The sequence below is a fragment of the Cyclopterus lumpus genome, chromosome 5 (assembly GCF_009769545.1).
Source record: "Cyclopterus lumpus isolate fCycLum1 chromosome 5, fCycLum1.pri, whole genome shotgun sequence".
NCBI lineage: Eukaryota > Metazoa > Chordata > Actinopteri > Perciformes > Cyclopteridae > Cyclopterus > Cyclopterus lumpus.
In genome coordinates this window covers 12,177,688-12,246,192 of record NC_046970.1, presented here as the reverse complement: position 1 = coordinate 12,246,192, position 68,505 = coordinate 12,177,688, and the positions used below count along the sequence as shown (strand labels likewise).

Genomic DNA, 68,505 nt, shown 5'->3' with positions numbered 1-68,505 from the left:
GCATGGTGTACAGCTGCTAGGAGCAAGAACATCACAATAAAATTAAATTAAAATAGTTTGAATGAACCTTTAACTGTATTTGAAAATATGTGGAGTTCTTGACAATTATGTATTTGTTTGTATGATATACAGCTGTGTAAAAACTGAACTCACAGATATTTATTCCATATAAGTTTAAGTAAAATTTAAATAACTATGTGGGACTAAAGTGAAAAGAAAACTTTCGTTTTCTCTGAGCGAAATCATTTGTTGTCTCATTTTGCATTAATGAGTTCAGGCCTGCAGAATTTGCTTTACTGACTTTGTGTGTATATGTGTTTGTTGGGACACATCAAGTGTCCCTCTGTGTTTAATACAAAACATGTTTGACCACACACATTTCTCTGTGTGGGACAATAAAGTATACTTGACTTGTCTTAAATTTATACTTGACTAGACTTTTAAATAATTAAAATGTTCATTAGTAAACCACTGATTGAAATAGAAACATGTATCAGTATGTTGCATACTGATTTAATTCTAAACTATATTTTGTAACGTATTATTTTGGCAAGTCTCTTCTGTCAGTCACAGTAGTCTGACGGTCAATTCTTCATTACATTTTGAGTTCTGTTCTTCTATAGGTGTTCATTGGTGACAAACAAACTGCAATGTCTTTCAGCTTTGAAGACATGGTGCCTTGAAAGAACAAAAAAAACATGAATGGTGGACTTGTGGTTGACTATAAATAAACTCCTATTTGGACGGTCATAGTTTATGTGTTCTGGTGTCCGGCACAACTAATCCATTTGGGATGCAGTTTTTGAGTGCTTTTCAGTTTTCCTCCCAGCCAACGGCTCCTTCTCTTGTGTTACTGCTGCTACATGCGAGAGAAGAAGAAAGTAGATGCTGTCAGTATCTGCCCTTGTGGCCAGAAATGGGGAAGTAGCGCAGCCACAGTGGCATGCAGACGGTCTGAGACTGGATCAGTTGCTGCAACAAAAGCTGTTAAAAGAAATGTCAAGTTGGTCCAGGTTTTTTTTGCCCAACCAGAACTGCTGAACTAACAGCATGTCAAACCATTTTAAGTATTTTGTAGGCCCTCTTCACTGCAGACATGTTTACTAATCATGGTAAAAGCACAGGTGTTACTTATAACATTACCAATGACTTATGTTCTGTTAAGGTGTCCCAGTAAGTATTAACAGTGTGACAGTGATCCAACATGAACAATAGCACCCTGAAACAGAAGAAGCTAAATTCAGCCATCATTTATTTTATTATTTACAGTCAAAATATCTTCAGGGAAAAGGGCGTATTGCTGTTGTTATGTGTTTATGATGATGAAAAACAGAGAATATAAATGTATAATAATATTAAGAACATGTTAATGGCTAAAACATGCTATACATTTTAAATGAAATAAAAAGGCCACATTCACATGTGTATGTTTGTCAATTATATTCCATACCTTTCCATACAATTAACACAAATGTCGTGCATATCCACAATTATATATGAATCCTTGCTTAGAAATATTACAGTTTGTGTAAATATTGTGAAAAAAAACAGTAAAAATGTTTTGTTTCACAATTTCGGCAAATTGCTATCAGCTGCTGTATTGAAAATGTATTTCAACTTTAAATGTTTCTCAGATGCCTCAAACCAGTTATCATTTGTTATCAAATGTTGACAAATGTTTGTCAAAGGAGGATATGTTTTTGCTAAAATCTCTGCTTTTTATTTTTTTCATAGAGCAGACCATATTCTACATTTTGAAAGTGATATGGCCAAAGATCACAAATATATGTTTGTTAATTACTGTATGTTGAACATATTTGTTTTGTCTTCTTTAAATTGATGATATCTTCAAGGACCTTCATTGCATCCATTAGGAGATAATAATGTATCTGTAATCATGTTAACCACAACCCATGATGCCTCCCTCAGACCCTGACACACCGCAGTATTCATGTTCAGTGATCATTGGCCCAAATTTCCAATTTGCATTGTGGTTCCTGCAGCACTGCTGGCTTTACATATGATTACCAACACAAGTCTATAACTGACATATCTCCTTAACACACTGTGCATTTGATCCTCTGATTACTTTGACATGCTCTTCCACTGCTGCTTCCATTGCTGTCAGGACTCAGCCAGCCGGACTCCCTCCTCAGCCCGTTCACACAGTGACACCCGGTACCTCAGAGCGCGCTGCCAGGGAGCTACGGGCTTGGAGGCGGGGACAAGCCAGGGGCGCTCCAACTCACACCTGAAGCCACTCAGCTCGTCCCACGGCTGCAGCTCGTCAGCTCGTTGTATTCGGGGGGATAAAGATCAGGACTGTCTGTGTTGACGTTGCGAGTTCGTGCCATGATGTCCGTGGACTTTCCTCCTTGTGTCGTCACTGAACTTTCCCTCGTGTCTTTGCTGACTTTTTTGTGTGGAGTATTTTCTTGGATTTTTTGGGGTTTGATGTTCGATCACCCGTGGACTAAGGGGACACTTTGAGTTTTTTGTGTTTCTTTTCTAAGTGACTTGTTGTGCTCAATAAACTACGCCGTGTGTTCGGCTAGAACTAAACCTTGCTGTTGTCGTGCGCTTGGGGTCAGAGACAAACCATAACAGTACGAACTCGCCATGACGACCCCAGCCGACACAGAGAGTGGATTGTCCAGCTCTGTTCAGGTTGCCCTTAGTAGGCAGCTGCATCTGACCAACACCCACTCTCACCAGCTGGAGGCGGCCTCCATTGCCGTGCAGAACCTCCAAGCCCAGGTCCAGCCGCTCCACGCTTCTGTGGAGATCCTGACTCGTCAGCAGGCGGCATCGGCAGACCAACAAGCCGAGATCCTGCTACAGCTGCGGGCGTTGACGATGGCCCTCACCACCCAGCCGCTGAACCAGCCTGTGAACCCGCCCCCTGTGTATCCCTCTCCGGTTAACCCTGCGGTTTCCAACCCAGTACCACGGGAGCCTAGCCTCTCCAGCCCCCGACCGTTCGAGGGTGATTTTGAGACTTGTGCCACCTTCATCATGCAGTGTGAGTTGGTTTTCGCTCACCAGCCTAGCAGGTTCACCTCTGACACCGCTCGAGTCGCGTATGTGATTAACCTGCTCGCCGGCCGGGCAGCCCAGTGGGCTACCGCTTCCTGGGCCATGGGTGCCAGCTTCTGTCTCTCCTATAGGGAGTTTGTGGCAGAGCTACGTAAGGTGTTCCATCATCCAGCCAGTGGTCAGGACCCCGGTGCCCGGTTGAGCAGTATCCAACAGGGTGGTGGCAGAGTGGCGGACTACTCGGTGGAGTTCAGGTTGGCCGCTGCGGAGAGTGGGTGGAACGATCCTGCGCTTCGGGTCACCTTCCGGAGGGGGCTCAGCGAGGCGGTGAGAGACCAGCTAGCCACACGGGAGGAGTCCTCTTCCCTTGATGACCTCATCAACCTCGCCATCCGCATCGATGGACGCCTCTGTGAGAGGAGGCGGGAGCGAGTCCTCCGGGGATCCCTTCCCACCCCCCACAGACCCAGCACACAGGAGAGGACCCTCGCCGTAGCTCAACCTACTCCCCCTACTCCCGTCCTGCCTTCATCACAGACGACGACTGGCGAGGAACCCATGCAGCTGGGACGCATGCGCCTTAGCCCAACCGAACGGGAGGCCCGATTCAGGGCAGGCCTGTGTCTCTACTGTGGCCAGAAGGGACATCGCATCAGCGGCTGCCCCACCCGGCCAAAAGATTAGGCTCACCAGGACCTCGGGAGATCCTAGTGAGTCACCTTTCCTGTTCCCGTAGTCCTGCACCACCGAGCCGGCGGATTAGCGTCACCCTGGCCTGGGCGGATCAGCGGATTACAGTGGGGGCCCTCCTCGATTCTGGGGCGGATGAGTGTTTCCTGGACTCGGAGTTCGCTGCCCAGGCTAACATCCCGCTAGAAGCACTGGAGGAGCCCGTAGAGGCCTTTGCACTGGACAACCGCCATCTGGCCCGCATCACCCAGAGCACCCGTCCCATCTCCCTCACTGTGGCGGGAAACCATGTGGAGAACCGCAAGTTCTACCTGATCCAGTCCCCACTGGCCCCTGTGATCCTAGGGCACCCCTGGTTTGTACAGCATGAGCCACACATTGCCTGGTCCTCTGGGATGATACTGGAATGGAGTTCCTCCTGCCACGCCCAGTGTCTACAGGCAGCCCCCAGCCCGTTACCCCGACCAATCCCCAGTGTCCCTCCCCCGGACGTTTCCTCTATTCCTCCGGAGTACCACGATCTGGGAGAGGTTTTCAGCAAGACCCGGGCTCAGTCGCTCCCTCCACATAGGCCGTACGACTGTGCAATTGACCTCCGCCCTGGGGCTTCCCTTCCCAGCAGTCGGCTGTACAGCCTGTCTATTCCGGAGAAGGCTTCGATGGACGAGTACATATCGGAGTCAGTGGCAGCAGGGCTCATTCGGCCGTCGTCCTCCCCGGTGGCAGCGGGCTTCTTCTTCGTGAAGAAGAAGGATGGGGGCCTCCGACCCTGTATTGACTATCGCCAACTGAACGACATAACGGTCAAGAACAAGTACCCCCTCCCCCTCATGAGTTCCACCCTTGAGCCCCTCACCCAGGCTACCATCTTCACCAAGCTGGATCTCCGGAGTGCCTACCACCTGGTTCGAATCAGGAAGGGGGACGAGTGGAAGACCGCCTTCAAGACACCCCGAGGTCACTACGAGTACCGGGTAATGCCGTTCGGCCTTACCAACGCCCCGGCGGTATTCCAGGCGCTCATGAACGACGTGCTCCGCGACATGCTGGACGAGTTTGTGGTCGTTTACCTCGACGACATCCTGGTCTTCTCCAGGACCCTCGAGGATCATGTCCAGCACGTCCGCCGGGTGCTCAAGCGTCTCCTCCTTAACCGGCTCTTCGTCAAGGCTGAGAAGTGCCGATTCCACTCAACCTCTGTCGACTACTTGGGCTTCGTTGTGGAGAAGGGTCAGACTCGGGCCGACCCCCGCAAGATCCAGGCTGTGGTGGACTGGCCGAACCCCACGTCGCGAAAGGAGTTGCAGAGCTTCCTCGGGTTTGCCAACTTCTACCGGAGGTTCATCCGGAACTACAGTGTCGTGGCGGAACCTCTCACCAGGCTGACCTCTCCCTCCCAGCCGTTCATCTGGTCCCCAGCTACCGATGCCGCGTTTCTGGCTCTCAAGAGGAGGTTCACCAGCGCCCCAGTTCTACTCCATCCCGACCCTAAGAGGCAGTTCATTGTGGAGGTGGATGCCTCCGACACCGGCTTGGGGGCGGTTCTTTCCCAACGAGCCGTGGCGGATCAGAAGGTTCATCCCTGTGCGTTCTTCTCTCGCCGGTTCCTTCCTGCTGAGGAGAACTACGACATCGGGAACCGGGAGTTGCTGGCAGTGGTAGCTGCTCTGGGGGAGTGGCGCCATTGGCTGGAGGGGGCTGAGCAGCCGTTCACCATCTGGACGGATCATAAGAACTTGACTTTCATCCGGGCGACCAAGCGTCTCAATGGTCGACAGGCTCGGTGGGCCGGCTTCCTCAGTCGGTTCGATTTTTCTCTGACCTATCGTCCCGGTTCCCGCAACATTAAGGCGGATGCCCTGTCCCGACTACACCAAGGGAGGAGCCTGACTGCTGAGGAGTCAGTTCCCATCATCCCCAAGGGCAAGGTGGTTGGCATGGTGGCCTGGGGCATCGAGACAGTCGTGAGACAGGCGTTGCGCTCCCATCCTGCTCCGAGTGGCGTGCCCCCACGCCGTCTGTTCGTTCCGGAGTCGGTCAGGTCCCGGGTGCTTCAGTGGGGACATGCTAGCCAGTTTGCCTGCCATCCTGGCGTCCACCGCACCTTCACCTTTCTGGCTCGCCGTTTCTGGTGGCCTACTATGAGGAACGAGGTAAAGGACTTTGTACTGGCCTGCCCCGTTTGTGCCCGCAGCAAGGCCTCTCACCGGGCTCCCGCAGGGCTACTGCAGCCCCTTCCAGTTCCTAGCCGTCCCTGGTCCCACGTGGCATTGGACTTTGTGTCTGGACTTCCGCCCTCCCAGGGGAAGACGGTGATACTAACGGTAGTGGACCGTTTCAGTAAAGGGGTGCACCTGGTGGCCCTCCCTAAACTCCCTTCGGCGTTGGAGACGGCGGACCTCCTGACGAGCCACGTGTTCCGGCTTCATGGTCTCCCCCAGGACGTCGTCTCGGACAGAGGACCCCAGTTCATCTCCCAGGTATGGCGAGCATTTTACAAGGGGTTGGGCGCCTCTGTCAGTCTTTCCTCTGGTTATCACCCACAGACAAACGGACAGACTGAGAGGATGAACCAGAGCGTGGAGTCTGCGCTCCGTTGTGTGGCAGCCAGGAGACCATCCTCCTGGAGTCGGTTCCTCCCCTGGGTCGAGTACGCCATCAACTCCCTGGTCAGCTCCGCCACCGGCCTCTCCCCCTTCGAGGCGTCTCTGGGTTACCAGCCGCCGCTCTTTCCTGCTCAGCAGTCGGAAGTGGCAGTTCCCTCCGTGCAGACCCATCTGAACAGGTGTCGTCGTATCTGGGAGGTCACCAGAGCCGCCTTACTCCGAGCGGCTGAACGTGGCAGCCGAGGAGCCAACCGTCGCCGGAACCCAGCGCCCGCATACCAACTGGGGCAGAAGGTTTGGCTGTCCTCCAAGGATCTTCCCCTGCAGTCAACCGCTAAGAAGCTGGATCCCCGGTTCGTTGGACCCTTTGAGATCACAAGGGTGCTCAGTCCTGCAGCGGTGAGGCTGAGACTTCCAACCTCCATGAGGATCCATCCAGTGTTCCATGTGTCGAGAATTAAACCTGTCTCCCACAGTCCCCTGATGCCTCCTGCCCCAGTTCCACCTCCCCCTAAGATCGTAGATGGGCACCCTCAGTGGAAGGTTCGCCGACTGATGGATGTTCGCCGACGAGGACGTGGGTACCAGTTTCTGGTGGACTGGGTGGGCTATGGTCCGGAGGAACGAAGCTGGGTGTCCCGCCAGCTCATCATGGACCCAGGACTGTTGACTGACTTTTATCAGGCCCATCCCGAGAAGCCTGGCAAGTCGCCAGGTGGCTCCCGTAGAGGGGGGGGTATTGTCAGGACTCAGCCAGCCGGACTCCCTCCTCAGCCTGTTCACACAGTGACACCCGGTACCTCAGAGCGCGCTGCCAGGGAGCTACGGGCTTGGAGGCGGGGACAAGCCAGGGGCGCTCCAACTCACACCTGAAGCCACTCAGCTCGTCCCACGGCTGCAGCTCGTCAGCTCGTTGTATTCGGGGGGATAAAGATCAGGACTGTCTGTGTTGACGTTGCGAGTTCGTGCCATGATGTCCGTGGACTTTCCTCCTTGTGTCGTCACTGAACTTTCCCTCGTATCTTTGCTGACTTTTTTGTGTGGAGTATTTTCTTGGATTTTTTGGGGTTTGATGTTCGATCACCCGTGGACTAAGGGGACACTTTGAGTTTTTTGTGTTTCTTTTCTAAGTGACTTGTTGTGCTCAATAAACTACGCCGTGTGTTCGGCTAGAACTAAACCTTGCTGTTGTCGTGCGCTTGGGGTCAGAGACAAACCATAACAATTGCACTTATAAACATGTGTGACACCCAGGCTGCACTATTTCAGTTGTGTTCTGTATGAAAGGTTAACACATGGCTGTTTCTGCATGAGACACAGAATACCATCTTAACTTGAATTCCTCTTCTTTCTTGTATCACCTCCCTTTATAGTACTGTTTTCACATTTTAATCTGTTTTCTCTGTTTTCTCACTGAAAACTGTGATGTATATTTACTCAGAATCATTCCAACCAAGCTATCCAATTGTTATTCACTGATCACTTTTGGATTTATGGAGAACATTGTCCAATTAAACATCAAACTTTTACTCAAACTGTTCATTTCCTGGAAGCTCCAATCATTTGACAAATCATTGATCACTACCACACAACCTCTTGCGATTTTTAAAATGCGTTATAGTCATCAAGCACTTGTGTAAAATATGGGGCAGCTAAATCATAAAACATTTTATATTTACTGTGCTATACCAAAATGTTAGTTCATCTCTTTACTGGCGCCCTTGCTTATAATAACTATAACCTCTTCATTTAAAAGAAGCCGAATTCAGCAAACAAATACAAAGCTCCTCTTTGCGATGGTGGAGCTGTCGTCTCCTCTGAGACAATTCTCTGACGGACGTGTTGCAAGCTCGATCCATTGCGTGTCCTGCTGTCAGAGAGTCTTTGTTCTGTTCTTGTGATACCATGCTAGAGATGGTGACACGCGCACGCGCGTCTTACAATAATTGTTTTTCTTTTCTCCATCAGCCGATGGATATCAGCACGTGGCCGCCACGTCACACGAACATCAGCACCTCGGACAGCAGCCTCTGTCAGTGCGCTGCCTACTGCGGGTGGAGCTCATCTTCTCAGCCGCGAGAGGGAAGATAGGAAAGCCGCTGGCTGCAACTAAACCGATAAAGAAGTTTACGTTTGAGCTGACGTGCCTGAAATAAACAACTGACATCCCGGAGGTCGTGGACACGTCGCCGCAGCCTGCCATGTGGCAGTGTATTGTTCACGGAGGCCTTGGTTTCTTTAGGTGAAGATTTGAGGATGATGTGCGGTTGTTTTCACAACCCGGAAGGGACGGTGGCAGTCTGCTTACAGCTCATTTTTATGTTTGCAGGAATCCATTTCTGACACCTTCTTCTTTTTCCTGATTTTTGGCGCAGAGATGGTCGGGAAAAACAGATAATTGTGAGTGCAAGTTGTCGTAAAATGAATTCTTCTTCAGGTTTTTTTCTCTCGCATCGATCTCTAACATGCAACGCTGCTGGATTGTAACTTTGTAACGGGGTTGTCGGAAGATGTGGGACGAAAGCCACTCGATCGAACAAAAAAGGCTGGAGCGAAGAAAAGGAGACAAGAGGAAACACTGGTGACTTGATGGATGCCACTGCGAGACAACAAAGGATGCACGCGTTGTTGTCGTAATATCTCCCCATAGGTAAATGGAGAAACTCAAATATAAATCGTCTTTGACTTAGTTGTTAATAGGATTTAATATTAATCTCCTCAGACACCCTCGCTGCTTTTCCACCTGAAGAGGAATAGACTCCAACATTGTTTCCTCTGCTGATTTAGAAACACCAAGAGGAATGTCGGGGTGCTTATAAATTACCGGGTTGAAAATGTGCGCTTGAGAGAATGATGTTGGACTCGTCTGACTTCAATGTTGGTGCCTCACAGTTCGTGGCGTTCAGCCTCCATTGGCTCTATCCATGATAAATAATGCTTCCCTATTGGCTGGATTGCGGTGCACATGCTATAACAACAGGATATGCAAATATATATGGGCTAATGGGATGGGATAATAGCCTATCGTGCTTCATTGCCAGAGATCTGTATTTTATTTAATAGACTGTAAATTGCTAAAATTAAATGGTGTGGATGCCATAGTATTAATAATAACAGGCCTACACATAATGTTGATTTCAATGTATAATGGACCTGCTGTCAAGCTGAAGGCTGTTTTGTCTCACAGATCAGTTGTGCCTGTGTAGTAAAGCTACTTAAGAATGTTTAAGTATCGCATCCAGATGTTTTTCAATGAACTCAAAGTGTTGTTATTGATGCGCTCTGGGTCAAGCAGGAGGACTGAAACGGGCACAGACCCGGACACGCAGACCAGGATGCGAGGGCTCGCTATAGGAGGCTGTGGTTGGCCGCCGTTGAGCTGCTCTCACCGGGATGATGAGGAGGAATATTATGGCTCTGACTCCCGGCCACGCAGTCTGGAATTGGAGGATACAGAAGAAAACAAATCTGAGGGAGAAGGACTGGACGCCACTTCCCTTCCGAGTCTCTCAGAGAGCGGGATGCGATCACCGCAGTGCCGGATCTGCTTCCAAGGCCCGGAGAAGGTAGTTAGGCTAAATATTAAAGGTATTACTGTGGGTGCTTAAAAAACGGGTCAGCCATTCAGTCGGGACCTGGTGCCCATGAGCAAACCTCAAGGTTTGCTCATGGGCACCAGCAACCTGTAGGAACCTGCAATGCAGGTGCTTACTGGTTCATGGGGCCACAAACCATGTGGTGCTCATCTGAGGAGGTCTGTTCAAAAGCAGGTCGCAAAAGGGCCATGTTCACTACTCTACTGTTGTTTGAGCTCCATATAATCCATAGAAATGTTTGCTACCATGAAAATGAAATACTAGAATATGTGAAAATGAAACTTAAAGTTAAACAAAACAACTAACTGGCAACGCTCAGAAAAGCCCAATACATTCAAACGCATATTATTGAAAGGAAGTTGACCCAAAATACTTTTGTAAAATATTCTTACATTACATAAATAATTGCTTGGTTCAATGTAAACCTTTTAGGGGTTTGAACTAGTTGTCAGCATTAATACTCCAAATGTTATCAAAATTGAAGCAACATCCAATATTTACCATAATGCAAGTCAAGTGTAAATTATTGCAAGACTCTCCCTGCTCTGTAAATGTCAATGTCTTTGTCCATTACAGTTTGTTATACATTTATATTCTTCTAGCTTAAAGTGAGATAACCCAGAAGACATCACTATGTCATCAGGGTTATTTTCTCAGATCTGAAGAGCCAAGACATTATACTTATCTTAAACATAACTCTTTTCACATGCATCCAGAATGACTAAGACCAAAAAAAGGAATTAATCTATCAACAGTGATCGGATCAGTAATAGATTCATCTGATTATTTCTCCAAGTTCGATAATTTGCTAAAGGACTCTTCAGTAGGAACCATTAATACAGCAATCATGCCTTTGATCATTCATTTATAGGCTACAAGAAGGTCACACAAAGTACAGTGTTCGCTCAAAGGATGTTATTGCTGTCTGAGACATGGAATCTGAGCAATAAAGGATGAAATCAGCCTGAGAGACAGATTTTGCTCAGAAAGTTTTAGTTTCCCCTCCAGATATCCAACTAATTAAAGACTGTGCACATTACCTGGAGACAGAAAATAAAGTGAGACGTGTGAGAGTGTTGTTAGTCCGAGGGCCTTAAGGAGTGTCACACTGAGAGCAAAAACCTGCAGCAGTTGACCTGTAATTTCTTTTGAGGATACGTGAAAGTGACACCAAAGAAGCAAACTGTATGAATGCGTTAAGCAGCACAGTGAAATGTATCAAAAATACTGTAAACTCTCTCTTTACTACAAATTTGATTCATGTTTTTAATTTCTGATTAAATGATATCCTCTGAACATATCCACCATGTCTTAAAACATTATCCTAACAATGAGGCACCGTCGCTTTTATTCCCTATAGTCATAATTGAATGGGAGATCAACTGCCGATAGCTTTTCTCAGGAAATCTGGCCAGAATTTACTCCAGTTATTTCTGTATATCCAGTTGTCAAGGAGTTCATCACTACTCTAAAAATCTTATCCCACCTGTTGTTGTGATCGGAGAGAAAGACAAGCTGACGAATTCATGCATGTCAGAGAGACGTTGGAGAGTTGGAGATACAGGATCCTATACACTGATGGTGGAGACAATAAACACTGGTTACATGTACAGGCACAGATAATATAATAATGCATATGACAGAGAAATCTAAAGAGTCATTAGTTATTTCATTCATTAGTTCCATATTACTGCACCAAGCATTAACAATTGTTTGAGAAAGTTGTTTTAGGAGTTCATTTTATCCCATAGTTTACTTTATCAGGATAAAGCCAGCTGACTTCACCCAACCTCAAAACATTGGGGTTAAAAAGTGTAGCTTCAGTTTGTTACAATTGACACAAAAGACCCATGAAAATAGCAGTTAATTGGCAACAAAGGTGAACGTAAGGCATAACATATGGGCTGTAGGAACTTTGATCTTACTGACAAAGACACAATGAATCAGGAAAACTCCTTCCTGGACCTTTGTATAGCTTTGTCACACTTTAACTGTAACAAAACCAGAGTCACTGAAGATTTGTAAACACCAATATATCGATTTAAAAAAACTTAACTCAACAGAAACCTTATAAAATATATATATTTTTTAAACCTGAGAGGCACAAGAGTGTTATCCTGAGAGGATTCAGTTACTGTGCAGACATCAACGCTTTAATGTCAAATTCTGTTGAAGTGACTAGAACAGGTTAAAAAAAGCTGCGCATATTCAAGGTAATAATTATATTGAATAGTAATAATGATTTGTAGTCTGTCATTATTACTTGATGTTTACTCTCACTTTGAAACCTGTTCTCTCTCTAACAAGTACACAAAAACATAATTGGAGACAAATAAACTAATATCAACCTATACCCAAAATGTGTAACATTACAAAACAAAGCAATGATGTCATGCAGCATCAAAACAGCCCCATTCTTTCTAATATCTTAAGTTTATAAACATATTATTTTATGTGCATTCATCCAGTGTAGTTTCATATTGATCATATGTGTTGGTGCTTGCTCCAAGCTTTTATCTTTTTTAATCCCTTTGCTAGCTTCATAACAGCAACAACACAGGGCCTTAAGTAGATGGAATGTGACAGTAACAATAGCAAGGCTGAGGAGGCAAGTTGTTATATTCGTGATAAAGATCTTCATCTTTATTTTTACTGTCATCTTTGGCAAATCAAATCTTGGAAGAGGCAGATTCAATAATAGCTTCAAGATCCTGCTGAATGCAGCTGTTTGTGTTGTCCTGCAGGGAGAGCTGTTGAGCCCTTGTCGCTGTGCTGGCTCTGTGCGCTGTACTCACCAGTCCTGCCTTATCCGCTGGATCAGTGAGAGAGGCTCCTGGAGCTGTGAGATCTGCTACTGCAAGTACCAGGTCCTGGCCATCAGCACCAAAAACCCACTTCAGGTACTCTCTCTCTCTCTCTCTCTCTCTCTCTCTCTCTCTCTGTCTTCATCTTTAATGTGGAAACATTATTTCTGGTTAAAGGAGCTTTATGAATCAATTCCTTAACATTAGACTGCCAAGCTACATGGCAGAGAGCCATTTGTAAATTCTACATTGCCAGATATGAGTGAATCAGTTAACAGGCAGTTATCACATTAGAGGTCATTGATCAGAAGGTGAACGTAATGGCATACAGTAGAAGCCATGCAGTGCTTACTTACATCACCAACTCCACAAAGGCATTTGGACTGATTTTCTCCAATCAATGTGCACTGATTCCTAACAGGAAGCATGTTGCTGTTGGCAGATAAATAGCTCATTTTCACAGAGCTATTTATACTGTTTGTTTTTTTAACTGACAAATGGATAAGTGATAAACTGAATAAAGTGATGAGGAATTATAGGAAGATGCCAAGAACAAATTAATGAGACACTACACAGAGTGTGCACACAGACAGTGGACGGACAGACAGAATCACCAAATGGTGTCAGCTTCCGAATGCTGGAACAGAGATACTATCAGATGAAATGCTTGTTCCCTCAGATGCGTGTCTTGCTACAATCCCTGCATCTCTAAATGAAGAATATACTTATTCTGGAGAATTGGCCTGATTGTATAAGTGAAATTGTTTAATTCATTCAGGAATTCTCAAATTTACTTAGATATAGGGTTTCATTATCTGTGTTAAAGCTTGAGCAGCAGAGGCTCAGTGAGGCTGTTATTTTATAGCACTTTGGTGAATGACAAAGCACTGTGGTTACATCAATATAAAAGGCGTCACACTCAAATAATGTCTGAGACCAACCCTGCACTATTACAGTTTCTCACATAGTAGAGAATGGATTATGAAATTGACATCTAAAGTTCAAAGTTCCAGTCCATTTTTGTGTCTGTTCTAGTGGCAGGACATCTCTCTGACTGTCATTGAGAAGGTGCAGATTGCAGCCATCATCTTGGGCTCTTTGTTCCTCATCGCCAGTATCTCCTGGTTGGTGTGGTCCTCTCTTAGCCCTTCAGCCAAATGGCAGCGGCAGGACCTTCTCTTCCAGATATGCTACGGCATGTATGGCTTCATGGACATAGTTTGTATAGGTAAGGCACTCATACTGATGCTGCCATGCGGTGTTATTTCACAGGTGGATGATGTGGATATTAATACACGTATGGAGACAGTGTTAAATAATATACTTATGGTATACTTCACTTAATTAATTCCAATTAGTTGCTATCTAGTGAGTAATTTAGTCAGTGCACAACAGGTCAACTGAGTACGGACAAAATTGGCAATTTGTCTATTGGCAAGCACAATTAAACATTTCCAATAAATAAAAAATACATTAAAATGTATTTTGGTGAAATTTAAACTTCATGGCCCGCACCGGAGGAAAAATAGAGCACCACAGTCATCCTGGGCATTATGGATCTCTTTACCAAATTTCAGGGCAATTTATTTAACAGTTGTCAAGACATTTTACCAAGGTCACCGTGTATATATGGTGCTAAGAAAAGTCTCACATTTTCATGGCAATGCATCCAATAGATGCAGACTTTGTGTATATAACTTAGTGGATGACCGCAAAGCACAATGCAGATAGTTTACACAGACAATACATTAATTCTGAATGCATATATGTGCTATTAGTTTATTCTAAGTGCACAGACAGATGAAATAACACGTGTGTTGCATGAGTATATTTGTTGCATACGTCTCTGCTTCTTTTTTTCCCCTTGAAGGGATTTTCATCGACTCGTGTTTCTAATCAAACATCAGTCCAAAACACCCACACACAAGTCTATAATAATAATCTTTTTATTTTTGAGAACATATAGTTCTTATCCACTCTGTACCTTTTCGTACTTCCTGATTCTCATTGAACAAACAACTATTTGTCTATATGTAACATTGCTTCTGGCCCCTACCACCCCTACCCTTTGTCCTTTATGCACAGGCCTTATAATCCATGAAGGATCGTCTGTTTACCGGATCTTTAAGCGCTGGCAGGCGGTGAACCAGCAGTGGAAAGTGCTGAATTATGAGAAAGCAAAGGACTCAGGTGACCCCATCAGTTCGAGCAGTAAAGGTCGTGTTGACAGGAACTCGGACAGCGGACAGAGGGCGAGTCGACATGGGACTATTCTCAACCACCACTGTGGCTATACCATTTTGCACATCCTCAGCCAGTTAAGACCCAGCAGTCTACGCAGAGCCAACCATGAGGTGGTCATGAGGGTGACCACTGTATGAGGCTGAGGAGGAGATCAAAGTGTTGATTGGATCTAATGAAAAAAAAACGATTCCAATCTGCCACAGAAACCCTGCCGGTAACTTCTAGTCTCACATTTCGCTCACAGAATCTCAAAGTGGACAACAAGAGATATTTAGTCAAAGGGAGAACAGTTTTCTTTAGGCCCACTCTAAAAACAAAGACTGAAAAAAAGACAAATAAGAAAAATGTATACATTTTGAAAAGGATAAATCTTTGCTTCTTAAAGCTATTAACCTTCTTTTTTTTTACCACTATAACCAATGTTCCAAAATGTTTTTTTATGTGTTGCTTTCAAAAGACAAAACAAGATGATTGATTTGGATGTTACTCTATAATAGGGAGTTTGATAGGGGAAATGATTGCGCTCCTACTCATGTGACAATAATAATGGCCCCAACCCCCCTAATTTTTTCAACATATTCTTGAAGGTTTACATCAATGGATCAGATATTGAAAAGCCCAATAAAACAAGGCACAATTGCTTAAAATATAATTTACCCTACAAGTACAAATCGTGTTTTGTAATAAAGACTTTGTTGATCTCAAAAGTGGAACTGTGTTTTATGTTTGATCTCATTTTAGGCAACAAGATGGATCTTAGCAAATTTAGCTGGGAAAACTAATTTATATATGCAGATTGCATTTACCTTTTGGGATTACTCAAATATCAAATTATTGTCGGCAAAATCAAATAACACACACTCTGGGTTTATCAGTTTTCATTGTCATCCCGCAAATAAAAAAATTATCTTAAAAATCTGGGAGAGGCTTGAGTGGAAAATCCATTCACAAAAGGACAGAGAAAGACAAAGGGCAAGGTCAGTTTACAGCAGACCGTTTTCTGTGAACCTATGAACAAAAAACAAGTCTCTTGTGAAGCCTTACACCAGGATGGGACTATAATGTGTCACCCCATTCTTGACAGAGTGAACTGAGAAGATTATTACGGTTGACTCAGAAGATACAGAGGGAACTGCAGCATTTCCATTCAATGGATAACACAATGAAGATTCTAAAAGTGAGAAATTGCGATACATGAGCCACTGAGTGGCTTCAGGATTAAGAGTCCTACATCTTATATTCACTATATTCCCTGAACTCTGTATTTGTGATGTTTGACTGTGGATGGGCTCCAGTTTCTATTCGAACATTTTTTTCAACAGCAACTTAGTTAAACACAAACAACATTGCTCTCTTTAAGCCCCAAGCTATTTTCTAGGTTTCTGCTCGAAATATCATACCCAAACTAAAAAGGGTGTATCTCTGCAGCCACAAAGGCTATTTAAATAATGTTGGTGTTATAATAAATGTGGACTTCTGTTCAGATGTGTACATATTACTATATATGTTACTGGTTAAGAGTAAATAAAGATGAAAGACAGCAAAAGTTTAATTTCCAAGTTCGCCTAGAAAAAAAAGCACTTTCAGGATGATTATCTCTTGGAAAGACGCACAGAAACAGCAAAGCACATCAGAGATCATAGCACAATATGTGACCAGTCTCTCTGCAAAGTTTGACTTTGAAAAAGTAAAGTAGAACAAAGTTAGAGAGGTTTTAGTACAGATAAATTAGGCGATATGGGCATTTGGGCAATTTGAATTTTCTCATGTACCAAACCATATATTTCACTTTTATATTACTTATGGTGTTCAATACATCTAAATATAGCAGTCTTTGTTGATTAGAAGAAGAAAAAATAATTTTTTGAACAAAAAAAAGCCCAAAATAAGCAACATTTGTGACTGTAAGCGCTTAATCGATTCATGTTGCTGTGTTCTTTTGCTCATATCTCAGAGATGCTTTGGTGCAGAAGGATTTTAAAAAGACATTTATAATCTGTGTGGAGTCCTCTTGCTTTTTGCTATCTGGCTTTTTCTGATAGTATCAAGCTACGGGTTTCTAGTTCCGGAAACGTGCTGAGTGGGCTGACTCCTGACAAAATGATGATTATGATATTTTCTTAGTTCTTTCAGTTGGTGTTTGAGTTGTGTGGAAATAGTATTGTAGCCCAAGTTCTCTTGTTTCATTTGATGTATAACATCAATATATTTGCTCATGTTTATTGTAAGGTTTTACACAGTCTAACTATGATGTGTAAATCGGCGCCCAATTGGGCGCCATGGGGCTTAAAATGTTAAGTGTCTCCCTCATATGTTTCAATACATATATAGCAACAACAATACTAATTAATGCTTGCCGGGGGTGAGGGAAGCCGTCAAACTGAAGAAGGAGGCCTTTCGGGCCTGGCTGGCCCAGGGGTCTCCTGAAGCAGCTGACGGGTACCGGCGGGCCAGAAGGGCTGCAGCGACGATGGTCGCGGAGGCTAAAACTCGGGCATGGGAGGAGTTCGGGGAGGCCATGGAGAAGGACTTTCGGTTGGCCTCAAGGAAGTTCTGGCAAACCATCCGACGGCTCAGGAAGGGAAAGCAGGGTCTACCCCAGGCTGTTCTCAGCAGGGGGGGGGAACTGCTGACCCGGACTGGGGACATCGTCGGGCGGTGGAAAGAGCACTTTGAGGAACTCCTAAACCCGGCCAACATATCCCCCGGAGAGGGGGCAGCGCCGGAAGACTTTGGGGTGGATTCACCCATATCCCTGGCATAGGTCGCTAAGGTAGTCAAAAAGCTCCTTGGTGGCAAGGCGCCAGGGGTGGATGAGATCCGCCCTGAGATGCTGAAAGCACTGGACATTGTTGGGCTGTCTTGGTTGACACGCCTTTTCAGTGTCGCATGGGGGTCGGGAACAGTGCCCATGGATTGGCAGATCGGGGTGGTGGTTCCCATCTTCAAGAAGGGGGACCGGAGAGTGTGCTCGAACTATCGTGGTATCACACTGCTCAGCCTCCCGGGAAAAGCTTATGCCAGGGTGCTGGAGAGGAGGCTCCGACCGCTTGTCGAACCTCAGATTCAAGACGAACAGTGCGGATTCCGTCCCGGTCGTGGAACAGTGGACCAGCTCTTTACCCTCGCAAGATTACTGGAGGGGTCCTGGGAGTTTGCCCAACCAGTTTACATGTGCTTTGTAGACCTGGAGAAGGCTTTCGACCGGGTCCCTCGGGGGTTTTTGTGGGGGGTGCTGCGGGAGTATGGGGTGCCGGACCTGTTGGCACGGGCCATCCGGTCTCTGTACGCCTGCAGTAGGAGCTGTGTTCGTCTCCTCGGTAGTAAGTCAGACACGTTCCCGGTGGGTGTTGGCCTCCGCCAGGGCTGCCCTTTATCACCGGTCCTGTTCGTGACCTTCATGGACAGGATATCTAGGCGCAGCCAGGGGGCGGAGAGGATCCGGTTCGGGAGTCTCGGGATCGCCTCTCAGCTGTTTGCGGATGATGTGGTCCTGTTTGCCTCCTCGGACCGTGACCTCCAGCATTCACTGGGGCGTTTTGCAGCCGAGTGCGAAGCGGCAGGGATGAGAGTTAGCACCTCCAAATCTGAGGCCATGGTGCTCTGCCGGAAACCGGCGGATTGCTCCCTCCAGGTGGGGGCAAACTGCCTACCCCAAGCGAAGGAGTTCAAGTATCTCGGGGTCTTGTTCACGAGTGAGGGTAAGGTGGAGCGGGAGATCGATAGGCGGATCGGTGCGGCTGCAGCAGTAAAACAGGCTCTGTACCCGTCTTAGTGAAGAGGGAGCTGAGCCGGAAGGCAAAGCTCTCCATTTACTGGTCGGTCTACGTTCCAACCCTCACCTATGGTCACGAACTCTGGGTCGTGACCGAAAGAACGAGATCTCGGATACAAGCGGCCGAAATGAGCTTCCTCCGTAGGGTGGCCGGGCTCAGCCTTAGAGATAGGGTAAGGAGCTCGGACATCAGGGGGGAGCTTGGAGTCGAGTCGCTGCTCCTTCGTGTCGAAAGGAGTCAGCTGAGGTGGTTCGGGCATCTAGTCAGGATGCCTCCTGGACACCTCCCATTAGAGGTTTTCCGGGCACGTCCAACTGGTAGGAGGCCCCGGGGAAGACCGAGGACACGCTGGAGGGATTATATCTCCCGGCTGGCCTTGGAACGCCTCGGGATCCCCCAGAATGAGCTGGCAAGTGCTGCGGGTGAGAGGGAGGCCTGGGTCGGCCTGCTGAACCTGCTGCCACCGCGACCCGACCCCGGATAAGCGGGTGATAATGGATGGATGGATGGAATACTAATTAAATAGGACACACCTGCATCTGTTAAAAAATTTGAATGTGGACTTTTAGCTTAAAGTAGCCTATGAAAATACCACATACATCAGTAATTATTTGTGAAAAGTACGATATTTAACTTGGTACTTGTCTTTCACTTGACTGTTTACATTTTATTTTATGTTACACTTCTGTTCAAAGAGGCACATTAGCTATGTATGTAATGGCTACAGTTTCACTTTGCATGTTAAGAACATAACATTTTATGTCATTAGCTCCATCTTGACACCCTAGTGTTCCCAGGCTGGGGGTTATGACTCCAGAAGAAGTCTGTCTAAGCGTTGCTTTTTTCCTGTTAAATATTTGATAAATATTTAATAATTGTACCTCTTGAGGTCTTAACTACTACTATTAGTGAAATTAGCTTGGTCGCAACACGTTGGTCATTTCAAGTTGTCATTTCAATTTTGCCATGTAGAATACATCCATTTTATATATGAGACTATATTCCACCCTTTACAATATTAAATAAACACAGTACACCAAAGAGCATATGCATGCCTCAGTAAAATATAAATGCAGGATTATACTTGTACAGTGCAAGTAAGTTAGTTAGCCGGTCAGATGTGATAAACCACTCTCATCGGGAAAAATACAACAAACCTGGCAACCCTGAAAAGACGCATGGTGATGACGTAAAGTCGCTGCGACTCATAACCGGTGTGGTAAACTAACCAAACGAACGTGACTTACTGGGAATCGACTACGTTTATTTAATAATTAGGTTACAGAGTGCATCTTGTCGGGAGTAACGTCTCTATTTTAATTCAACATGGCTTCGTCAATGCCGCAGAAACGTTACTACAGACAGCGAGCCCATTCCAACCCGATGGCATACCACACGTTTGATTAGTGAGTGAGGAACATGTGCCCGAGTTTAATATCAGGACCACACAGTAATCATCCAACTTCCTGTTGTGTAATGTTACCTGCCAACCTTTTGCTATCGGTCTCTACTGTGTGTTTCTACGTTGGTATTAATTCGAAAGTCAAGTAGCTACTCATTTAAGTCTGGTGGTGTGTAGCAAAAAGTTTGGTTTTGTTTGTTGTCTGTGATTTGAGATATTCATGCGAGTCTACGGTCTCCGCAACAATACAATGTGCAGTCGGTGCAAACACAAAGAAAATCGATATTTAACAAGTAATCTGTACCATCTCTTTTCAAAACCACAATTTATGTTATTCTGAATGATCTACAGTTCACTGTCATCTGTTTCTATGTTTCTTTACAACATTATAATTGAAAAGCCCCCTCTTTCTTCCTCAGTCCTGTGTGTCCTGAGGAGATGGACTGGTCCGAGCTGTATGCAGACGTCTTCACTGACAACCCATCTGACAAAGAGACCCCCCAAGTGGAGTTTGCCGACATTGGATGTGGATATGGGGGGCTTTTAGGTAGTTTATGTTGCTGTTCCGACCACAACACAGTCTTCACAGATCACAGTTTTGCTCTGTATTGACCATGTGTCCCCTTCTCTCATGCCTCTCTGTGGCTTCACCTTCACTCAGTGGAGTTATCACCACTCTTTCCAGACAAGCTCATCCTGGGTATGGAGATCCGAGTGAAAGTGTCTGATTATGTTCAGGATCGGATCGTATCCCTGCGTGGCGCAGAACCAGGATGCTACCAGAACATCGCCTGCATTCGCACTAATGCGATGAAGTATCTCCCCAACTTCTTCTCTAAAGGACAGGTAGGCCTGCATCCGATTGTGTTAAATTCACTACTCGGCAGTCCCTCCAAGAAGTCCTTTGTCTCGAGTAGTTGGAGTTTTGTCCTTCTCACAGCAGCCAGTCACAGCTCTTTCCCACATCAAATGACCCCATTCAGAAGCATTATGTTCAACCCAGCACAGTATGAAAAGAGTTTCAAATAACAAATTAAATGAATACGATATAGATCTTTGTTTACCATAGCCGTCTGTTAGCATTGGTTTACAATTATTTATGTTTTTTTATATCAGAATGGTTGTCCTGCAATTTGATTGAAAAATAATATAAGTCATAAACTTTTTCACAAAATTCAATTTAATTTGTTGTATTGGAACGGCTTCCCTCCGTTCTTTGTCATGCTCGCCACCTGTAATGCCCAACTCAAAACGACTTTGACCACCACCGTTTAAAGTCTCCAATCCCTTTGAATCTCCTCAATTAACGAAATAAACCTAAATTACCAGGAGCCATCTTTTTAGCTTAGCCTCACAGTTGCTGTTTTTACCAGCAGTTCAACAGAGGCTTATTCATTTAGAACACCTGCAACATAAGTGTCTGGTTATAAAGTCTAGTTTGCTAAAAGTAAATATTCAACTTCTGACCAATCAGAAAGAAGTCTCATTTATTGTGTTAACGTTTAGCACATGGTCAAGATTTACATTTATATAAATTACTTTATCGGTTGGACTGAAAGGAATCTGATTACTACAGTGTAAATATATCCAATGATAGTTTGTCTGTACGGTAATATCACATTAAACATCAAACTTTCCTAAAATACTACCATTAGCGCTAAAATATGGAACAACTACTTCACGTCATGATTGTCTGCGTTTTATTCAAAACTAACAAACTGAACTGTATATTGTAGCCTTTTTAAATGAACCAAAAAACAAAAGCAGTTGGTTTGTTTATAATGTGAGAGTGCAGGTCCATAAGACAGTTGACTGGAAATTACTTTAAATTCTGTCTGATGTATTCTATGTATGCACACATCCATGTTTTAATAATGTTAAGATTTATTTTTAGTGTTGATAGTTGTGCCAAAAGCCCTGCACAGTGTCAATCTCTCATGCTGCACACCCTGAACGTGATTAGTTAATACATCTCTGACTACGGACGGAAACCAGAAAGCTTCTGACGCCAAAGTCTTGACCCGTTGCCAGATTCTGCATGTGAATGAAGTTATTGAGTTACAGTTATGGGAATATTGTTACCATCAGAATGTTATATATATTAAAAACAATATACCGGCTCTTCTCAACCAACTATCTGCATTGCTAGATTCAACTGGATTTTCATATTAAGTAAACTCGGTGGACCAACGCTGACTATAGAAATAACACTTATACTCTTTATTGGAACCGAATTGGAGCTCATAAACAAAAGACCTGGGGTTCTACGACGGTGTATCCAGCATGGCCTCTAATAAACTTGAATTAAGTCTGTTCTGGCGCTGCCAAGTTGACAATTTATGCATATTTCTCATTACAAATAATTACTTTCCTCATGTTCGACATATTATCTCAATGAATTTATACGGATTGCTCATTAAATCCAGGATTTTACAACAATGGGGTCCTTGACTGACACGCAATGCAGCTGAGTATAGAGCGTGCAAGACACCATTTATCCGTTCCAATTAGCTGGTAATCTCTGACTTGTTGAAAGTCACATTAGGTTATGCAGTGTAGTCTTAGTGTACATTTAGGGTATATTTAGGTACCCTCTGTAAAATATTTCAACTCAAATGCCCCGGGTGGGTATAAACTAAGATACGATCATAAGAGAGTAATTGCTAATTGACACATCGATAGATTATAAATGATATAGATGTTTGGTTTAAGAACACATAAATTGATTACATTTATTATTATAATTTTGATATGCTATGTCAGGTAATGAAGACACCTTTCAATTTCAAGTATTTCATACTTGGTACAAAAGCCTTTGTTGACAGTTTCAAGATGAGAAGCTATTTGATGCTGTATGAGAAGCTAGTCGCATGCATTGCTCAGGTGGGACTTTGGCCCATTCTTCAACACAAAAAAGTCTTTAAATATTGAAGCTTCTTGTATTAACTCTGATCTTTAGTTTTATCCATATATTTTTTTATTAGATTCAAATTTTTATTGTTGCAAAACATACTGATGGAATTGGTTACATAAGGATTTCTAAATTTCTGAATGTTCCAGTGAGCACTGTTGTGGCCGTAATCTGGAAGTGAAAAGAACCTAATTTCACCGTAAACCAGCCACGACCAGCTGTTGCTCGCAAGATTTCTGACAGAGGAGTGAAAAGAATTATCAGAAGAGTTGTCCAAGAGCCAAGGACCACTTGTGGAGAGCTTAAAAAAGACCTGGAATTAGCAGGATAATAAGTAATGCACTCAACCGCCATGGCCTGTATGCACGCTCACCACCAAGACTCTACTGCTGATGAAAACATTTAGACAAGCCTGTGAAATACTGGGAGAATATAGTCTGGTCAGATGAGACCAAAATTGAACTCTTTGGATGCCTTAATACACACCATGTTTGGAGGTCAAATGGCACTGCACATCACCCCAAAAACACCATTCCAACAGTGAAGTTTGGAGGTGGGAATATCATGGTGTGGAGCTGTTGTTCAGCATATGGCACTTAATATAATTGAAGGAAGGATGAATAGAAAGATTTACTGAGACATTTTTGATAAAAATCTGCTGCCATCTACAAGGATGATGAAGATGAATCGAGGGTGGACATCTCAGCAAGACAATCATCCCAAACATACACCCAAGGAAACTCAATTGGTTTCAGAGAAAGAAAATAAAACTGCTAGAATGACAAAGTCCATCAGCTGACTTGAATCCAATAGAAAATCTATGGAAAGAACTAAAGATCAGAGTTACCACAGAAGCGCCAAGATTTTAAGACTGTTTGTGTGGAAGAATGGAGCAAAATCTCACCTTTAGCAATGCATGCGACTAGTTTTTCCATACAGGATGCGTCTTTGACGTTACATTACATTAATGTTATTTAGCTGACGCTTTTATCCAAAGCGACTTACAATAAGTGCATTAAACCATGAGTCCAAACTCAGAGCAACAAGAATCAAGCAAGTACAATTTCTTCAATAACGTTAAACTACAGAGTACTATCCGTACGTGCCATTTAAGTGCTACTAAAGTGCTAAACAACAAAGTGCTATCGGTAAGGGACATTTAAGTGCTACTAGAGTGCTACTACGGCTCTACCTTCCCTATTCAAGGTATAATCGAAAAAGATGTGTTTTTAGTTTGCGACGGAAGATGTAGAGACTTTCTGCTGTCCTGATGTCAATGGGAAGCTCGTTCCACCAATGAGGAGCCAGCACAGCAAACAGTCGTGATTTCGTTGAGTGTTTAGCTCGAGCTACAAGCCGATTGGCAGAAGCCGAGCGAAGTGAACGGGCTGGGGTGTACGGTTTGACCATGTCCTGGATCTAGACCGGACCCGATCTGTTCGCAGCACGGTACGCAAGTACCAATGTTTTGAAGCGGATGCGGGCGGCCACCGGTAACCAGTGAAGGTCGCGGAGGAGTGGAGTAGTGTGGGTAAATTTCGGGAGGTTGAAGACCAGTCGAGCAGCTGCATTCTGGATGAGCTGTAGAGGTCGAATGGCATTAGCAGGTAGACCTGCCAGGAGGGAGTTGCAATAGTCTAGCCGTGAGATGACCAGAGCCTGGGCCAGAACCTGTGCTGCCTTCTGAGTGAGAAGGGGTCGTATTCTCCTGATGTTGTACAGCATGTACCTACAGGAGCGTGTTATTGCGGTAATGTTGGCAGTCAGGGAGAGTTGACTGTCGAGTGTCACACCGAGGTTCCTGGCAGTCAGAGTCGGAGCCAGCACTGAGTTGTTGAAGTTAAACGTGGGTGGGAGAGCCTTTTCCTGGAAAGAGGAGAAGTTCAGTCTTGTCCTGGTTAATTTTCAGGTGGTGAGCGGACATCCACTGAGAGATGTCGGTCAGACAGGCAGAGATTCGTGCTGCTACCTGTGTTTCGGATTGGGGAAACGAGAGGATCAGTTGGGTGTCGTCAGCATAGCTGTGGTAGGTGAAGCCATGCGAGCGAATGACAGAGCCAAGAGAGTTGGTGTACAGAGAGAAGAGGACTGAGCCCTGAGGGACCCAGTAGTCAGAGGACAAGGCTCAGACACAGATCCTCTCCAGGTTACCCGGTAAGAGCGGTCGGTGAGGTAGGATGAAAAGAGTGAGAGCGCGGTGCCTGAGATACCCAGGTCCTGGAGGGAGGACATGAGGATCTGGTGGTTCACTGTGTCAAAGGCAGCGGAAAGGTCTAGAAGGATCAGGACAGAGGAGAGAGAGGCTGCTCTAGCAGTGTGAAGCTGCTCAGAGACAGCAAGGAGGGCAGTCTCTGTTGAGTGGCCTGCCTTGAATCCAGACTGGTGGGGATCTAGAAGGTTGTTACTGTGGAGAAAGGAGCAGACTTGGTTAAAGATAGCTCGCTCTAGAGTTTTGGAAAGGAAGGGGAGGAGAGAGACAGGTCGGTAGTTATTGACTTCAGATGGGTCGAGAGTGGGTTTCTTCAGGAGAGGGTTGACTCTTGCCTCCTTCAGAGAGTTAGGGAAACAGCCGGTTGAGAGGGAGGTGTTAATAAGATAGGTGAGAAAGGGAAGAAGGTCCGGAGCAATGGACTGGAGAATGTGAGAAGGGATGGGGTAAAGGGGGAAGGTGGTTGGGCGGTCAGAGGTTACCAAGGTAAGAACTTGATTAGGAGACAGGGGGATAAAAGAGGAAAACAAGGGGGAAGAAGGTGAAGTTACTGGAGGTGTAGTTATGGAAGATGGATTAGTAAATGAAGAGCGTATGTTGTCTATCTTTTTTGTAAAGTAGTCAACAAAGTGGCTTGGTAGAAGGGTGGAGGGAGGGGTGGGACCAGGGGGGTCAAGGAGGTTGGAAAAAATTGAGAAGAGCTTTTTAGGGTTAGATAAAGAGGATTCGATTCTGGATTGGTAGAACAGACTTTTGGCTGCAGAGATGGACGCAGAGAAAGAGGAGAGAAGAGATTGATAGGCGAGCAGGTCGCTGGCGTGTTTGGATTTTCGCCATTTCCTTTCCGATGCTTGCATAGTGGCTCTCTTGGCGCACACTGGTTCGGACAGCCACGGAGCCGGAGAGGACTTGCGGACCTTTCGAGTCGTAAGAGGACAGAGAGAATCAAGAGAGGACGACAGCGTAGAGAGAAGAGTGTCAGTGGCAAAGTTAGGCTGCATGAGTGAGAAGGAATCGGTTGAAGGGAGGGCTGACAGAACAGAGGAGGCCAGAGAGGAGGGTGAGAGGGTGCGGATGTTGCGACGGACAAGTGCAGAGTCCGTTGTGGGAGGGTTGTCAGTTCCAAAGAGTGGGAGAGAGTACGAGATGAAGAAGTGGTCAGAAACATGAAGTGGAGTTACAGTGAGGTTAGATGTAGAGCAGTTTCTGGTGAAAATATAGTCAAGGTGGTTGCCAGCTTTGTGAGTAGGAGGGGAAGGACTGAGAGAGAGAGCAAAGGAAGACAGTAAGAGTAGCAGGTCCGATGACTTCTCTGTCTGGATGTTAAAGTCACCCAAAAGGATGAGCAGGGGGCCATTTTCTACCAACAAAAGCTTTCGAAAGAAGTATTAAATACATTTCAGTATGCTTGTAATACTTTTTTCCTGTGCCTTTCCATTTTATTACACGCAACTTAATTTCGGAACTTTTGTTGTTTGGTTTTCTTTATATATGGACCACTTGGGTTATTACCAACATCTGGTGAAAATGTCTGTCAATAGCACCTTTTTAGAAATATATTTACTGAAAAGAATTGTGACGTGTTCAATACTTTTTTTTAAGTTAAGGCCTTTTGCCATACTGAGAAACAGCCTGGTTTCGAAAGATATGTTTGTCTTGGCTTTGCATCAAGGTGCTTTATTTTGCAGACAGTGACACTCCCTTCAGCTCATTCATAACGTGCATCTCTTAACTCTCATTAATACACCAGGGATCAACATGTTCTAGCTGCAGCTTGCTTTAGTATTATCATCTAACTCGCTTGTGATTAGAACATAACAGTTGTATAAACAAAAGATCTAGTCCCAATCCTTCTCACATGTGACATATGTTTCAAGTGTTGACACAGCATATTTTAAAGACAGTATGTTTTCTAGCCATTTTTCCATCTTCCATCATCGCCAAAAAGAACCCCTGAGGCTTCAGCAGTCCCTGGTGATTATCCCCACATCTTTCTGTCTGTACCTGACATTATTTATTTTACCTAATCAAAAGTGACTGGAATAGTTTTTAATCTATCTGCCAGACTATCAATGCAGCCTTCACTTGTGCACTTGTCAAAGACCGAGACATAGGGAACTTTATGGGGGAGGATAAAATTAAAAAAGGGAAATTCCAGTTTTGCAGTCAGCAGTGTTTAAAAAAAACAACCGCAAAACATAACGAGGCACGCATCTATTTATTTAGATACAAATTAAACATTCTATTTTCATCTTGTGTGTGAATGACAGAGTAATGACAAGAGTTTAAAAGAGCAGTCTATGTTTTCTGCGTCTGCAGCAGCAGCAGGAGGCATTATGTTTTCGGTTTGTGCATCCGTCCATAGGTCCGTCTTTTTCCCATGAGTGTGATTTTACAAGAACGCCTGGAGGGAATTGTAGCACAAACGTCCTCTTGGACTCGAGGGTAAACAGATTTGATGTTGGAGGTCAAAGGTCAAGGTCACTGTGACCTCTCATCCGTGAATGCAATATATCAGGAACACCTTGGGGAAATTTCATTATGTCTGGTTCAATCGTCCACTTGGACTCAAAAGGAGACATATCTCTCTGCAGCCTTTGGGTTCAAAAGTAATTTTTACTTTTTGTAACCTCATTTTGAATAAAAGATGTTAAATAATAACGTTATAATCGACGGGTTATAATCTGAAGAAATATTAGAATCTTGTGGCTAAATATCCCTATGACTTCACAAAACCGCAACTCAAGAATTTATATGCTGATTTTGAATGTCACACCTTTTTTGTGTCTTTCAGCTCAGTAAGATGTTCTTCCTCTTTCCTGACCCTCACTTTAAGAAGACCAAGCACAAGTGGAGGATTATTAGTCCCACATTGTTGGCAGAGTATGCCTACACGCTGAAAATTGGGGTATGTACATATGCAAGACTTGTTCCAGCTAGTGCTGAAATGATTAGTCAATCGAATGAAATTTAACCTGCAATCATTTTGGTAATAGTTTGTGATTGAAAAATCACACTTGCCTTTTGTATTTCTCCATTGTTAACTAATTCCATTAATAGACTTCAGCCAACAATACATTGTGTCCGTCTCTTAGTACTATCCAACATCGCTACACTGTTGGTAGTTGATTGGCATGAAGCCACAAGCCCATTTATTCCCACTGAAGAAGGAAGTGATTAAAAAAAGGTCACAAATATGTCTTTTCATTTTTAATGGTTAAACAATTTCCTAAAAACAGCTAGGTGCTGTAGTTTAAAAAAACAGCAGTAAATAGTGCAGATGTTGGGGACTATTTTCAGCTGCAGACTAATGCACATTTTGTACAGTCAGGAGTATTTATGGCAGCAATGGGATCGACTCACAATAAACTATACTGCCAACGTAATGAAGGAACATGTGAGCTAGTGTAACGGTGATTAATGTGTCTTTATTCATTTGTAGACAGTGGAGCTCAATGGCAGAGAGGAACAAGACATGACAGGCATTGGCTACACAGACGATACTTGGAAGTAGAAACAATTTAATGTAATTTGTTGACAAATAAAAAGTAGTATCACCAGCATAATGCTTTAAGATACCATGGTTTCGGTCATATTATCAGAGGTTTTTAAATATCTGCCACTGAGACTTTTGCCACCACCCAAACACAATGAATTGGATTTCAGTGACTTAATAGCACTGAAACCCACCTTCTATACAAGTTGAGCAACAAGTGATTGCAGTGTGCAGAAATCCATGAATTCACTGGAATAAAATTGAGCGACCGGTGGGGCCTGCAGCTGGTTGACGTCCGCAGACACCCTGCTTCTGCCTGTCAGAGCTGTCAGAGCTACAGTGAAAATCAGACACATGGCTGATGGAGGTGTTGGGAACAAAGGAAGGCTTGTGTCTATACTTGGCATTATTGTTTTTCTGTGTGTGTGTGTGTGCGCGGGGGGGGGGGGGGGTCTGCTTTTCAAGGGCCCTTGGCATGCAGCCATAACTGCTGGCGGCTGGGGATTGTGTCAAGAACATTTTCATTTATCGAGGCAGTTTCATACCAGAATTAACATTGTCTATTGTTCACAAGTGAATATCTTTTTAATCAAACTACACCGGCAACAGTAAACAATTGTGATCAGCATGAGTCTGTACAGGTACATAGCCTCTCATTCTCATCCTTCAAAACCCATATGTGCTGATATGCTCTTGTGTGGAAATCTGTGCCATTTCTGAATTTTCTAAGAAACCCTGGTTCCAGTAATGTTATCTGTTCTGCCACCAAAGTAAACTAGAGTGACATATGTGGTTAACCTCTGTGTTGTCTGTAGTTTATTTTAATATTTTTCTTAGCAAGGACCATTGCTCTCCAGAGATGGTGAAACCACTCTACTCTGAAATTGTGTTCAAAAGGAAAAATAAAACGGATAAATCAAGTGTATTAAATTTATTTGATAAATGCCATAGGTTTATTTAATACTCGATAATTGAATGTGTGGTTTGCCATGAGTGAAGCTTGTTTAACGTGTTTTTCACAGAACTGTGTTCATAACCTCCCTGTGTTTGTCGGTGAATGTCAGGGTTTGGTGTATACCAACACAGATGTGGAGGAAGTGCACGTCTGGATGGTGAAGCACTTCAGTGAACATCCGCTGTTTACACGTGTCCTTGATGAAGAACTGGTAAGTTGATCTGGCCCTTTTCATCCATTCGTCATCTGCATATTGAAGGAAAAGAGGTCTAACACATGATCTGTAATTGTTGGAAAAAGTAATTATACTTTTTGGGATGAACGCTTTTAAAATGTCTTGTAATATTACTCATCACTTTATAATAATAAGAAGCAAAGCTACAGCCATCAGCAATATGCTTCATTTAGGCAATGTTAGAAGAATGTGAAGAACACAAATCCTCCAGTTTTTCTGACTTGGGAATGTTCACATGTTGTTCTAAGAAGATTGACCTTGAAGTCACACCAGATAAATTAGCTACTTTTGTTGTGTTACGTCATTTGTTAAAGCAGAAACAAACAAGCTGTGTATAGCTCCCTTTTAAAGTAAAGTTCAAAATGTGTTTATTTACTCTTTTGCAAAAAGTTAGATAAGAAGATTGTTCCCAGTATCTCTACAGACACAAGGAGCAATCTATTCGCCTAACTTGGCAAATGTTGGTATATTCCTTTTTAAAATGTGTCATTTTTCTATTAATGACAAACGACTAAGACAGATGGGTTTAACTAAATAAGTTATGTTTAGTTACTTTTTTTAATGTGTAACAAACTCCGTCTTAATAATGAGTTTTAAATCAATGAACAGTGTGAATACAAATGAAAGCTTATCTGCCGCTGCATCCTTTTGATGTAATTGTTTTGAATCTTATTTTGACAGGTTGGTGATGTGATCATCAATCGTCTGGGTATCTGTACAGAGGAAGGAAAGAAAGTGCAGAGAAATGGAGGGAAGAATTTCCTCGCAGTTTTCCGAAGGATTGAGGATTCAAACTAAGACTGTAACAGTTTGGACATGCAATGAACTGAAATAATGGTCTTATGCAGTTAAGTATACATGGAGAATAATAATGCTGCTCTGTGAATCTGGAGCCTGTGGCTTGTTCCTCAGCACTTGAACAGTGTATTAATGGACAAACAGTTACATCATTACCCGACTGAGGGTTTGTGTTTGAGTTTGTTTCCCATAGTTTATGTATTTTAATTTCTCAGCTCACAAAAGACAGCACAAGGGAAGTATATCATAGAGGCATCTCTATTCAGACTAGACTTGTGAAATGTTTTGTATCGCTTTTTTAAATGATTTTGTTATGATTAACTTCTGTTTCTTTTGTTAAACTCCAATGTGCTTTTTTGGATGTACTGTAAAACTAAATTGTTTTAGGACCACAGAAAAAAATCAAGTGTTTGGTTCATTGTATTAATCAATACATTGGCTGTAAACGGTGAAGAGAACAGGTGAATTGAAAATGGAAAGACTATATGTTGTGTTTTACATTTACTTTAGGGCCTTAATCACAAAAATGACCAAAAGGAGCAACTCTTACTTTGCTCAATATCTTAGATTTTAAGAGGACTTTTGCTGGTTAACAATGTTTGAAATGACAACAAATTCCATATGACATCATCTTTGTTGGTTTTACACTACTAATTTTCAGTATTTGCAGCAGAATCTGGAATGGATTGTACTGAGATGTTTGCCAACAATCTTCATGTTGCTTATTTGCATTGGTTCATTGTCTGGTTTACAAATAAACCTGGATGTTGCAGCGTGTTGTGTGAGAAGCGAATGCAGCACAGGGCTTTTCAAATTAAACAGAACTGTGACACAATTATGTTTTAAATGTAATCCTTTTTTATATAAAGCTGTGAAAGGAACTTGTTTAATTGATACTGGTATGTGAATGATCAACAGCAGTTCTCTTTGATGTGATTTATATTAAAATCACTTATTTAAAACCACAAATTTACCACAATGGGTGTTGCTCCTACATGCCATAGGATATCCAAAACAAACTCTTCGTCTACTAGACATGTCTGCTGAGTAAATTTGTGAAGTCCCAATCAAAGAAGTCTCTAACATAAACAGTATAATATGTGCTCATTTTATGGTTTTGGCTGTTTATTACAGGTTGGCGTTGTCTGTCAGGAGAATGCGGGCAGTGCAGGTTTGAGGCTTTTTTGATGCTGCAGGGGTTGGTGATTTTAAAAACAGGACAGCACATGCCTCAGTAATGGGAACCCAGACACTGCAACACTTTAGATAATGGCAGAGAGCAATTGATGCACTCATGAACAAATACCAAATCATACTATTAATATTCTACTATAATACTGTACTATTATATTAAATATACGTATCGTATCCTCTGCTAAGGTGATTGGCATTCTGGTCAAATCAGTGTACTTTGTTCTTTTTATTCAACTAATGCTGCACGTACGAATATATAGATTGCTTCCAGTATTCAGAGAAAACTGATTTTGAAACTATCTGTGGATATGCAGAAATTTTGATTTACCCATCTTTCAAAATTCTGAAATGGATATTACAAAATGTTCTTATTTACTTGGTTTCTCAGGTCTGGACTAATGAGAACCTTTCGGAAAGTTTCCAAAATCTTTAGATGCTCTGCAACTCAACAAAGAAAAATGTTATTTGTTGAGTCTCCAACATCTCCAACTTCTTCCGATTGTCCTATTTTCCTATTGTCCACAGGCTGCCTGTGACTCATATCCAAGGAAAAAAAATATCCCAATGTGGTCAAGCTTATACTCCTGTATTCAATAGTTTGGTCATTCTTCTGCCCAACACATTATCAAATACAGAAAGTATTCAATACATCCAGAACTCTGCTGCTCGCCTGCTCACCCACTCCCGCTCCCGTGATCACATCACCCCTGTTCTCCAGAACCTTCACTGGCTCCCCGTCACACAACGGATCCAATACAAAATCCTTCTCACAAAGCCCTCCATAATCAGGCCCCCTCCTACCTCACCGACCTGCTCCACCACCACACTCCATCCCGTCGGCTCCGCTCCTCTGATGCCAATCTCCTGTCCATCCCACATAGGACCAAGCACCGGACATGGGGTGACAGAGCCTTCTCCATATCTGCCCCCTCCCTCTGGAAACTCTCTCCCCAAACTCATCCGAGACTGCACTGATCTTTCCTCATTCAAATCGCAAATCAAAACCCACCTGTTCAGAACTGCTTTTAATGTGTGACTGTTTGTTTTTGTTTTTTATCAGGGTCCGAGCGACTCAGAAAGTCCCTATTTGTTTTACCTGTATTTTAATTATTCTTATTTATTTATTTTTAGCTTTTAGGATGTTATAATTATGTGAAGTGTCTTTGAGTATCATGAAAAGCGCTATATAAATTCATTGCATTATTATTATTATTATTCACAGAACCTTTAACGGTTTGAAAATGTGAACCAGTCCAATCCATCCAATCTGGGATGTTGACGAGGACCCACTGTTCTGTTTATTGTTTATTATCCCCATGGGACAACAACGCCAACATACAGCATTTAATGTTTCTGTACCTTCACATTACTGTACTATCATTTATCATAAAGAAGGTATCTGACCTGATCTTCTTTCTACATTCATAATCACGTAATTTCCTTCTTTTCACTGGCACTCAACTCTCTGCCACTCTTTTCCTTCCTCATACTCAGATTGAGGCGTCTCTGCTGCCTGATTGACATCTCCAGCTGGATGTCTGCCCACCACCTCAGACTCGGCCTAAACCCAAATAAACTGCTGTAGTCTCCAGAAAATTCCTGACTTGTTTCTCCCCCAAGGATTAACAACTGTGGTGATATTCTGCACATCACAAGCAATCTGCCATCCTGCAGCGAGCTTTCAGAAACGAATTGTCATTATTTCAAAACGGAATGCCTGTGACTCCTTGAAGGAAATAAAAAATCAAATTGTGGTTGAATCTAAATTCTAGTTCAATAGTTCCTAATTCATTCCTCTGCCCAAAACATTGTCAAAAATATGTTGCCTCCCCTCAGACTGAAATTACTGTTCTACTTTAGCCTGTGTATTATTCAATCAAAATTGGTTTGTATTGTATAATAAGAATCAACAGCCAAAGCCCAGTTTTATATCTCAAGAATCAGTTTGCATTTATTGAAGAAAATCTTGTTGAAATCTTGATACCAAAACTAAAATGTATCTTTCTGAAACACAATTCTTATATAGACAAAGAATGCTGCCCTCAGAGAATTATTCAAAGTATTTTTAGTGTAAATTATTATCAATAGGGTTGTACCCAACACAAAACTCTAACTAATATCTTTATTTATAGTCCATTTTTGTCACGCCACATGTAAGCGGTAGATGTCAGGAAATATGATCTTTAGTAAGCTTTGCGGTGAGCAGCTGCAGCTCGCTAAGTGTTTCCACCTGGCGCTCATGACATCATGATTGCTTCATTATTTAAGTCTGCCTGCATCAGATGACCAAAACATGACAGTGACAAAAGGTCATCAGTCATATTTTCTAAAATGATTTGAAGTCAAGGAACAATTACAGCCTCTAGCTGCAACTTACATTTGTTGAAAATAATTATTACGAGAATGGAAACCAATATGCTGTGTAAAGGTGCATCGAAATAAGTTCAGGAAAAAAGAACAGCATCCATTGATTCAACCAAGACGCATTACATCTCAACGTAGCTCTCAGTTATGCATAATGTCAAACTACAAAGTACAACAAAAAGGACTTTGAACTGCTTTGAAAATCTAGCGATATAATCTTGAATAAAACATCAAGATGTGTATCTACTTGTTTTTTAGTCTGCTACTGATTAAATAGAGATGATGCTGCTGCTGCTGCTCATAAATATTGACATAAAATGTGTTAAATCCGCCGAGTAAAAACAAGCTTCAGAGGAAACAAATCCAAAGCTAAGTGGGAAGACGAATGTAATCAGGGTTTTATAACAGTATTAAGGTCAGATAGTTATATATGTACTATAGCAGGAATACAATGTAGACAAGACCGACAATCAGAATGTAACTGTACTATATTTCTACAAACAGAACTTCGAGGACAGCAGCAAATCCAATTTGCATATTTAAGATTTTATCCTTTAGATGTGATGTGATGCTTTGGATATGATAACGTTTCTACAAAAGGCTGATTCACACTCGATCACATGTTTGTTGTTTTTCTGCCCGGAGCGATGAGTCTGTGAAAACAACACAGCAGTGTTAATTGACTGAATGTTTTGTGAAAAATCATCAATGGGTTATATTTTTATTATTATAAACAGTAGGTCTGTTACATACATCCCACGGACATAGACGGTTCATTGTCTATCATGTATATGCTGTCACTGTGGTGGGCATTCATTATACACAGTCAGTTGTTCTCGTCTTCACATCTTGTGTCCAGATGTGCTCTCAGTCTAACAGATGTCCCTTACAACTCCTTAAACACCTATTTTATATTCATGACATGAACGTGTTTAGAAAACTGCACAAGTACCGCATGTATGGTGATAAAAATCATTATTCAGTCATTTCATTGCTCTTTTTTTTATTCTTCATGACCACATCCTAATATCCTGTGTGCTCACTAGCCGCTGTTGGCAGGCATTTGGCAAATGTTGTTAGTTACTCTGTGCACCTCAGCTTACTGCCATACAGAAACCTCTTTGTGACTGAACACGTCAAAACATCATAAACACATCCTGAATATTATATTCTGAACAGTGAACATTTTTCTAACACAATGAGGAGCAACCCCCAAAAATGATTTGACCAACAACATTAATGTATAAATAAACATTCCGTTTGTAACCCATTTACAAAGGTATTTTTTAACATAATGATTGGTGCAGGGGAACTTACCTGATTGGACTATGGTGTTATGCATCAAACAAATCAGATTGGGAACAAGTGATTTCATGCTTATGCGGTGCCATATAACAAACATGGACATTCAAAACACATTTACAGTAGAAAGCACGTAAATACACCATCCTCCCCAGCCTTCTGAGTGAGGGAGAACTTCATCTGAACCTCTAGATATACACACGGGTATGTGTGTGCGTGTGTGTGTGTATGTGTGTGCGTACGTATGCATAAGTGTGTGTATGTATGTGTGTGTGTTTTGTGCGTGTGTATGGGTGTGTGCGTGCGTGTCTGTGTGTGCGCTTGTGTGTGTGTGCATAGATACTTTTCTGATACCACCCAGACAGGCAGACTGCAGCCATGAACTTTGACACACTAATCTTGGAGCAGCCTCCCTTTGGGCACTGGGCCAATACAGTAATTGGAAATACCTCTCAGGCTATCCCGCTGCGCTCCATAGCATGATCTACAACTGGGCCACATCAGTTCACACCACACCACAGCACAAAGAAACCATTCTTTCACAAGATTTCTTGTTATGTTTTTAATAATCAATATTAATCCCCTGTTACTTAGCCACGGCCAGATTCATAAAAAAAATGGTTTTTGGAGAGGGTTTAAATTGTCAGCTTCTTTTGTGGTCATAAATTACCAGCCTGCTGAGCAAGAAACTGAAGATGAGCATCTGAGCCATATTGCCAGAGCAAAATGTGAAGATATGCACATATTTATCAGAAAGAAAACATGTAGAACAAAATGAGAGAAATGCATTTTTATGACTACAACTAAAGAAATCAAAATGTCTTATCAGCAACTCTTTGGTTTGATTTGATTGCAGTGTGTTGCGTAAGACCGAGACTCATCAAGACACTGGGGACCTTGTCTAAGAGTTGTTTATGTAAATTTCAGAGGTCCTTTTTTTATCTTCATGCTTGAAGATAACTATGCATCTTCAACTCAGAAATGTTTTTGTTTATGTTTTCTGACAGACCATTGGTCCATGTTGCACTTTCATCTTCATAACTCAGCATCACATTTTGTTTTGTGTGTTCTGAAAAAAAGGTCTTCTGATCCAATACGGCTATAGCTGTTGTCAAGTGTTTTCATAAATGTTTTATGTTTGTCCACTTGACCGAACATCTTCATCATTTTGCAACATAATCTGACTTTTTTATCTCACCATCTTACTTTTGCTATTTATTTATTCATGCTTTTGTCATATAGTCATTTATCATTTAAAGCACATGCTTGACATCTGTGTCTTTAGATACAGTACATGCTTGAAGTTGCTTATTTTTTCCAGGGGGTATGTGAAGTGGGGGACTGTGGCTCAGTGGTGAGCAGGGTCGTCCTTCAATCAGAGAATCGTCAGTACAATCCCCGCTAGTCCATGTTGATGTGTCAGTGTGTCAAGTGTGGAACCCTTAACCCCAAACTGCCCCCGTGTGTGAATGTTAGTTATTCCTGATGACCAGATGGCACTGCCAAGTAGTGTTAAAGCATTTGAGTGGTCGGAAGACTAGAAAAGCGCGATACATGTTAAGGTCCATAAGAACTCATGCAGACGACTCCTAATAAATCATGACCATTGTGGATAACTCCACATCAAGAGGTCTTTGTAAATCTCTTCGAAACAAGCCTAATGGCGCTTCATTGAATTCTTAATTTGTCCATATATCAGACCAAAATGTGTTAATTTGTTTTTACTTTTCGCCAGATCTATTACATTTCATTACATCCAATCAAGCAGTAGGTCATACTCAAGAGATTGAATCCTCCGCAGCCGCCAAATGAATCATGCACACTATACGTAGAATGCCAGCACATGAAAGACAGTGTCTCCAAAACACAGACCCAAAGTGTTCTGCACTGGATCCCTTAACACCAACTAGCCGCTACAATTCTAAATGTCATCTATCACATCACTCAGCATTATGCTGACTAGAGATGTGACGTTGCTGTGTGCAATTTTTTCACTTTTCATTTTTCACTGTCTCACTTAACAAAATTCTATGCCTAAGTCAGAACTTTACATGCCTGTTATAAACCTGCTGGATACTGCACTTCATTATAAATAGAGATTTAATTATTTATTTTTTTAACAACCTTAGAAAGCTGCTAGGCTCATTTTCAGGTGCCAAGCCTGATTTCATTCTTCTTCAACCTGCAATCAAGTGATTGCAATATTACAAAAAATGTGTCACCCAATTGTCGGAACGTATTTTGGATTATGCTGATATTTTATATCATAATACTGAGTCTCATTTTTACAGTTGATGTGGATTTATTTCTGAATATTCATGTAATATCTAAGAGGCATAATACATGACACCTTGATGGGTAAGAAATATATATTTCATTTTAACTACCCAGTTTATTTAAAAGCCATATTTATGCCTCAATACATTAAAAAAAAATCTGAAATCTGACTCATGCATCCCGCTGAGCTTGCCAATCAAGCCTTAGTGTTCTGTGAAACTGAGTGATCCTAGATTTCTAGATAGAACAAACGAAATACCAGGGCCAAATGTCACAACAGATTCTGAGTAGGCCTCGTTACTTCACCGTCCACACACATGGAGCTTTGGACAAATTCCAGTTCCAATGAAAATCCGGTCAGGATTTCTCTCTTGCTAGAACCCGAACCCCCCCCCCCCCCCCCCCCCCCCCCCCCGCCCCCCCCCCCCCCCCCCCCACCCTCCCACCCCCCCAAGTCTGCAAAAATAATTAGTCATAGCTGGTTAAGCTTGAAATAATGTCCCCAAAGTCTTTGTGAGGGCATTTTGATTGGAGAGATGGGGGGTTTATTGATTCATCTGTTTCAGTTTAAGGATTTGGCCTGCCTAAAGCAATGGGATCCATAGCCTAACAACATTGTCCTTGAGGTGAGGGTTAAGTGCTGCACTAAGCACACAATACCTAATTTCCTCATGTGCGTGATCCCTTGAAACATGTCTGTCAGCTGGACTATCAGAGAGCAAAGTGCTGCAGGAAGGTGGGGGCTGAGATAAGCCTCAGCCGCGATTTTACAGAGAAGTCGTGTATTATTTATCCAGGACCTCCACGTGTGCCGTCTCTGGGATGGTCTGAGCTCAGCCCTCTGATTGGACACACCTTTCTGTCAGCCCATGTCTACAAAGTCTCATCCAGGCGGGGGCGGGACCTGCGCCGCATAAACACCAATGATTGGCCCAGATACCCCCAAAAAAATCCAGCTTTATATCCGCGGGTTCGAGGAGCAGGTCGCGCGTTATAAATACTGCCTCCAACCGGGGGAAACAAAATGAGCACCGACATCCAAGAAAGCCGCGTCCGGCCACCGCTTCATGACCACTGTGAGAAGGATGCTGCAACAAGCTCTCAGAGTATCCGGCCGGAGCGCCTTCCCCCTGGTGAAGTGGATGGAGAGGTGGGCTGAGCGCGCGCCCGTCAAGCCGCAGGCACTGAGGACCCTGGACGACATGCCTGGACCGTCGGTCGCCAGCTTCGCCTGGGACTTGTTCGCTAGACGGGGACTGTCACGGCTGCACGAGCTGCAGGTACAATTATATTGTTCAATAGGGACACATTAATAGTTACAATAATTGCCTGTAATATGAATACTTTTAGTATAGGCTGCAACATAGGGCTAAATGATTACACAAATAAAAATACTGAATGAGTGCATGTCGTTGGAAAAATACTTAATATTTGAGTTGAGCACGAATAAACGTTCCTCCTTGCACAGATATATGTGAAATTAGCCTTTCAGCATCAAACTCTGCACATACACAATTCTGATCAAGCTCAAAATAAAGTAAAACATATTGTTGAGTGGAGGGGGGCTTTAATCTAAATCTAAAGAGATCCCTTTTAAAACGTTATGGTCTGTTCAAATGTTTTAAGTTAATTTAGCCATCAGTTATCATCATGTCTCCCAAGTAGAGAAGAATATTTGACTGATCAAACCATGCCAACCAAGTTATGTAAGTTCAGAGAAAATGATCTAATCATTATTGGTTTAGGAAACCCTGCATGCATCTTCCGTTCTTCACTGGGTTTCAAACTAGAGGACAGTGCGTCCAAAGCCTCGTAGCAAGCGGGGTTTTCACAAGGTCGCTCTTCTCTCTCATGTCCCAGCTGGAGGGAGTGCAGCGGTATGGGCCCATGTGGAAGGCGAGCTTCGGCCCCATCCTGACAGTTCATGTGGCTGATCCGGCTCTTATTGAGCAGGTTCTGAGGCAGGAGGGCCAGCACCCCATGCGCTCTGACCTTTCCTCCTGGAAGGACTACAGGAAGCTCAGAGGACACAACTATGGACTCCTGACATCGTGAGTATCACTTCCTCTTCTCTCTTGTTGGAAAACCCTAAATCACAAGATAGGGTCCGGCTAAATGTAAACTTGAACGATAGTAAAACATATGATAATACTGAATGATGTAATAAAGTAACTAAGAACTGAAGACAAAGACAAATAAATAAAGATAAGACAGCTGTTCCCATTTTATTGATAGTAAGTCACAGTGATCAAGGGAACTCCCCCTATAATGTGGTGACAAGTAAAACAGAACTTACAAGACTTTCAATCATTTACCCTCCTACTATTTTACAAATCTATGTTTTTTTCTGATTTTGAAGGAAATAATGTGGACAAACCCTTTGTAATTCAGCAGTTAACTACTCTTGAAACCCTGATTTAGTACAGCTGAATTGTCTATGCACATGCTAGATGAGCCTTTGTTCATTTTTACTGTGTGTTCCTAGTGAGGGGGAGGAGTGGCAGTCGGTGAGGAGTCTCCTGGGGAAGCATATGCTGCGACCTAAAGCAGTTGAAGCTTACGATAAAACCCTCAACGGAGTGGTCAGTGATCTCATTGCAAAACTTCACCTTCGCAGACGCTCTCAGGGCCTCGTCTCTGACATCGGCAGCGAGTTCTATCGCTTTGGCCTTGAGGGTAAGGTTTTTATGTGTTCTAAGGCGTGGCAACATCATGCATCACTACAGGGTGTACCATACCGTGTACATATTGGTAATTAGGGACATATACATGAAGGAAGCAGTATTTTGTGATAAGCCTGACATTTGTTTAAATGTAGATGCCTGCCAGAGCGTGTAGTTTCAACATGTCCACCCTTTAGCTCACCTTTCCAGTGATGAAAACAAGTATTCAGATTCTTTAAACAAGTCAATTCTGCAAATACCAAATTACAAATATTATAAGTAAGAGTCCTGCATTCCAAAATATTATCAGGAGAAGCTGAATTGCCTATTTCAGAGTGTTGTGTTATATATAAGCTGAGCTAATTGACTTTACTACACAGGCTACTTTTGAGTAGTTTAACCTTTAACACAGCATCTTATTCTATAAAAATAAGCCACATGTATTCCTCATTCCTGGCCTCAAGGCTCCTCAACAGTTATTCATTTAAGATCAAGGAGCTACATTCATTCATTCAGTAATTTTCCTAAACACTGTTTCAGTCCAGTGACTGTGGTCACATGCACAGCTCTCAAATATTTCCTCTGTCATTGTCAAAATGATTGTTAGTCTAGAATATTTCCTAATCAGGGCCATCCTCTGTGCAGTGTTGATTGGAGCCTGGGCCAACACTGTTGTTGAAAAATAAAAGGTTACTTTCAGAAAAGCTTAAGATATTGTTTCATCTCCCGTTGCATCCTGAGATTACGGTACATTTCTGTCAGCCCTTGTGCCGTTTTGTCTCACTTCTGCATTTACACCTTTTTTTGTTCTTTGACAGGCATTTCCTCAGTGTTGTTTGAATCCAGAATCGGTAGCCTGGATGAAGTTGTCCCAGAAGAGACAGAGCGTTTCATCCAGTCCATCAACACCATGTTTGTAATGACGCTTCTCACCATGGCCATGCCAAAGTGGTTGCACCAGCTGTTTCCAAAACCCTGGAACATCTTCTGTCAGTGCTGGGACTACATGTTTGAATTTGGTAGGTCAATTCTCCTAATCATTCAAGTTCAGTGTCAGCGGGAGAAACGGGAGCAAAATGTACGCCCACTAGGAAATATTAACTCCAATAGTGATGACTGTATGTATGTATGACACTATTTTACAAAAGACATACATTAAAAAAGATATATTGAAAAAAGAATTATAAGAATAAACAGAAAATCAAATACAATAAGAATAAGTATGAGCAGGTAACAATCAGCAGACCCTGTGGAAGCTTAACACATTAAACCAAAACTTACTCCACACTTTATGGTTATTTTCCCTCAGCCCCTTCTCATTTCTTATTGGCTGTTGCTGGTTTCCACTCAGCACTGAGTCATCATCCCACACACTATTACAGTATGTTAAGAATCATCCAGAATCTGAATCGGAACATGTTTAAAATAATCACTCTGGTGCAAACTGGATTCTGAATCTGGAGATTAAAGTCCTTAACCCTCACGCACTACAGAATCATCTGCCTGTGGTTAAATTAAACCTAATTGTCTAGGTGTGTTTAATGCAGGTTTGTTGGTACTTATTAAGGAGGATAACTTGATATCACTTTACTAAAGATCACATGAGAAAGCGCAGGTCTTACTGTTGTGTCTCACCTTCTGCATTACATACTGTCATAATGAACTCTAATCTCTTTGCTTCTAGCGAAAGGTCACATTGACCAGCGTCTGACGGCCGAAGCAGAGAAGGTTGCCCGTGGAGAGGAGGTGGAGGGCCGTTACCTCACCTACTTCCTATCGCGGACCGGTCTACCCATGAAGACTGTCTACAGCAACATCACAGAGCTGCTTCTTGCAGGAGTCGACACAGTAAGAAACATCACTCTGGCCCCTTCTTCACTGGAATGTGACGTCAGTTCTACCTGATTTATCAACCTCTCGTGCACCTTACCTGTCTTTTTAGATCTCCAGCACCATGTCCTGGTCATTGTACGAGCTGTCCCGTCACCCCGAGGTGGCAGGCATCGCTCCGGGATGAGGTGTTGAGCGTGCTGGAGGGTCGAAGCATACCGGAGGCAAAGGATGTAGCCTGCATGCCTCTCCTGAAAGCAACAGTCAAAGAAGTGCTGAGGTATAAGTCAAAAGATTCTGATTAGTTTCCTGAAAACATGTAGTTTTCAATCTGCAAGTTGTATGTTGCTCACATTATTGAACTTTTGTTTTTCAGGTTGTACCCCGTTATTCCTGCCAATGCAAGAGTCATTACAGAAAGAGACATCCAGGTTGGAGGCTACCTCATCCCTAAAAATGTGGGTGTGTTGAGGGACTTTGAAATCATTTGTAATCTGCGATGGATTCAAATCTGTCTCATGTTATGTGGTCACACTGCAAGGAGTCCGTCACACTGGGTTACATGTGAATATTACACATATCTGACTGTAAAATCTTTCCATCCAGACTCTGATTACCCTCTGCCACTTTGCAACATCGCGGGATCCAGCAGTGTTTTCAAACCCAGATGAATTCCAGCCCCATCGATGGTTGAACAAGGACCAGGCTCACCACCCGTATGCCTCTGTACCATTTGGAGTGGGAAAACGCAGCTGCATAGGTCGTCGTATTGCTGAGCTGGAACTCTACCTCGCTCTTTCCAGGGTGCGTTGGCTGGACTTGAGAATACTTTGATATAGATAGGTAGTTTTTGACAGGACCAGGAAGACTCTTTTTTCTTTTCTTTTCTTGTCTTGCTGATTACTGTCATGAAAACAGAAAAGTGCATTTATTCAGCAGTAATTAAATGTTTGATTATATGTTGAAAATCAAAACAGCGTAAACCTCTCGTCAGTCATTAAAAAAATGTTTTATGTAACATGTAAAACACATTTGTCTCAAGACACTCCGACACATTATGTTACATGCTGCATGTAGACATATTATTTAAATTATTTAACAAGTGCTCTAGATTGTGTCCGATTAAATGCAGTTTGTCAGAAACTTGTTTCCGACAAATCCTTTGCTTTTTTTCTTAGAATAATGACATTTCAAGAAGGGGATTTAAGCCGTTGTGTTAATACAGTTCCTAGTTAATTAATTTGATTACTTAATCAAGGGATTTCAGTTAGGAGTCACTAACCCACACTTAGCACATGAGGAGCACCTGTTTTCGTTTTTTTTTATTCAGTCACCTTTGAGTAAATCTGTTTTCTCTGTTCACTCTAGATTCTCATAGAGTTCGATGTGAAGCCGGACCCAGAAGGGATTTCTGTGAAGCCCATGACACGGACGCTTCTGGTTCCTGAAAATGTCATTAGCCTCCAGTTTATTGAACGATGACCGACTCTCCTGTGCTAATCTATTACATGTACGAGGACGTGAGTCTCTTCGCAGTCGAGAGCGCAAGCAGACAGAGTTATCACAGGAGCTGAGAGCCTGTTGCACGCAGTTAGAGCGGACCTTCAACCTTTGAAACGACAAAGGCCAAAGCCCTCCGTACCTGTAACCTCGTGTGTGGAGGCTGACGTGTGGAGAAGGACAACTGAATGAGGGATGAACAGTAACAGCTCATGACTGAGGCTTTACTCTGGGAGCGGTGGAACTCCAAATGTAATACTGTGAGTTTTTTCAAGTAAAATCCCCATGAAGAACTTTTTGCACAGAGGCCGAGAGCAAGCCAGTCAACTCCTTCAGTACGTTGCAATAGACAATCTTCAGACTTCATGCTGTTAGTGTCAGACCGTGTTGTATGTCAGAGAATTTGCAACAAGTTTGAATTTAAAGCTATTTTTTTAATTTTCAAGTAACCCCTTCCTAAATTGGATTATGACCTGTAATCGTCTACACTCTTAACTATATTCAGCATTTCCTGTGTTCCTGGACGTGTGAATATTTCATTTTATTAGTGTTTCTGTATATGAGTCTGATATACACACTCAAATCACGCTGTCCATGATTTGAGTATTAGGCGTCCAAGATTGGCACATGAAATGTTTCTTCAGCTGTTACTGAGCTTCTGTGAGAGTTTTGCATAGACAGGATGTTCAAAATATTGATCAAATTATATTTTATAAGTTGCTTATGGAGAACTTTTAGTGACGGATTGCTTTATTGTAAAAACGGCAGCTGTTTATTATTCCTGTGTAGGAATGCCATTGTTCAAAATCTGGCCCCTCTGCACCCTGGTTTTGTCTGTAGTGTTTTTAAAATGTAAATATGTGCCACAATTCAACTTTATATGTCTTTATTTTTTTGAACTTACTATGAGTGATGTACCACCACTTTGTAAATGTAATAAGCTTTCAGTATCTGAACTCTGTATTTATTTTAAGTTAACATGTTCAAACTATTACTTTAGATGTCATTAAATGGTTTTAAGTTTGACTGTTGCTTATTTGTTGATTTTATTTGGCCAAACCAATAAGAATCCAGTTTACATCAATAATATTAAATTATTATGTGTTAATGTGATGCCCACAAAGAATAATCCCCTCTGTGATGATTCAGCATTTGCTTCAAGCTCTAACGCCATCAGCTGCAACAGACTAGGTCCAACCGATGAGATGTTCTTAGTGTTCTTAGTTTGATGCCAGTGAAACCAGGCACGTATGCAGTCATTTCTAAGAAATACAACACGGGGTGTCAAAGTTCTTATGTGATATGACCATGTGGAGTGTGTAGTGGGAGCTCGTCTGCAGAAGCCGCAGGTCCATAATTTGGACCAAATCACTCCATGTGGGTCAGTGGTTAGCAGGTCTGTCTTACAATCATGGGATCGGCGGTTCAATCCCTGCCCTAGCCGATGTGTCCTTGAGCAAGACACCTAAATTGTTCCCTGTAGCTGTGTCTACGGTATATGAATGTAACATGATTGTAAGTCGCTTTGGATAAAAGCGTCAGCTAAATGTAATGTAATGTTGGAGAGCCAAACTATGATGTTTAATCCAAAACTAAAGGTCCACCTCCAAAACATTTAAGTGGTGCGTGCGTGCGTGCGTGCGTGCGTGCGTGCGTGCGTGCGTGCGTGCGTGCGTGCGTGCGTATTAGAAGACTGAAGCTAAAAACTTAACTGGATTGGAGTATGGAGAGATACCCATCTCTCCATATTCAAATCTGTGTTGGAGTAACACCACTAGAGTTGAGAGAAATGCTGATTGTGTTACTCTTTACTGGATAAACCTGCAGGAGCATCATATATACCATACAACTAGCCAACTGACAAAGTATGGTGTGCAGATTGATAGCTAGAGAGGTGCCAGTTCGCGAACTGGCACTGCCTACTTCTCCTACTGGGTTACCCGCAGAGACTACATTGCACTGGGCTGTACATAAAAGTGTATTTACACAATGCAAGAATGTGTTTAATCAATAATGTACATTATATGTATATAATGTATTATTACAATAAAGTTGATCAATATAACTCCAGTCCAGATGGGGGCGCTAATACGCTGTAAAGCTGCCAAACGCGATCAACAGCAGGAAGAAAACAGACGAGCAGAGCAGTTAACGCTAATGCTAACAAGCATCCGTTAAATTCATGTAGCCAGTTAGCCATGTAGCTATCTACCGAGGTGCTTATAAAAGGCATAAACAGATTATACAGACTTCAGGTAACTGAGTAGATACCACAACAAAGGACAATAACGAGGAAAGGTAAGTCACAAAACAGCGTAGCTAACGTCAGTTGTGTAAACTCGTTAATTAATTTACGCTAGCTGTCGCAAGGAGGTTGTGTTAGCTAAGATAACGCTAGCTAGCCAATATCAGTGACCGTTATGCGAATTAAACTGGTTTGGTTAACCAAACAAAACGTGGTGCTTCGTGGTCTGGGCAAGCTGCCCAGACCACGAAGCACCCGTCGCAGGTTTTAATTTCATATTAGATTATCTACATTGAAGGCAGAAGCAGAAGTACCACGGCTAACAGTACATGTAACAAAGGCAGCTAAGTTAGCTGAGTTGGGTTAGCGAGTCCTTTCTCACTCCTATCAACAAAAACACAGATACTTGATGATGGGTCTCACTCAGAGTGGGAAAGTAACATTGTGGATACATTAGTTTCTTTTTATGAGTATCTGTTTGGGTATAACTTTTAAATGATGTTTCCAATTGAGCCAACGTAAAGATTATCATGCTGTCATTCAATGTTGTTAAGACGTTTTGTTATCTAGGAATAACTTGATTGTTACAAACGGGTGAACGCATGCGTTCCACATTTATTTACCAAGTAACCATTAGAGCCTAATAAAAACTGCATGTCAAATTGAGATGATTTCCTCCTGTATTTCACAGACCAATTGCTCACCTCAGAATTAACCCAAGATTTACAGCCTGCTACTCTGTCCTGAGAAATGTCTGTATGATGTCCTGACGCGTTTCATGTTGTGACTGAACAGATGCAAGCTGGGGACCCAGTAGTTGGTGCAGCAATGGCAGGTGCTGGTGCTCAGAGTCGGTCGGAGGACGAAGAGTCACTTGGGGTAAAAGATGTAAAAAGGACAGCAACACAAGCGTTTGGCATTAGTGTTTCCCAAACGCAGAAGTTCATCCAGGTTAGAGTTATACTGTTGTATATTGGAATTATTCCAGTTATATATTAGTATATAATCAATGTATTTTGTTGCATTGTTTTGTTGTTTTAATGCTGCTACAATTACATTGCGTAGTTTTTCTGTGGCGCAGATGTTCAACGGATGATTGTGGTTTACTTTTTTACACAATTATGTCCTTAGATCAATAAAGAGGAAGAAGTTCGATGATGAATTGGTAGAGAGCAGTCTCGTGAAGTCATCCAGTAGAGTCAAAGGCCCTCCTGTCATAGAGCCTGTCCGCTGTTCAGGGAGTGAACCTTCATCTAGTGAGAAAAAAAAAGGTACATAAGATCTTAGAGCCCACACATTCTTGAAGGAGCTCCATGGCAAAGAAGATTAAGTAAAAAAGGTTTGATGGATATTTGTTGTGCCTATTGTCAGGTGACAAAATCAGGAATGGCTCTTACACTGCCTCTCACAATGGTAGTTAACCCTGCAACCATCACTAAAAGAGTAAAGAAAAGCAAGCAACCTCTACATATTACTAAAGACTTGGGAAGATGGAAACCCACTGATGACCTTCTACTTATAAATGCAGTATTGCAGGTAAGTAGTATACAAATTACTAATTAATGTGAGTAGTTTGTTAGTTTATGATCTAATGTGTCTGTATTTGTCTGTAGACCACAGACCTGACCTCTGTTCATTTGGGGGTCAAGTTCAGCTGTCGTTTCACATTGCGGGAAATTAAAGAGAGGTGGTACGCTCTCCTCTACGATCCTGTCATCTCGAAGTGAGTAGAGACTTACCCGGCCGCAGCTTTACCCCGCCTCCGAAGTTTTTATATTGGGTACCAAATGTAGTTCTCTGTCCCTCTCTTTAGGCTGGCATGGCAGGCCATGCGTCAGCTTCACCCAGAGGCTATTGCAGCAATCCAAAGCAAAGCTCTCTTTAGTCAGGCTGAGGAGGGACTGCTAGCTAAGATTGGTTCAGTAAGTGAAACTTGTACTTTTGGAGCATTTCACTGTTGTAGTAAAATAAACATACAATATCAAGCAAATCTAATCAGCTTAATGTCTAATGGTTAATAATTAATTGTATTTTGAAAAGCTTTTGTGTATCCAGCTCATTTCATATAACAGTGTTTGAATGTTCACATTTGACTACTGCATTCAGAAACTATATTGTATTACATTTGTCATTGAACAGACTAGTCAGCCCAAACTGGATGGGTTCCAGGAGCTTTTAAACAAACACCCCGGTGTCTTTCACCCATCTCGCACCCCCAAGAGCCTGCTGGTACACTGGCAGTTGCTGAAGCAGTACTACCTACTGGATGATCAGAGCGGTATGTTGAGGTGCCCACACATTATACAAAGCATTGAGTACATTATTTTGTTTTACTTTGGCAAGAAAGTCCCTTTTTGCACACTAAGAATTTAATTCTTAATCCATATGAATGTAATTCATAGTCTAAAACCCCCTAGGGCTATTTTCCTAATAAATGCGTGAGTTTAAATTCTGTTTGTAATTGTCTTGTTGGCTTTGATTGTGTGTTGCAGTCCAGCCTCTCCCGAAAGGTGACCAAGTCCTCAACTTCTCTGATGCTGAGCAGATGGTTGATGATGTAAAGTTAAAGTAAGGCAGTTTTAATCTTATGTTTTTGTTGCTGATAACGTATTTCATCATATTCTGACTTAAGTATTATATGTCCACAAATTTGAATCACTAATTAATTGTTCTGTTTGTTTTTTTACAGGGAAAGTAGAGATGAGGTGTTAGAACATGGTAAGAAATTAGATTATAAAGAAAAAAGTTGAATACAATTAATCTTGAACTGCATAAATCATATCTTTAATAATCGTATGTATTTTTTTTCATAACTTCCTTACATTTGATTTATCTTCGTCTTTACATTCAGAGCTGATGATTTCTGATCGTCACCAAAAAAAGAGATCAGACAATTGGAGCAGGAGTTGCCTCGTGGCAGGTCCTTGTGGACAGTATTACGGGTTTGTAAACCTTCATTCACCAAGCACAAGCAGATGGCTTTAATAGGTTTTTAGTTTCTTTTTTTTGAGGATTCCAGTTAGTGCAACTAGAGTGTGTGTGTGTGTCACTAGGGATGAGCATGCCTGATTTGACAACCAAAACACTGGCAGCGTTACGGGGAAGAATGGTACGCTACCTCATGAGATCGCGAGAGGTAAGAAATCTTTCAGAAACACTTGTTTACAGAGGAGTCATGTGGTGGGTATTATGTATGTGAAAAGGAAACAGTTACAGGGATTTTCACTGTGTAGATGTTTTGTATTTTTCATTTATTTTTACTATGATGCCTAATTATTTTTTAATTTGTGTTCACAAAGATTACGTTGGGCAGGGCGACCAAGGACAAACCAAATAGATGTAGATCTGTCGCTAGAGGGACCTGCCTGGAAAATATCAAGAAAACAAGGTGACTAAAGTCGTACGCTGTCGGTTGCAACTTTATATTACTTTGTATTGCGTGGATAATGCTACAGATACATAAAATAAAGCTCATCTCCACTGAACCTTATTTGCGTTTTCAACCAGTGGAACCACGGTCTAGGTTTTACTTTTTGCTGTATTTCCCACAAAAGATCCCTGCGTCAGTGTCGTACTCTCCAGGAACTTGGTTAATTCTTCACAGCATTCTGGTTGAGGTGGAATGTACATTTATTGTGCTTTCTTTCATATTACACCGGCTTGGCTGCAGACCGTTATAGAAACCAAATCTGGGGTAGTTTCATTTAGTCACACGCATGCAGTATTTTCCCAACTAAGGCCTTGGTGTCTCAAGGAATTTAAAAGGTCCATGGTATTGTAATAGTTTTGAATAAACAATTGATTTGTATTGTATTTTTTTTTCCAGTGTATTTCTTTTCATGTTGAAAACCAAACTACCAATTATCAGTCAATCATCTTGATGTATTTTTTAAACAGTGCTATCTTTCATTAAATCATATTGATGTCTACAGGAAATTATTAAACTCAAGAATAACGGAGACTTCTTCATTGCCAATGAGGCAGAAGACCTATTTACATAGATGGCAGACCGGTCTTGTCGGGAAACAAGTGGAAACTCAACAACAACTCAGTGGTGGAGGTGTGTGGAGGCTGTCGACCATTAAATATATTTGAAAGGTGCTACTGAGTGAGACATGGCTATAACATACTATATCTGTCTTTTCAGATTGCAGGTCTTCGCTTTGTGTTTCTCATTAACCTGGAACTCATCTCACTTATAAAAGCTGAAGCAGCCAAGATGACGCCGCAGTGAAAGTCAGCCATCTAGAAGAGAAGTGGACATACAGGACGAACCGGTCCAGTCAGTTCCTCTTTGTGGTTAACAGTTTATCTCGTGAAGCGCAGTAGAGCTACTGCGAATCATAAAGCCAACGGCCATGTTAACCTGAAATGTGAATTTTAAACAGACTACAGCTAAATCCTGGAGCAAGGTGTTACTTGTTGTTTGGACAGTTTCCATGTTGTAATGTAGACACTCATGTTAGAGCCTTGTTTTAGTTTTTTTTGCCAATTTGTCAGAATATTGTATTTAAATTCTGTAGTAAAGCTTTTTCAAAATATTAAACTTGATTACACATAGTTCTATTTCCATTCTACTGTTGAAACATTATATTTCTCATCTCAACAAAAAACTGTATTGTGAGCAACAACACATCCTGCATTTGTTATCTCTCCTGCTGAAGACTAGTAGTTAAAGCAGAAAGGATGAAATGCACTAGTGAATAATCTGCACACATGGAGATTTGAGAAAGGGACTTTAGGTATAATTTTGCTTATTATTTGTTTTTTGTTCCTGTTATATATCAAATCAGTTTGAGACTCTCAAACCAGCCTACACAGATGAGTGGAGATCAGAAGCCTGGGAATGCAAAATTATATATTTTTCAAATTTTCTCTAATATGTTTTCAAGTGTTAGACAGATGGAAAATTACACAGAAATGTTCAGAAGTGTCCGTAGCATATGAAAGGGATGTGGTAGAACTACTTTAGGGAACATTGTATTGTTAAGCAAGTAAAGCCTTTTATTGCACTTTTTTTAAAACCAGGTTTACAAAGTGCCTAAAAGTGATCAAAAACCAACAAAAGATAATACACTTTATTTAAATAAAAATGTAACATTATAATTTAGGACAAGCATGAATTGTTAGATTAGCTATTACGATCTGCAGTAGTGATGAACTTTGTACCAACAGGCAGTGCTAAAGAGCCCAGTATGCACAAGCTTTACTTATATGTGTGTATGTGTATATAAGTATATCTACACTAGCAATAGAAGCAAATACTCACAATATTCTGAAAAGTTATTATGCTGGGATTATTTTGTAATTGTTTTGATCAGGATGAAATAGCTTCCTGGACACAATATCAGGGCAGTAGGTACACATTAAAAACTTACCTTTCCACATAAAGGAAACTCCACAACAAAGAAATCTTTCTGACATTTACAGCCATAATACATTAGTAGGTTGCACCCAACTGCATATAATCTTTTCTAAAACAAATATTTATTTAAGATGTGTGTAAAGCCTGACTGTGGCCTAGTCTATAAATGTGGAAATGACTGACAGAGTTGTCTCTTAACTTTGAGTTTATGGAATTGGTTTATGTGTAAAATGTTTAAATGAGAACAAGGATGTTTGGTCCATTTCACAAACTTCTCTGACATGAAGGTTGCAGAGGCCTCTAAGGACACTGGACAATCTAAACGCCCAAAGAAATGACCTGGATAACCTGTAAAAAAATGTACCAGGGATGTTGGAAATATTGTAATCAAAACACAGACGGTGCAGTCAAGGGAATCTGTTGTTGACTCCATCCTAACTCAATATGTGCCACAGGTTATGTTTTGACTGAATTCCCCAATGTGGCTCACACAAGTAAAGTTTAAACAAAAGAACAGACGACCCTCTGCCACGATTTACGCAACAGTGTTTAAATATAAACATACACTTCTTTTGTAACCTGCTTCTCAGATATTTGGCATTTCAGGTTAGTGGCAGTAAATGCATTGAACAATGTTGCATTGAAAGAGAAGAGAGCATATTTACTCTAAAGAAAGACATACAACCCAAGAACAGAAGCAGCTACCTGCATTACACGGTCATTGTGACACAACCCACTGATTCATGGAGAAATGGAGCAAAAGAATTCATGAGTTTCCCAGGAAAAAAAATGCAACTAAAAATATTAACAAAATATTTGAACACTTGTTCTCTTCAGGAAACAAAAGTGAAATAATTCACTCTTGGGAAGGAGAAGGGGGACAAGTGGTAACATTTAACTGAAAAAGCAAAAGGGTTTATGGTATTTGTTTCAAGTTTTGAGAAATGGTGTAAGATAGAGTTTATCAACCATTAGTTTTAAATAGACAAATTCTTAATTTGTCTATTTACACACACACACACACACACACACCCACACACATCGAGCGGCTCTTTGAGGCCTACCTGTAGTTGACTGGAACCAAACGTTTCTGATAAATACTACCTCCTTGTCTGATAAGGGATAGCAAGACTACCGTGTTTCTATCGCTGTGCGAAGGCCTATCTGTTGTTGACTGGAACAAACGTTTCTGATAAAGACTTCCTCCTTGTTTGATTAAGGGATAGCAAGACTACCGAGTTTCTATCTGCTGTGCGAAGGCCTATCTGTTGTTGACTGGAACAATTAGGTATATTGATATAGATTTCCATATGGACTGATAAGGGAGCTGATGCCTAGAGCAAGACCTACCGAGGTTCTACTGCGATAAAATCCAAAAGAGAAAAAATATGTTTCTTTAGATGATAAGAAACAACCAGTGCAGATTCTTCATCATTGTCACTTTCTTTCATTTCAGAGGGCATAAAGAAGAACAAATCCACCACCCTTTGGTAACAGCCGTGGGTATTTAATGGTTTGTCTGGTATCATCAGGTTGTTGTCCTGATTTGATTTGTCTGTCCGTCATGCAAGCCCGTGTGTGACGGTTGTGCTCATACGCAGCCAAGATGTTGCTGTTTCGTTTCTGTATTTTATAGACATAAATATTCCCTCATATGCACCACATTGAGTTTTATTCAGAGCACTACCCCTGTGCATGTAAACTCAGGTGGCGTTCAGGGTTCGTTTAATGAGGAAAACACAGAGTACATTAAACAAGTGTATTTTAATAGGGGAAAAGATGTGCAAGAGTGTGTAAGAGAGACACACTTTCCTGGAGATGTAAGTGTCAGAGTCAGTGGGTGTCCTGGGGTTTATTTACTGCAGATGGGAAAAGAAACTGTTTATGTGGCGTGAGATCTTGGTCCTCCTCCTATGAATCGCCACCTTAACGTGGTGGAGGAGTTTGAGTGGCTCAGTGATCCTGGGAGCTATGTTGTCCGGGGCGTCAGCCCCTGGTAGGGTCTCCCAAGGCAAACAGGTCTCGGGGGAGAGCCCAGACTAAGAGCGGTTCAACAAACCCTGATGATAAGCAGCCCACGGATTGTAGCCACCTTGCCCGGACAAGGGAAACCGGGGCACCCTCCCGGAGCCAGACCCAGGAGGGGAGCTCGTCGGCGAGCGTCTGGTGGCCGGGCTTTCGCCCATGGGGCCCGGTCGGGCTCAGCCCGAAAGAACAACATGGAGCAGCGGGCCAGGCGGGAGACCTGGGCGGGCCGATCGCTGGCGGCATAGACTAGCTCTAGGGACGTGGAACGTCACCTCACTAGCGGGGAAAGAGCCGGAGCTGGTGCAGGAGGTGGAGCGGTACCAGCTAGATATAGTTGGGCTCACCTCCACGCACAGCATGGGCTCTGGAACCAAGCTCCTGGAGAAGGGTTGGACTTTGTCCTTTTCTGGAGTTGCCCAGGGTGAGAGGCGCCGGGCGGGAGTGGGGATACTCACGAGCCCCCGGCTGAGCGCCGCTGTGTTGGAGTTTTCCCGGGGAACGAGAGGGTCGCCTCCCTGCGCCTACGGGTTGCGGGGAGTAAGGCTCTGACTGTTGTTTGTGCTTATGCACCGAACAGCATTTCGGAGTATCCGGCCTTCTTGGAGTCGGTGGGAGGGGTCCTGGAAAGGGCGCCGCCTGCCGACTCCATAGTTCTCCTGGGAGACTTCAACGCTCACGTGGGCAATGACAGAGAAACCTGGCGGGGCGTGATTGGGAGGAACGGCTTTCCCGATCTGAACCCGAATGGTGTTTTGTTGTTGGACTTCTGTGCTAGCTACAGTTTGTCCATAACGAACACCATGTTCGAACATAAGGTGGCTCATAAGTGTACCTGGTACCAGAACACCTTAGGCCGGAGATCAATGATCGACTTTGTAATCGTATCATCTGATCTGCGGCCGTATGTCTTGGACACTCGGGTGAAGAGGAGCAGAGCTGTCAACTGATCACCACCTGGTGGTGAGTTGGATCAGATGGCGGGGGACTCGGCTAGAGAGACCTGGCAAGCCCAAACGTGTAGTGAGGGTGAACTGGGAACGTCTGGCAGAGGATCCTGTCCGGGAGGTCTTCAACTCCCACCTCCGGAAGAACTTCTCACAAATCCCGAGGGAGGCTGGGGACATGGAATCCGAGTGGACCTTGTTCAAAGCCTCTATTGTGGACGCGGCTGCTCGGGGCTGTGGCCGGAAGGTCATCGGTGCCTGTCGTGGCGGCAACCCTAGAACCCGGTGGTGGACACCGGGGGTGAGGGTAGCCGTCAAACTGAAGAAGGAGGCCTTTCGGGCCTGGCTGGCCCAGGGGTCTCCTGAAGCAGCTGACGGGTACCGGCGGGCCAGAAGGGCTGCAGCGACGATGGTCGCGGAGGCTAAAACTCGGGCATGGGAGGAGTTCGGGGAGGCCATGGAGAAGGACTTTCGGTTGGCCTCAAGGAAGTTCTGGCAAACCATCCGACGGCTCAGGAAGGGAAAGCAGGGTCTACCCCAGGCTGTTCTCAGCAGGGGGGGGGAACTGCTGACCCGGACTGGGGACATCGTCGGGCGGTGGAAAGAGCACTTTGAGGAACTCCTAAACCCGGCCAACATGTCCCCCGGAGAGGGGGCAGCGCCGGAAGACTTTGGGGTGGATTCACCCATATCCCTGGCAGAGGTCGCTAAGGTAGTCAAAAAGCTCCTTGGTGGCAAGGCGCCAGGGGTGGATGAGATCCGCCCTGAGATGCTGAAAGCGCTGGACATTGTTGGGCTGTCTTGGTTGACACGCCTTTTCAGTGTCGCATGGGGGTCGGGAACAGTGCCCATGGACTGGCAGACCGGGGTGGTGGTTCCCATCTTCAAGAAGGGGGACCAGAGAGTGTGCTCGAACTATCGTGGTATCACACTGCTCAGCCTCCCGGGAAAAGCTTATGCCAGGGTGCTGGAGAGGAGGCTCCGACCGCTTGTCGAACCTCAGATTCAGGACGAACAGTGCGGATTCCGTCCCGGTCGTGGAACAGTGGACCAGCTCTTTACCCTCGCAAGATTACTGGAGGGGTCCTGGGAGTTTGCCCAACCAGTTTACATGTGCTTTGTAGACCTGGAGAAGGCTTTCGACCGGGTCCCTCGGGGGTTTTTGTGGGGGGTGCTGCGGGAGTATGGGGTGCCGGACCCGTTGGCACGGGCCATCCGGTCTCTGTACGCCTGCAGTAGGAGCTGTGTTCGTCTCCTCGGTAGTAAGTCAGACACGTTCCCGGTGGGTGTTGGCCTCCGCCAGGGCTGCCCTTTATCACCGGTCCTGTTCGTGACCTTCATGGACAGAATATCTAGGCGCAGCCAGGGGGCGGAGAGGATCCGGTTCGGGAGTCTCGGGATCGCCTCTCTGCTGTTTGCGGATGATGTGGTCCTGTTTGCCTCCTCGGACCGTGACCTCCAGCATTCACTGGGGCGTTTTGCAGCCGAGTGCGAAGCGGCAGGGATGAGAGTTAGCACCTCCAAATCTGAGGCCATGGTGCTCTGCCGGAAACCGGCGGATTGCTCCCTCCAGGTGGGGACAAACTGCCTACCCCAAGCGAAGGAGTTCAAGTATCTCGGGGTCTTGTTCACGAGTGAGGGTAAGGTGGAGCGGGAGATCGATAGGCAGATCGGTGCGGCTGCAGCAGTAAAACAGGCGCTGTACCGGTCCGTCTTAGTGAAGAGGGAGCTGAGCCGGAAGGCAAAGCTCTCCATTTACTGGTCGGTCTACGTTCCAACCCTCACCTATGGTCACGAACTCTGGGTCGTGACCGAAAGAACGAGATCTCGGATACAAGCGGCCGAAATGAGCTTCCTCCGTAGGGTGGCCGGGCTCAGCCTTAGAGATAGGGTAAGGAGCTCGGACATCAGGGGGAGCTTGGAGTCGAGTCGCTGCTCCTTCGTGTCGAAAGGAGTCAGCTGAGGTGGTTCGGGCATCTAGTTAGGATGCCTCCTGGACGCCTCCCATTAGAGGTTTTCCGGGCACGTCCAACTGGTAGGAGACCCCGGGGAAGACCGAGGACACGCTGGAGGGATTATATCTCCCGGCTGGCCTTGGAACGCCTCGGGATCCCCCAGAATGAGCTGGAAAGTGCTGCGGGTGAAAGGGAGGCCTGGGTCGGCCTGCTGAACCTGCTGCCACCGCGACCCGACCCCGGATAAGCGGGTGATAATGGATGGATGGATGGATGGATGGAGATCTTGGTCCTCATGTATAGGTGCATATTTTATACAAAAATTAAATCAGACAAACAACTGCTTAATAGAAAGTTGTGAGTCATTCGTTTGATATATTTCCAGTAACCAGTGTTCATCTATAAACGAATGAATTCTTCATAATGATGATGACGCCCTGTGGTTAAATTAAATTACAATAAAAAAATAAAAATAAAAAAAAAAGTTTATTTCAACCTGAATCACCCTGAAGGGGGTTCATTTCGCAATAAGGACCCACTCGCTGTTATCCCACTTATTACGCCAACTTACTAAAGAGATCAATAAGTTGCCACAGAATATTGATACAAATACAATTTTATTGATTGAAAAACAACATTGAAGTGCTTCCACTAAAACGCAGCCTGCAGTTGACTGTAGTTGCTGCGTCTGTTCAGTTGACGGTCGGTCGCCACATGACGAGTTGCCTTGAACGCCTCTCGCTCAGTGTTTGAGAACGTTTCAGAGCTGCGGTTGTGAAACGTGGAGCGCATCCGAGTACAAGACTGACACAACATAAGTGAGTAGTTGTAGCTGGGGGTTTATGAACGAACACAAGCTACCTTTCTGAATAAGTTGTAGAAGTCTGTCAGCCTGTCTGTGACCAGCCTGCTAGCGTGGGTGTTAGCTAACTTAGCGGTGATGGTGGTGATGAAGCGCTGGTTTAACGTTGCTAGCAAACGTTACATGTTCTCTTTAGTTATGATGTCGTTAGCTTAGCTATTTAAGATGGTCAATATGACTTTACTGTGACTCTCATGGTGTTCACCTCGGCGCTGCCCTCGCTTCGTTGGCTAACACGAAGTTTGTCTTCGCAGAAAAGTGTGATATTTGGGATAGATTGTGATCTACGGGGCTAAGCGTGACAACAGTTGGGCTCGCTGTTAACTGGCGTTAGAGGACACAACATATGTTGTTAATTTGCAGATATTATGCAGAAAACACAATAATTACATGGCGAGCAAATGTTATCTCTAGCTGTGAGAAAGACGAGTGACATTAACGTACTTCATGTTCTTCAGACATATATTAACATGCCAGGTGGCCACTAAACTCCCAGTTTGGGGAGAGGCTGTACTGTTTTAACACCTGGGAATATAATTGTATAGAAAAGGGTTAGTTTAAGTTGGTCCTCGTTGTGGACCACAAAGAGTTCATTTTTATGATTACATTTCTGAACATGGCATCCGTCTAATGCAACATTCGTTCTCTTAAAAATGAACGTGGGCAAATGTTCTGCAAACCCAATTACTTCACATGTTTAAAAAGCTCAAATGTAACTTTCTTTTACTCTGACTTTTTGTTAGTCTGAATTATTTCTTCATTGTTTTGAATCCCCGGTCCATTGAGCAGCCTCGTCTGACTAAAATGTAGTGAGACCCTATCTGAACATTTAGGAGATTACGATTTCACCCAGCGTGCTGCCTCAGTGAAATCTAGTTGAAAATTACTCTGACTAATCTTAATGTTGACAGTGATAAGAAAGGTGTAAATGATTGATTCTCCTGCGCATCACCACATGCTGTCTGTCATTGTGTGTGAAGTTGTGTTTTTGTTGTTGTTGACCAAATAACTACTTTTTGACAATTATTTACTTGTTTTATTTATCAATGAAAGTTTCTGCTTCTCCAAAGATGATGACGGTCTATGTATACTGTGCCCTTCCAGTTAATCAGTCATACATCTTTCCCTGTAAAGCAGCCCTACCCAAAGATGTTTTCCAAAGCTTAGAGATGTCACGTTCCTTGATTCCCGTATTGTCCAAGTGTCAAAATATTGATAACAGAAGAAGATCTCCAATTAAATATAAATGTCACTTAATTTCTTAGTTGTATGCTTGACAAACTGAAACTTGGTTGGAGTTACTTAGGGCTTACATTACTGTGCTTGGAGAGAGGTGAGTTGAAGCTCTGTCCTCTTCTTCTTTGTTCACTCCCCCTGAGCTGGTTGGCTCCTTTTTGGAGGTTAAAGTAACTGCTGGTTGGCCAGTTCTGTAGGAGTTGTTTAAACCCTTGTTTAAAGGTACAGTTAGTCATTTGAATAGGACCACATGTATGTTGTGTATGCAAAGTACAAGTAGTATCATGTTTGTTTTAACCTGTTCTTACCCCGTTTTTTGCTCATTGTGTCGTAACGCAGCAGTGAGCCAGCCTGTGTTCAGTATGACTGTTACAGGTCTTTGCAAGCAGATCTTAACTTGTACAGTTTCTTTTGTCTGACCTGTTTTATTTTCAAATTCTGTGTTCACCTTAAACATATCAGAAATGCCTATCGTTATAAGCATATTAAGCTGATGAAGACTGCAACAGTTATATGCAGTAATCTGACTGGTACACACATAATATTAATTTTAAATGAATGTTCTCTTTACTCTTTTCACGTGAAGTACTGCATGGTTATTAAGTTATTAAACTTGAGGCTAAAGTGAACAACTAACTTATAAAATATATGATTTCCAATAGAGAATGAATAGATATAGATTCATTAAAACACCTCAATTAGCATGCTCAATCAATCAAGTAGCTTGCGATAACTAGCACAGCTGGTTAATAAACTAATATACTATTAACTGAAATATCAGTAAAAGTATAAAATACATCCACTCCGGTAATGTTATTCAAAATGTATGTGAATGAACGTCGTCCTTTAGCTCAGACAATGGCAGTAGTGTGGGCGGTTCACTATTTAAAGGTACGCTTTTTAAATTGAAATTGTGTAACAACAAAAAAACAGTCCAATGCCCTTGGAAAATGTTCTGGAAGTTTACTGGATATTTCCTTTCCTTTGCAACTTGCCAAAACTCTTGGGAACTACTGCTCTAGATAAATCAGAATTTTTTCTTTAAGTCAGGCATTTATCGAATCAATTACTTTATCAGCCACTGCAGCCTGTGGATGGTCGCTATCAATGGGTTCAGGAGGTCACATTCTGCTGCTGTGTGTTGCCTTTAACTTTCCAAAGAATTACATTATCTGCTTGGCAAAACTAACTTCAGTAACTTATTAATAGAAATTATTTGCAAGATTGTTTTCTTTTTGTTTAATTTGTGAAATTAACTTTTCTTAACAGAACATCAGTGCCATGCTGCTTCTCAGACGCTGCCACAGCCTGACTCGATTTGGCCTTCTCAACACTCAAAGGTACAGACGGCCCTGTAACAAACAGGTTATCTACCTGGACTTTATTTGGCCTGCACTGACAGAGCAGGCTATTGGTGTTCACTGTTCATCCCCCTTTCATCTTTTTTTCTTGGCTCTTGTGAACAGACCAGAATGTTATCGTTATCTTTAATCATACATTTGTTTTTAAAACTAATGACTAACCGCTTGATCCGTATAGAAGTTACATTATCAATTTTTCATTTTATAGGCTTGGAGTGGCACCTGCTGTGGCCTCGTGCGCAGTTCGTCTCTGGAGCAGCAGCAGTGAGGACCAGAGATCGTACCAGCGTGCCCACGGTCCCAGTTGGAGACATGCTCTGGCAGGGCTGCTGGCTGGTACCGGGGCTGTACTGGCTTATGGCCTCCACCACCAAAAGGTTAGGAGGGGATTCGATCTGTAAAGACAGTCAATGTTTAATTTGCTTTTGTTGTACAGGGCTACATTGTGTCTATTAAACTTTTTTTTTTTATCTGTTCTTCAACAAAACAACATAAAGTCATGACTTAAATTTGACAAGTTGTGATGAGCCTTTGATATGATTTGCCAGATTATTTTGTATGGACGGTCGGTTCCTTCAAAAGGATCAAGTTGATGGAGCAGCATGGTGTAAATGTGAATAATTAAAAAGTATAATTTTGCCAATTCAAACAGTTCAATTTCCAGTAGAATTTCCAGAACAGATTATGACATCTACTCCCCAAATATAAACATCTTTTGTCATTTTTGTTATGTATTATAAATATAAAAAACAAATGTTTTCTGCAGTGTTGGTTGCGCACCAACGTGACGGATAAATGTATTTCTAAAAAATCTGTATAAGGTCAAACATGAATTTCCTCAGATCATCAAGCTTCTCATGAACAGTGAGAAAAGATTAACCACTCCAAGTAGCAGTGCAGCTGCAAAATGTCTGTTTGAAGAGTTTGTAGCTGCTTTTGTTAGCATTAGCACTCTCACTCTTCTCATCCTACCTCACCACCGACCGCACTTGCCGGGTAACCTGGAGAGGATCTGTGTCTGAGCCTTGTCCTCTCACTACTGGGGTCCCTCAGGGCTCAGTCCTTGATCCTCTTCTCTTCTCTCTGTACACCAACTCTCGGCTCTGTCATTCGCTCGCATGGCTTCTCCTACCATAGCTACGCTGATGACACCCAACTGATCCTCTTGTTTCCTCAATCTGAAACACAGGTAGCAGCACGAATCTCTGCCTGTCTGACTGACATCTCTCAGTGGATGTCCGCACACCACCTGAAAATTAACCCGGACAAGACTGAACTTCTTTTCCTTCCAGGAAAAGGCTCTCCCTGCCACGACCTGACTATTACCTTCAACAACTCAGTCTTGGCTCCGACCCCGACTGCCAGGATCCTCGGTGTGACACTTGACAGTCAACTCTCCCTGACTGCCAACATTACCGCAATAACACGCTCCTGTAGGTCCATGCTGTACAACATCAGGAGAATACGATCCCTTCTCACTCAGAAGGCGGCACAGGTTCTGGTCCAGGCTCTGATCATCTCGCGTCTAGACTACTGTAACTCCCTCCTGGCAGGTCTACCTGCTAATGCCAGCCGACCTCTACAGCTCATCCAGAATGCAGCAGCTTGACTGGTCTTTAACCTTCCGAAATTTACCCACACTACTCCGCTCCTCTGCGACCTTCACTGGTTACCGGTGGCCGCCCGCATCCGCTTCAAAACATTGGTACTTGTGTACCGTGCTGCGAACAGATCGGGTCCGGTCTACATCCAGGACATGGTCAAACCGTACACCCCAGCTCGTTCACTTCGCTCGGCTTCTGCCAATCGGTTCGTAGCTCCGCCACTGCGAGCTGAACACACAACAAAATCACGACTGTTTGCTGTCCTGGCTCCTCATTGGTGGAACGAGCTCCCCATTGACATCAGGACAGCAGAAAGTCTCTATACCTTCCGTCGCAAACTAAAAACACATCTTTTTCGACTATACCTTGAATAGGGAAGGTAGCGCTGTGGTAGCACTTTAGTAGCACGTAAATGGCTCTTACTGATAGTACTTTGTAGTTTAACTTTATTGAATAAATTGTACTTTCTTGATTCTTGTTGTTCTGAGTTTGGACTCATGGTTTAATGCACTTATTGTAAGTCGCTTTGGATAAAAGCGTTAGCTAAATGACATGTAATGTAATTAGCAGTAGAGTAGTAGAAGGGATGGTATAGTGGTATATGTCTATCAACTATTTGCTTCGGTCAGAAGTTGAATGAAAACGAAAAAACGTATTTTATTGTCATATTACATATACATGACATTTTTTCTCTGCACTTTAGCCCATCCTTAATTATTAAGGAGCAGTGGGCTGCTGTGAAGCGCAGTGGTACCCAGTGATATCAGCATGTGCAAACATGAAAACACACACTGCCACTGCTGTCACAGCCAGTTTATCACCATAAAGGCAGACAGTTAAAAAAGTGTTCTCGTTACATGAAGCAAAATGTGTATTTGCAACATACTCTTTTCAAGTATCTAGACTGGATTCCTGGTTTCCAGTACTTTTCTTTTTTAAATGTCCTTTTTGTTAGATCACAAAACGTATGCCTCCTCTCTCCTCTCTGATGCAGGCTGAGCAGGAAGACACCATTAGAGTGCAGACAATAGAGAAGACCTCAGCTTTTCCCATCTTCAGCCAGGAAGAGGTCACCAGTCACCGCTCACTGGAAGATGGCGTGTGGGTCACTTACAAAGGGGGTGTCTATGACATCACTGAGTTTGTTGCCATGCACCCTGGTGGGGATAAAATCTTGCTGGCAGCAGGTGGAGCCCTTGAACCCTTTTGGGCACTGTATGCTGTACACAACCAGGAACATGTGCTGGAAATGCTCTCAGAGTATAAGGTGGGCAGATCCTTTTGAAACAAGTGGGTTTTCAGCAGATTTACATTGGGTGGGAAAGGTTCCATCAAACACAAAGTTCAACTCAAAGCTGTGACAAGAAATTGGCTGCGAGCGCCAAACACTGTAGCCAATGTTTGTAAGCCTATGTGTAGACATTTGCAGCTTAAAATATACTGCTGACCTTAAGGCAAAGTGTCAACCATCACTGACTTCCATCATTATTATTATTATTAGTATGTGCTTTTTAGTTAAATGTCTGGCTGGAAAATCAAACAGAACTGGAGAAAAAAAGGTAAATGGTAAAATTACTGCCCAGCCCGTTTGTTGTAAACATCACAGTTTACACACTGAGTTTTTGGTCCAACTTTGATCCCATGTATTTGATTGCGCTGCTGTCACAGCTTTAACACAAATGCTTTAACTTGCTTTAAGTGCAATTCAGTCTCAATATGCACAAACTTCAAAAGTTTTTTTCTCTTTGAGAAATAGAAACAGAGATTAATGTGAACCTATCGCGGCTGTATAGCGGGGGTTGTCAGTTGAATTTATCCTAACATTAACTTCCCATTTATTTTGTCTGTCTTGCGCTTGATTTCTGAAGACACTTATTAAAAGGTCTACTGTATACTAAGGAACGGCTGTAGGCTAAATGCTTGTAGCGTTGAGTGAGTCCCATGTCTCCTAATAAAACATGCGTCTGTGGTTAATACAAGGTTGGTGAGCTGAGTGCAGAAGACCTGAAGAAGCAGAAAACCATTAAGACATCGGATCCCTACTCTTCTGAACCTGAGCGTCACCCCGTCCTGCGCATCAACAACCTCAAGCCCTTCAATGCTGAGCCGCCTCCTGAAATCCTCTCTGACAGCTTCATCACCCCCTCTGCTGTCTTCTTCAAAAGAAACCACCTGCCAGTTCCTCAGGTGGACCCAGCTTCATATCAGCTGCAAGTCGAGGGACTTCCTGGAGGAGTGCTGACGCTGTCTTTAGAAGAGTTGAAGACTCGATTTTCTAAACACACCGTCACTGCTACGCTGCAGTGTGCCGGTAACCGTCGCTCTGAGATGAATAAGGTCAAGCAGGTAAAGGGACTGAACTGGGGTATTGCGGCAATCAGTAATGCAACATGGGGCGGTGCGAGGCTTAGAGATGTGCTGCTGGCTGCTGGATACAGGCCCGATGTGGCCCAGCGGGCTTTCCATGTTCAGTTTGAAGGTCTGGACAAAGACGTGACGGGGACTACCTACGGTGCTTCCATCCCTCTAAACAAGGCAGTTAGTGAGGAAGGAGATGTGTTGCTGGCTTATGAAATGAATGGTGTGGATCTCCCTGCCGACCACGGCTACCCCGTCCGCGTTGTGGTACCAGGCACAGTGGGCGCACGCAATGTTAAATGGCTGGGGAAGATCATAGTGAGTGCAGACGAAAGCAGCAGCCACTGGCAGCAGAACGACTACAAGGGCTTCTCCCCGGGGACGGACTGGGACACAGTGGACTTCAAGTCTGCGCCGGCCATCCAAGAGCTGCCTAGTCAGGTCAGCCATCCACCACACCAGCAGACGGTGCTGTGGTTGATCGCAGTTTTGGAAGAGGTGGCTGTGAAGGGTTACGCCTGGAGTGGCGGAGGCAGAGAGGTAGTACGTGTCGATGTTTCTCTGGATGGAGGAAATACATGGCAGGTGGCCAACTGAGGAGCAGCGAGAAGGGACAAGCGCCTGAACCCTCGCCCCCACCGGGAAGAGCCTGGGCCTGGAAGCTGTGGGAGGTAACGGCTCCTCTTCCTACAGAGGCTCAGAAGTTGGAGATTGTTTGCAAGGCGGTTTGATGACAGTTACAACATGCAGCCGGACACAGTTGCTCCGCATCTGGAATCTAAGGGGCGTGCTGAGTAACGCCTGGCACAGAGTGAGCGTGAATATCAGAGAGGATGAGACCGAGGAATAGACTCTGTGTTTAAATCCACATTCAAAATCAAAAAGGTTTATTGCTCAAAAGAGTCATCAGAGAGTGGACATTGTTTTAAATCTTACACTCGCTTTGTGCCCATTGCAACCCCGTTCACCCCTCTTAACAGTCGGAGGGGGAAATGAGGTCTGATACTTTGGTCAGAACCATTGTTCGGACCAGATTATCTAGTCATAAACCACCCAAACCATTCACAGCCCATCGGTGCCGCCGATATCCCCCCAAAAAAAAATTATATTTAGACTTAAATCTAGATTATGATAATGTCAGTACTTCCGAGTGGGACTACAATAGCCAATGAGAAAAATGAGCCGGAGCAGCTGACGGTGTGGCCAAGCAACGGTAAATGTTCTTGCCCTCGAGGTTGACATTAGCTAGCATACTGTTGTTGCCAGAAGTAAACATTTGCTAAATCCAGACTCATTTAGCCTTCTGTTTTTAGTTTTTTTGTCACTGCAAAGCATTAATAGAGCAAATTGTAGCATCAACATCAATCTCCGTTTTGTTTACGTTTGCTTCCCATGAGATCATGAGAGAGATCGCGTGGTGTGTTGCTCTTCCTAAGCATGATAATCTTAAAATATTCCTCCTTTATTTTAAAATCTTGAAACTCCTGTTGAAAATCTGTTTCTTAGACAATACAACAGAGGTTTTGAAAAGCTTGACTTGTGAAGCTGATTCATCGGGTTAAAAATTAGGAAGTAAAATCCCGAAATTGGCTTCATGGAAACATCAGTGAATTTATGGTTAAAAGACTAAATCGTTTTTTATTTGCACTAACATGAAAAATATCTAGAAGTAGTAATTAGCTTCTCTCATTCACACCACAGATAGATTGTTTTGCCAGCATCCCCTAAGTCCAACAGGCCAAAATATAAATGAATAGAGATAAACCTACACATTTGAGTACTGTATTGAAGCAGCATGTGGTCTGTCTGCTAGCATGGAACATAACAAATACGTATTTACCAAAAGAGAGTAGAAATAAGCAATAATAATCTTCTGATGGTAACATCACCAATGTTGTTTGCAACTTCTTCAATGACTCAATAGTGACAAATCCAATAATAGTAATTGTATTAATAACATGCATCATAAAAACATTTGTTTATCTGCTGCTTTGGCTTTATGAGAAGATAATACAACATATATATCTACAGTGTGTGTGTGTGTGTGTGTGTGTGTATTTAAATATTTATGACTAATTAGTAATGAGTAGTAGGCATGACCACGATCCAGACCACTGTCCCGACACCTCAGTGTGGGGATGTAGCTGGGGTTCAGCTGGTTTATTCCACCACACAACACTCTGCAGAGTACTTTGGGACCACAGTTTTGCCGGCCACTCTTTAATGGGAAAATGTACTTATCTTTGAAGATGATAAATAAAGAGTTCACATTTTATACCGACTTCTGGTGAGTCAATTGCTAACAAAGTGTATCAATCTTTCTACTTAATTTAAAGACATCTGCTAATAATAACAGTGTTATGAGTCACTGTTCTTCCTTTCGCTCTCATTATTGTTTATTATATTGTATGCACTCCACTGACTTATTTTGAAAAGCTAAATCATCTACGGACTATTTACTGTAACACCACAGTTGCAAGCGCTACAGTGTGAATATCTATGGTGTGGGGAACATTTTAATTCTGCTTGTTGTTTTGCAGATAAACTAGAAAACGTATATTTGCTCAGGACTTGTATACATGATATATATATAGGATATATAATTTGTCATCTTTACTGGTTTTTGCTCTCAACGTGAACTCTGGAAAGAGTTAAGAAAAATATTCAAAAGCCTCACTGTTTTAATTAGATAAATGAAAAGATGACACCACTTTCACATGTTGATTCTATATTTTGTTGTTTTGAAAGCTGATGTTTGTTCTGCTAAACTCCAGTAGCTGTCAACATCAGGATGCTGTCGCTGAGGACAATTCTAAAATCTTAAAACTTGTAATGTTTTTTTGTACTTAAGTTTGATTGTAACATGTCTGAAGGATTTCAAATACCTTTTCCTGACTACTTGGTATGTACTTACTAAATGTGGTATCAGAAGAAACAAAGAAAAAAAGAAGTAAGTGACAACTGGCAGGAAAGTGAACAGCAGGGGGGAATGGAGGACACGTTAATGTAAAAGATGAGGTGCCATATCAGGACATAAGATTGGAGATGTAAAAGAATGCAATAGAAAGAGATGATACAGTATGTACAGTAATTTGAGTAGCTCAAAACTACAGTTAATTATCCTCTATTCAGATCACAGTCAATCATTTTAGTGATTTCTTTATGTACTTGGAATCATGATGCTTTTTATGGAATGAACCCAGATATACTCCAGGGGTTTACATGCATGATAAATGACGTGGGACTCTTGTATCCTGGGGCGTATGTGGAAGTTGTTTGCCAATCACATTTGTTATAAACTTTTAGTTGTGTCATTTATGAGTCTCTTGACTCATAAATGACTAAAAGGTTTGGTAAGCAGATCTTTGTTGTCCAGATAGAGAAAACACATGTATGTAGTTCTGCAGCTGACCCCTACTGAGAATTGATGTAGTGTCTTGGTTCAGACTCCTGACAATGCTGTGAGTGTGTGTGCACTGGGATGTAAACATGCATTGCTCACTAATACTTAGAAGAAATGACAGAAGTCTAAGTCAGACAAAATAAAAGACTAATATCCGCTTTCTTCAGTAGCAGATGAGACATTAGAAATTTGTGGTACCAAGCTATATCTTTTGGACCAAATGTTCTACATGCTCTGTTTACCCTGCGTGCTTCAAACACTATCATGCTGCTGTGTAATAACATAACCCTGCATTGTACTCCCACTTCTTCCATTGTCAGGAATAAGGATTGTGTCAACAATGACAAATAGACAGGAAACAGATGAAGCTGACTTAGTTGTATTCCTCTTTCGGTCAGCAAATAAAGACATTTGTGTCACATTGGTGGTAATGCAAACCAGTGCACTAAAGCTTTGGTTTAATGTGTCTGTGTGATAGTTGTGATCTGGTGGGGAATGAACAGACTGAAAATGATCAAAGTTTATATAAGAAAAAGCGTTGTCGGCTTGAGGGATTCTTAGTTTAATGCCAATTTGTGAATACATCATGACATCATAACAGCACAGTAGCTAGGAAAATCTGAAAGAGAACATTGGCTGTTGGCATACAAAGACAAACCCTTAGTGTTAGTATGTTTCCTCAGGTTGAAGTCTCAGGCGGTACGATGCCAATCGTTAACCATGCACTCACATCTTGAGACCAGCTGCTCTAACATTTATACCAACTCCACACACAACAGTCTGCTGTCATCTGATCCCACATTACCGTAATCCATAAGGTTTTACGTCTTCACATTCAAGTCTTTAATTTTACAAGACAATATCAACCTTCAGTCTTCCACAATGAGATACTTATAAACTATGTAGAATTATATTCTACACAACTGCAAACTGATCTAAAATATGCCACTACAACAAGCAAGAATTGGTACCAAAAATTCCTAGTTCTTTCCTCTTGACTTAATTATTTACAAACTAAAGGTTATGTAATACACAACCACCCATATTGAAAGCATGATTGTTGAGACATGCTTATCTTATATAAACCTGCAGCTTATTTCCAAAACATTTTCTGATCAGTATATGCCAGAATAAGGAATAATAATAGATATCCGTCTCTAATTTTTGAGACCACATGAATTGTGTTAAAATTAAGAATTTCACTTAAAGCTCTATTCATTCAAGTTTTGTCCACTCTGGGGATGAGGAACAGCAAC

General features: G+C 42.9%; 5 protein-coding genes across 5 annotated transcripts; all 5 read left to right on the top strand.

The window, feature by feature from the left end:
• The first annotated feature begins 9,553 nt into the window (after window positions 1–9,553).
• LOC117731441 (E3 ubiquitin-protein ligase MARCHF9-like) lies at window positions 9,554–15,113 on the top strand. The gene is made up of 4 exons (XM_034533808.1): window positions 9,554–9,898; window positions 12,673–12,828; window positions 13,768–13,960; window positions 14,818–15,113. Exons 1-4 carry the CDS (start codon window positions 9,554–9,556, stop codon window positions 15,111–15,113), a joined length of 990 nt encoding a protein of 329 aa, XP_034389699.1.
• A 4,822-nt stretch (window positions 15,114–19,935) lies between these two features.
• Window positions 19,936–31,593, top strand: mettl1 (methyltransferase like 1). Its single transcript, XM_034533809.1, has 6 exons — window positions 19,936–20,158; window positions 20,574–20,701; window positions 20,816–21,000; window positions 28,069–28,182; window positions 29,835–29,936; window positions 30,642–31,593. Exons 1-6 carry the CDS (start codon window positions 20,079–20,081, stop codon window positions 30,756–30,758), a joined length of 726 nt encoding a protein of 241 aa, XP_034389700.1. The 5' UTR covers window positions 19,936–20,078; the 3' UTR covers window positions 30,759–31,593.
• A 7,339-nt stretch (window positions 31,594–38,932) lies between these two features.
• LOC117731316 (25-hydroxyvitamin D-1 alpha hydroxylase, mitochondrial-like) lies at window positions 38,933–43,959 on the top strand. Its single transcript, XM_034533582.1, is given in 10 exon segments — window positions 38,933–39,175; window positions 39,756–39,946; window positions 40,381–40,571; window positions 41,377–41,577; window positions 42,243–42,406; window positions 42,501–42,554; window positions 42,556–42,668; window positions 42,765–42,846; window positions 42,995–43,192; window positions 43,757–43,959. Coding segments are annotated over 10 exon segments (1,521 nt in total). The 5' UTR covers window positions 38,933–38,962; the 3' UTR covers window positions 43,871–43,959.
• Window positions 43,960–45,999: 2,040 nt separating this feature from the next.
• Window positions 46,000–50,693, top strand: mcrs1 (microspherule protein 1). The gene is given in 19 exon segments (XM_034533583.1): window positions 46,000–46,186; window positions 46,929–47,056; window positions 47,058–47,084; window positions 47,265–47,401; window positions 47,503–47,669; window positions 47,747–47,856; window positions 47,947–48,055; window positions 48,273–48,411; window positions 48,626–48,701; window positions 48,823–48,851; window positions 48,985–49,011; window positions 49,014–49,043; window positions 49,046–49,075; window positions 49,187–49,269; window positions 49,433–49,465; window positions 49,467–49,544; window positions 50,066–50,108; window positions 50,111–50,193; window positions 50,281–50,693. Coding segments are annotated over 18 exon segments (1,416 nt in total). The 5' UTR covers window positions 46,000–46,186; the 3' UTR covers window positions 50,368–50,693.
• A 6,398-nt stretch (window positions 50,694–57,091) lies between these two features.
• suox (sulfite oxidase) lies at window positions 57,092–66,121 on the top strand. The gene is given in 10 exon segments (XM_034533333.1): window positions 57,092–57,243; window positions 59,793–59,863; window positions 60,093–60,261; window positions 62,483–62,755; window positions 63,469–64,287; window positions 64,290–64,334; window positions 64,336–64,432; window positions 64,435–64,574; window positions 64,576–64,614; window positions 64,616–66,121. Coding segments are annotated over 9 exon segments (1,722 nt in total). The 5' UTR covers window positions 57,092–57,243; window positions 59,793–59,804; the 3' UTR covers window positions 64,697–66,121.
• Window positions 66,122–68,505: the final 2,384 nt, after the last annotated feature.

What these genes read in the sequence shown, in the direction of transcription:
- LOC117731441 (XM_034533808.1), top strand. Translation starts at nt 9,554, where the DNA reads ATGTTTAAGTATCGCATCCAGATGTTTTTCAATGAACTCAAAGTGTTG. An exon ending in GCTTCCAAGGCCCGGAGAAG is followed by an intron (nt 9,899 to 12,672) that starts GTAGTTAGGCTA and finishes GTTGTCCTGCAG; the next exon opens with GGAGAGCTGTTGAGCCCTTG. An exon ending in CATGGACATAGTTTGTATAG is followed by an intron (nt 13,961 to 14,817) that starts GTAAGGCACTCA and finishes CTTTATGCACAG; the next exon opens with GCCTTATAATCCATGAAGGA.
- mettl1 (XM_034533809.1), top strand. Translation starts at nt 20,079, where the DNA reads ATGGCTTCGTCAATGCCGCAGAAACGTTACTACAGACAGCGAGCCCAT. An exon ending in TGGATATGGGGGGCTTTTAG is followed by an intron (nt 20,702 to 20,815) that starts GTAGTTTATGTT and finishes ACCTTCACTCAG; the next exon opens with TGGAGTTATCACCACTCTTT. An exon ending in CCTACACGCTGAAAATTGGG is followed by an intron (nt 28,183 to 29,834) that starts GTATGTACATAT and finishes GGTGAATGTCAG; the next exon opens with GGTTTGGTGTATACCAACAC.